At 39.1% G+C, this 60,948-nt stretch overlaps 1 protein-coding gene across 1 annotated transcript; it reads left to right on the top strand.

Annotated features, from left to right (window-relative positions):
* The first annotated feature begins 245 nt into the window (after positions 1–245).
* Positions 246–48,561, top strand: MACC1 (MET transcriptional regulator MACC1). The gene is made up of 7 exons (XM_074815023.1): positions 246–398; positions 31,240–31,354; positions 33,422–35,460; positions 37,769–37,957; positions 43,510–43,623; positions 44,414–44,507; positions 48,163–48,561. The coding sequence occupies exons 1-6, from the start codon at positions 246–248 to the stop codon at positions 44,501–44,503; spliced, it is 2,700 nt and encodes an 899-aa protein (XP_074671124.1). The 3' UTR covers positions 44,504–44,507; positions 48,163–48,561.
* Positions 48,562–60,948: the final 12,387 nt, after the last annotated feature.

Raw genomic sequence — 60,948 nt, 5'->3', positions numbered from 1 at the left:
TTCTAAATCGTATTCATAATCTTGCAAGACAAAGATTTTCACCACAAGGTCACTGTACTGAATAAGCTGAAGACATGCCTGCCTCTCAGAAGTCGAGTGCAACTTGATTCAACTAGTTTTTGCAAGCAGATGTGATCCTGGTACTTTACAACAACTGGAAAAGGGTCAAAACAAATGCACAATTCCAGTTACTGAAAATGAGATAACAGAAATCATGGATCTTAAGTCTGAGGGCTATTTTCGCAATGGTTTCTAGTAAACAGTATCCAATTATGGTTGATGAAACAGCAAACTTCCCCATGAAAAAGCAACTGACTCTATTCAAGCATACATGGATAATGACAGAAGGTTCATATAGAGTCCACAAGATTACTCAATGTGGAGAAGTAGTTGTAATGGTAAAGTTACAATATTTTATTTGGTCCTGAGGCTTAACAACTGTCATGGAAACTTCTGCAAGGATTCCAATACTATGGAAAGCTTAATACCATATGTAGCAAAATGGAGTTGGCAAGGGCTCCGTTTGCTCATTACAATGTTTGGAATTTGGCATGACTTCAGACTGTAAAAATACTACTATTTTATGTGACATCCATGTAGTTGTTTACCAAACTATTGAATTTAATTTACATGACACAAATTAGATGTTATTTTTCAGGCCAAATGAAGAGTCATGATGACATCATAAGGAATTTGACCAAAAGGATAACATATGTGTGAAGGAGCACTGGTTTTAATTTTTGAACTGACTAGAACATGTTGCAATAGGAAAACTGGGAGACATGCAAGGAAAGAATTTAAAATGATCGTTTGAATTGATTACAAAGTATTGTGATTTTTAAAAATCACCCTCTTTCATATAGTTACATGGAAAAATTCCAAAGAGGGTAGACCTATCCAATGCAAGTTGAAGCAAAAGAAGGTAAATCTCATTTCTGTCCACTCACATTGCTGATATCTAGAAATAAGATATCAAGCAAAGATCAGCACCTTGTAATTCAAATGACACAGTGGGGCTGCAGTAAGAGGTTTTTCATGGTACGGTTTCAGATTATGTATGCAATGAGGAGCACTCACCTGATATGTTATGCTAGAAGAGCTCTAGCTACAGGATCCTTGGCAGAGAAGAAAGAATAAAAATCTGTGAAGGGTGTAATTTCTGAACCGCCACAGACATTTTGGCAGGAATGATTTGCCAAGGGTTATATTCTAGGACAAATCCACCAAAAAGATGTGAAATTAGAAATTCTTGGAGGTGCCTGAGATTCCAAGGAAGAGAAAAGTTCCAAAGAAAGCGTGGCTGACAAATAAAACTAGACACTCAAATTGATCAAAGTATTTTATGACTTTTTCATTGGCTCATAGATACATTTCCCAATGTCCAGCACTCAATCAAACTTTGAACAGAAGAGTCACCAGTTATATAAGATCTGGAAATTCATAATGATGTCAACCTTAATAGAAACATACATGCTTTGGATGAATGGCTCTAATTGCAACTATGATTGACTGATTTTCCAACTTTATTAGTATGTTTACTTTCAAGATTCATCTGCTTCAATGCATGAGGGAGATGCTGGATGATGGAAAGGGGGATGTGAGGTTGAGACCTGAGTTGAAAGGGCTGGCATGGAAGTAGCACTGTTTTAACCAGAGAAATGAGTCCTGGAAGAAGTCCTTCTATGTGGGGCAACTATTAGCTACCACTTGCTTTCTCATCATCTTTAGCACTCACCCAGCACACTCCCCTACTCTGTAATTGAATGCTCCAGGTGCAGCTGGTCAGCAAATAAACAGCAGTAAAGGAACCAGGGTGAAGGTGCTGCGTGGTCAGTGCATGAGATATGGCCCAAGCTACAGAGGAGCAGGAGACTGGAGCCACATGCGTGAGCCTCCCTCTCAGTGTGTGAGACCTGACAGGTCATATCTATTGCAAGACAGTGTCAGCTCACAATAAGATTGTTAAAGTCGGATCAGAAATATGTATATTTCTTCAACCAAACACCAATACTCTCTGTTTTCAAAGGCAGTGAAGACAGTAACAACAGGCCCAGTGGCACTGATAATGAATGCTGTTTGTGGATGTATTTAAGTACTCTCTTTATTATAATGAACTGTGGCTTTTATCCACAATTTAACAATCATTACTGAACTTGTACATGATTTTACATGTTTATGAGGGGAAAAAAAGCATGACTTACAGCTTGCAGATGTTGCTGAAGAATTCATTTCAAGACACTCATTGGAAATATCACTCTGGACTTTTTTCAGATTCAAAGTTGTTCTTGCCCCTCATATTTAAAAGGTTAATGTTTTAATGAATAGTATTTTACTATGACTAAATTTGTCCACTATTAATAAAGTGAGATAATGAGCCCCTATTCCAAAAAGCATTTCTTTATGTAGAAATGAAGTCCAAAATGCCAGTAAACTAAGCCAATGAAAAGAGTAGCTAATAATATGGAAGCAAAAATATAGATTTTCATATGGGCAAGTATTCATGAACACTTCTTATACGTTTTTGCATTTGCATTACTATAGAAGTTTTACTGAAGCATGCCAGCCTCACTGTCCAATTTATGTATGTTTTTGAACTTGGCTTGCAGCAAGAAATGCATGCAAAGGGAACCCTCTCGAATCCTCTGCAATCCAAACTGTTATTCGAAACCATCTTACTCCATAGACTGATTAACTTTTTTGTGTGTGTTTACTGAAATGCATCTGGGTTTTTTTGTTACATTTTGAGATGGCTTTACAGCCCTTTTAATTTGCAGTTCCTACTTGAACTTCCACCCACAGGGCAGTGTCACTGCTGGTCTAAACTCAAAGTTGTCTGAAGTCAGCGAAGTCACAGCTGTTTTAACACCACAATCAGCTTTGGTGCAGAACTGCAATTTCGTGATCCCTGAATAATCACAGCTTCCTCACTGCATTTGTTTTAAAAGCCAAAGAGAATTGTGTACAACACTCGAAGATGCCAGGTTAAACGCTGGTTGTATTATTTTGCTGGTAAATGTTTCCTGAAACCACCCATGTCGTTTATGAAGTTTAAAGCAGTTTTTTATTTGATCTTATCCTGCTCCTGTAGGTGTCAACAAAGATAAATCATTAAATTCAAAATGAAGGCAACAGGAACAAACCTTGCAAGATTTCTGAGTGAGCACTCCCTTGAGCCAGTCAGCACTGAAGATATTCAGTGCATTGCAGGAACCTGCCTTCCAGAACAGGTCCCATAAAGGCCTTGAAAGCAAATAAGCTCCTATTTCCACAGCTTTCAGTTAACAGGGACCTAGCGTGCTGAAGCGATGTTCCGTGTTTAACAGCTTTGGTGGTAAACATAGGAATCAGATCCTGAGAGGATGTAAACTGGAATTACTCCCTTCACTTCAGCAGAGTAGTTCTGATTAATAGCAGCTGAAGATGTGGCATTATTTCTTTTTTATAACTGCATTCTCAGCATACGCTGTACTTAAATCATACTATTTATTACACCTTGCAGGTTTTCTCTAAGCTGGCAAATCATTTTTAGTCGGAACCTCTGAAAGCCTTAAAAGAGAAAACTTAAAACAAAGAGAAACATGATATTAATGGAAAATGAGGTCAGAATATTGTTTTATACTACTATTATTGCCTCATTACTAGCCACAATGCAAAAAATGCTGGCACAAGCAGGAAGTGCTCAACAGCTGCTGCCTCATACACTGCGGGCAATGGCTGGGAATGCCGGCAGAGGGTGGAGGGCTGCTGTACAATTGCACATTTGCTCTGGTAGCACAAGCATTAATTACACTCATTGCAGCAATCAGAGGCAATTGGTGGTATTACTGAATAAGAGGATCTCTTTTAAGTACCATGGGCCCAGAGCTGACAGCAGCTGTTCCCAGAGCTGCCCAGGTCTGGGAGTGGCGCTTCAGCTGAAATGCTCTTGGGTTCCGGCCCTATTGCTCCTAAGGCAGCCAGAAATTATCTTCCCTTTTGGTAGGCAACGTTAAAGACTGTCTAAGAAGGTCTCAGGGCCATTATGTGTGCTTCAGATTGGCCATGTGAGGTCATTTGGGAATTAAAGCCAGGTCCTGTGTTTCCCTTGCAAGGATGATAATGCCAGGCCTTTTCTGAAAGAGTGGGATTGGTCTGCATTAGGGGGAAGTGTGATGTGCTTCTAGTGCACCAGAATTTTCTTTTTATAGAAAAAATATTTCAGTTCCAGAAAAAGTGTTTTGCAGATCAAGCGGGTGTTTGTAGAGCTTTTGGAAAGTTACATTTCACTTATTAAAAGGTGAGACAGTATTATCAGGATGGTGACAGCGTCTGGTTAGTATCAGTTGCTTGTGGAGCTGAGAGATACGTACTGCAGAGCTTAGATTCCAGCTCAGAAAAAAACGTATACATATGCAATGTAAGTATGATAATACTGTTCCTAAAGAGCAAAACACCAAAATACACGGTTAAATATGCATCTGAATTACATCAACAACAACAGGACTAACTGATGTTTTGCTGACTCAGAAGCCTAATTGAACACCTGAGTGATTACATAGCTGAATAGTTTCTTTATCAGTGGTGTGTTTTTTTTCTTTGCATTGTTATAAGATTTTTCCCTTGCTTGATGTACTGGCAGTGAGAAACAGGGTGCCTTTTTCCAGGTAATGAGTACACAGAAAGTGAGAGCTCAGATCTACAGTTTTGTATGTCAAATCTGTGATAAAGGCATAGTAGAATTTAACTGATTAGAGTTGCTATAAAAAAAATATGATCAAAGTATCTAAGGGAAATAGATGAAAAATGCAACCAAAACCTGTACATTTTTAATCTACAAAAATTATGTACAAGTAATTGATGAATAAAACCTCGTCAGTCCAGGTCTCTTATACAATTCCATGATAGTATTACAGATAAATTGTTTTTCATGCTACAGACATTATCCAAACACTGACTCCTATTTCTAGATGTACACAACATTTGAGAGGAAATCTTTACACTTCTTTATCTGATATACCACACAGTAAATATGACTAATGAATACTTAAGGTATTAGAAAAGAAGTACTGGGTATGATAGGTAAAAAATGTAGTAGACTATTGCTTCAGTTATTGAAGAAATATGCAGTCATCTGGCTTATTGTAATAAACTGCATTTCAAGGAAATGTCCCAGGGATCAAAAACATGTTGTGATAAAGGATGCCAGGTGATTGTGAGAAGGGACTAGAAGCCACCCTTTAGCTCCATTCACAGCTTTGCTGCTGACTTGCTATTTAGCTACATTTTAGACCACAGTTCAGCAAATCAGTTACATTTGGGTTTATCATTAAATACAGGCTAAAGCATTATTAAACTTAAAATAGGAAAAATATTTTCTACTAAACTGAGGAAATGTTCTCAACTGGAGGAAAAAAACCCAAACCCTCACTTTATAATGAAGAAAACACTGAATTTGTGGCCCCAGGTTTTCAGGACTTATTAGGTCCTATATTAATGGAGATACAATCTGTGTTAAAGGGATGAACAGTTGGTTTATAGGTAAAAAGTTCTAACTATGCTGTAATTGATAGATATTTAGCAAATAATTGTTCGAGTTGGTAAGAAGGTATAACAAAAAATTTAATGTGTTTGAACCTTTCCAAAATTGCATTTTTATCAATCTGAAGTAAAAGGAAGAAACAACAGCTAGTAAATACTTTCAGCTTTAAATGGCATAACATGAAACTCCTATTATTTATGCCAGTATTCAACCCCTGTCTAACATGGAGACAAGCAGTTTTAAGTTTCTAATGGTGTTAGAATACATTTTTCAGGTCTTACCCTGGTAGCTCAGATCTGATTTTCAGAAGCACCTGCTTTCCATATAGGCACCTAAACAAAGACTTGACTTTCAAAAGTGTCTGTATCTCCTGACTCCCAGTGAGGCACCCATGGCCAGATTTTCAAGTTCTTAATGTACTCATTGCAGAAAAACTGGTCCGTGTTGACAACCTATATGGTCAAAGCTAGCCACCTACTACTTAATTCAGCAGAGCTGCTTGGGATCTACAATGAGATCAGATTCTGATTCTTTATGTCTATGTTGTATAAATACACATAAGTATCTTATTTTTTTCCTGTATGGAGATTGACTAACCAATAGAAAAATAAAAATGTATTCCTATGAGGAAGAGGAACTTCTGGAGCTGAATTTTTCATGAATTTGTGTTTTGAACTGGATTTTTAACTGTCAAAAGAGGAAACCTTCTCTGGATTTTGTGCTTGGATAGCAGTTCCTCTTTCATTTGTTGTTTTCTGTGTGATTCTCTGAGGTCTAATAATATAGTAACCTTTCCTCCACAGAGATCATCAGCTTTCTCTTTTACTTGGATGAGCCTTTTAATGAAACTTGCAGCATTCTACCAAATCTGAGATTTCTGTCCCTGCATTAAACCTAACTGGCTAATGGATTCACAAGCTAGTGGTGAGGAGGATCAGTTGGAGTCTTAGACAGACACAGCATGATTGTATAGACCTTGTTTCTTGAGGAAATCAGGCTAACAACAACATCAGAAAAATCTTGTTTGCTTCATCTATAGTAATCAGTTATTCTCTACCCACGTGTTGCTCAGTCCAGTGTGTTAATCATTTCTGGAAACACAATATAAGAAAATCTTCTGAGATGGAACAGTATTTTTCTTGCCTTGATGCTCATTACTCTTTAAGACATGAACTTTTTGGCCTGGACTCTTTTCTTTTGCATTGTTGCTCCTGCCTGCGATTTTTTTTTTTTTACTGTCACATGTAACATTTTCCTTAGTGACATGCAATGTAAGTGAAGCAATCCATCTTTAATGAGTCCATGGTATTTAATGGGGAACTAAGATGAAAATAGGGTTTTCTTAACCTGACAGATGTTATTCTTTTGCCCAGTCTATGCTGCAAAAGTAAGTGCTGTTTGGCCCTGTTGTCTACTGCTGCTTCTGCCTCGTGTCTGGAGGCATCCACTGCAATCCCTTCTCTAGGATGGGTCTCTGCAAAACACTGCTTGGGCCATGGGCATCTTTGTCTGTCTCTTATTGACCAAGATGGTAGGCTTACATGCTCAAGCCAAGTTTGTTTTTCTTCTTTTCAGGTCACTTGGTGCCTTTTCTCTGTGGGAATGGAGTAAGCGAACCTTCCCTGCAGAGCGCAGTGGATTCAGCTGTGGGAGAGTTTTGCTAGCAACAGAGTGAAAATGGTGTAAACACAAAAAGAAAGTGTTTGTTTAATGAACACACTCTGCATAAAATAATCCAGCAACTAACCAAGCTAAACAGCTTTAGTTACAGAGAGGAAACAAATGCTTTCATGGCACAAAAGACATCTTGTGAGTGCTTCCCTAGGGCACAAGTTCCAACCCACTTGCTATTTCAAGAGAGAAGGAGACCTTTACCACTTTCAGAGCTCTTCCTCCAAGTCCCTTTTGGCAACCATATGTTCACCATTCATCATATGTTCTTGCCCTGATATTCTTCAGTCCAATTTGCCAGCTACCTTTTAATATTAATGTTTCAATTGAATGATTCTTTTTAAACTTTTCTCTTCATTAGAAATAAAAAATTTCAGTTCTTTGTCCATCTCACCATGGAGAACTGATTGCAATTTTTTCTTTTTTTCAGAGTGCAAGCAGATATACTAAATACAGATATAGCTTCTGCTGTTCAATGTAACATCTTCCTTACTAACTTTCATGCTGCACCATGTGTTTCACTTTGGTCTATTGCCTTCTGCAGTTTCAGTACATATTTTTGCTGCAGACTTTGGCTGTAGTTTCCCACAATATGGTACTGTTGCCACAAGTTCTATGTGTTCATTAAAATGCAGGGCCACAGATATTTTTTTAAACCAAGTCTTCACCTTGACTAAAGTCTAAGAGATAGCCCTCTGAGGATAAATATCCTTTGAGAGTTGTTTTTCTGATGTTTAACATTGCCCAGACTGTATCCTGCCATTCAGAAAGCGGGTAAAAGCTTTCTGATAGCTTTGGTTCAGTATTTATCAGGAAAGGTGTTTTTGCCTGCCTGGGTGTAGTATTCATTAGTGTTTGTAAAGCCTGCTTTGTATTAGAAACTTTTGTTAGCATAAGTAATGTCCCCTAGGAATGTGATTTCTGGCGACATTTGATACTGGCAACAGCCCTAATATGGCCACAGAACTGGCAAAAGAAGTGCTTTTGCTGGTATAGCTTATACTCAGGGTTCTAAAATCAATAAAACAAGCCAAAACCGTTTTTGCCAGCATAACTATACTATTAAACATTTTCTACCATAGACCTGACAGAAACCCAGTTTTCACCCCCCCACCTCTCTTGGTTATTAAATGTTAGTTCATTGGGAGGTATATTCAAGATGCTACCCTATGTGTAAACATCTTTGGCCAGAATATTCTCTGCCATGGAATTTTTTTTCCACTGTTGGGGAGTGGGGAAGAGAAAAAAAAAATATTTGACCATGTCTGAGTGGCTTTTTATATCCAGAATGGCCTGACATTGTACCTTTGTATCCCCTCGCACATGCATGCATAAACCATGGTGTAGTAGCCACAGCTAATTTTAACTGGAAATAATTGTACAGGTAACTGTCATGTAGCCTAGGGTTTATGGTGTCCCTCCACTAATGGTTTGATGGGCAGGGGGTCATATTTTCTCATATTTTCTCATGAGCTTTAGGAACAACTGGACAAATGGGATGAGAACAATATGTAATATACACTGAAGCCTTGGTGTTTGTCATTCTTCTGACGAGAACTGCAGCAAAACTGAGATTGGGTCCAAAAAGATTTGCTACTTTGTGCCCTGGCTATTCAATCTGTTGCAGGCAAATAATGTTTACAGACACAACCTAAGTGAGCCCTTTGACCCTGCAATCATAGCTAGGTTTAGCTGTCAAAATATGTAGTTATTTAAACAAACAAACAAAAAGGAAAAAATCAGTGAAGTGGAAAGCACATACTGTAATCAAATGAAAAGTGAAGAAGTGGCTGTCATTTCTTATATATGTTATGTTATGTCAAGCCAGAATGTGACTGTTTACACTCCCAAGATTTCCAGGATCTTGCCAACCACTACCAGTAAGGTTGCAAAAGCCAAAGGATGTGGCTTGGCAGCATTCACCCACTTCCAAAATGAGGTTAGTATCCCGTGATGTTGCTTGTGCCCTGGAGTTGGCAGCCCTAGTTGCTGCAGACCAGCTCTTCTGCTCTCACTACACCAGTTGCTGTGTTCATGTGGACTGACCTATCATGTCCAGCTTTCACCTAGGGCTTCCTACATACATGCAGTCCCAGCTTCCAAACTTGCCATCTCAAAATTTAACCTCATAGATCCTGCTTCTGTCCTCCCCAGATTCCATTGATTTCAAGGACAGAAATATATGAGAAGTGTATTGAGCTTAGCAAACAAAAAATGTGAAAAATATATTGCCAAATGAGCCTGTGAGCATCTGCTATTGCTTTTGTCTGTGCATACAGCATGTGGGTTTCCCCTGTATGCAAACAGTGCAGTTAATTAAACACGTGAATGGCTTATTAACTGTCCACATACTACTTAGCATTCATAAGGTCTAACAGTCTAAATTTGCTTTCTGGAAGACTCCGTTTTGAAAATGATTCAAACTGCAGAAAACCACAGTGTCTCATCAAATGATGTTCAAAGAAAAGTTGTTGCAGAGTCTGGGTTTCAGCAGAGTCTGGACATGGAAGCTGACTGATCAGATCTGGTTTTGTAGAGGTAGCAGAGTATGCAGCACTGTCTTTTAAACACCTGTTTTAGATGCCTTCAAGGTAAACTCCATTATGCAACAAGACAGAAGTGGCAGACTTTAATAAAAATGTGGGAAGTAATAATTGGTCACCCTTGTACAGAAACCCCAGACAGACTATGTTAATACTCAAGTCCTTTTCTGAGGCCCAGAGTTGAACTGAAATCCTGTAGATGCTTTACGTGGGTCAGCAGGGTCCCACCTGCAGGATCCCACTAAGCTATGTGTACAAATATTCTCTACAGTGATTTTCCATCTGAGAAATTGTTGAGAAACATATTAGATTGATTGAGGTTTGATTCATCCCTATAAAAAAGGATGCTAAAAATCATCAGCCTAGAGACTTAAAGTCTTTCTGCTTAAGGTAAAATACCACTACTATTTTTAAAAATTATTATTTGAATCTAAAGAATGGACTGTCAAAAACATCTGTCTGTGAAAATACTTATACTGGGAACCAACATTTCTGCTATGAGGTAATGGTCCATTCAGAGAAATGAAGTCTGGGGAAAAGTATCTTATCTAAATGGAAATTTTAAGGAGTAGTCTGAGATGACAGAAAAGGGATTGATATTTAGAGTTTAAGATACCAAGATCTTAATTTATTATTAAATTAATTTAGTATAACAGTGAGTTTCAACTAGTTTGAGGTGTCATCATTAATATTAGAGACACATGATAGACAGTAACTACTTCAAAAAAAAAAAAAAGGAAAATGAAATATATATATAACGAAAATTAAATATTTGCTTTCTTAATAACTCCAAGTAAGTAACCACAGGTCTCTGCAAATGTTTCCCTTCCCCTCCTGGTATCTGACAGGGCTTTATCTATCCTACATTTTCTATTTCCAGATCTTTAATTTCTAAACTACACCTTTAGAGAGGCAGTGGGAGTAGAAGTGACCTAATTTTTCTGTAACAGGTAGTTTTAGTATGAACTGAATAACCATGCTGTGTTACTCTAACCTCCTGCTTCTGACAGCAGGACAGAGCTCTCTCAACAATATATCTGGTTGATTAAAGCATTTGTAGATGAGACATCTCTTTTTTCATCTTTGTCACAGTCAATGCCTTACTTTATTATACAAAATAGAAGAGATTCCCACCCCCGTGATCAGGTGGGAATGGCTGTTTTCTGGATTGTGGAAGGGGAGGGAAAGCATTTAGTTCTCTGAAGGAACTGAATGGTGATAGTTGATAATAACAGATATTTAGTTGAAATGGCATCGGTACCATTTCAACTTCATTTTTTGTCCATATGAAACTATTTGCTGAGTTTCACCCCACTTTGCTTACCAGCCCTGGTCAAACACAAACACTTATTTTGGCAGATAGCTTATTTGGGGGAAATTGCCCACCAATATTTTATACTATCTCCTCCATAAACAACCTGGATTCTACCTTCCTCCCTTTTTTTAACCTGTTTGATTTATACTTCACCTTTTTGGAGGAAGGCTTAGAAAGCCTGTGAAGCCTCTTCTCATCAAAGGGGAGCTTCAGCTGTGAGTTCTAAATGCCACAAAAACACAGGTAGCAAATAACAACGGGACAGGCAAATCATCTCTTTTCCAACTCCCCATGACACTCCTGGTGCAAAGACCATTTATCTTATCTCTCTGTGGCTATAATCTTTGTCTCTCTAATCTCTATCAACTTTATGCTATGAAATGCTGAAATCACTGAGAAAAACACCTACAATATAACATCTGGGAAAACTTGTTATTTCCTCAGGCTTATCGGGCCAAAAAGGAACTCTTTCCCTGCCACCTTCCCAAATGTCTCTGCTTTCCCTCCTCTGTAAATGTCTTCTCAGGCTATTGACACCCCTCCTTCACTTGCTTCCTCATACCCAGTTGTCTGATTCTCTCACTTGCACAGAGATGCCCAAACCGGTCATACAGGTTCACGAGATTCTTGTCACTGTATTCATTGGCTGTAAATCAAATTATTTCTAACCTTGACCTTTATCAGAAGGCCATCCTTTGTTCCCCTTCCAGAAATTCAATATATCTGCAACATGGCGTGTGAAAGTAGAAAACCCTAATTCTTCCAGTGGCACACAAGGAGCACACACTTCCTTCTCTCCTCTGCATGCCTGTCTCTCCTCCCTAAGGCGAAACTCCCACACCACCTCTCCTGGTTTCAGGTGTAATCATAAACCAGCTGAAGACAATTATGGGTAATGTAGTTCTTTCGCTCCCTCCTGTCTGTTTGAACAAGTGGTGCCAGGTACCTGCTAGACTGCACATTCCAGCAGGCATTGCTCAGCACCCCTAAGAGAGAGGCGCACCAGGTGTGCTCCCAGCACCTACCCGAATCCTGAGCACGCTGAAGTTTTTCAAAGCTGGAGCAAGAATAAGTGCTTCTTCAACAGTGCTGATGTCTCAAGCAACGATATAATTTGGATCTAGGATAAAGTTCTTGGTTTCCAGAATGGTGAGTTTCCTTTTTTTCTTTCAAGTATCTTTTGCTGGTTTGGTTTAAAATACTTTGGAAAGGCTGAAATATGAGAGTAGTTTTTTACCTAGCACTAATGCTGCAGTCTGATGCTCTCTTTTTGGCCATAGCTAGTGCCAGGTGCCTCTGGAGAAAGTGCAGAACCCATGTACATTTTGAATTTCACGATATTGTACCCTAGGGTGGTTTGGGATGTGTGGAGAAAGGCACAGCCCTTGCTAAGTGCTGGTGATTGCCTTTCCTGAGAGCATAAATAATGGTGAACCTCTTACAATTTTAAATCAACCACTCTGTCTTTTTTTCTTTTGTGAAATAAGCCAATGTAGTTGTGTGTGTGCAGACATTGTGTGGGGTTTGGGTATTTTTGTTGTTTGTTTGGTTTGGTTTTACTGAAGCACTATATGAATTGAAATACTCCACACGTACAGCAGTTGGACTGGTCCCTAGCTTTGTGAGTTGGGGATCAGGAGCATGCAATAGAATGCTGAACACTGCATAACAGTCCTCCCTGCTAACAAGGCAGCTATTAGAAATCAGAAATGCAGAGTTTAAAGAACAGATACACTTCTGAACTTTAAAATATTCATTCTCTATTAAAAGAATCCTTGAAAGGTATTATCTCTAGGCTAAATGGAGGTAAGACCTCCGTGGAGGCAAGACCTCTCATGCTGACTGACCATGAACCACTTCCCTTTATGGTTTAAAAATAGAAACATTTAAATGAAAGACAAGAAAGAAACAGTTCTTGTTCTCTTCTCACCTGTTATTACCACTCAGCTAATAACACCTCTTCTTTGATATAGATTCCTTTTTTTAAGGAGACAGGTCAAAATCTTAACAGCTTGGAAAGAGTCTTTGACTGGCTTTAGCATGGAATGGCAATAGGCATCCTCCTGAGTAAGTGAGAGAGGGAGGGAAGGAGGGAGGGGATCACTCGTACTAGGTACATCTTCGGAGGTGCAAATCTCCACACTGGCAACACTTTCCCTAGCCCAAAACCATGTATTTGACCATGGTTAATATGAAATGCTCCCATGCTGAACTTACACACTGAAACCAGTTGCACAGTGTCTGTGTTGGGTGGGAGATATACAATGGGATTTACAACACAAGTACAAGCTGGTTATTGTCATGCTAGAAGCCATAGAATTTACCTTGGGTACATTAAAAACAAGGAATACCTACAGTCGTATTCACTAAACTATATAGTAAAACAATATCCTGTGGGAATGTGTTCAACAGGCTAATTATATGTTGCAATAGAAGACTTATTGAGCATTTAAATGTTTGGTTTAAAATGTGCTGTCTCTCTTCCCCCTCTTTCTCCCCTTATTATGAGAATGGCTAATTGGGTTCAATTGCACATTTCTTTGTTATTAAACTTCCTTTTAACTCTTTACTGTAGTGATTTTCGGCCTGTGGCCAGGAATATTTGTGTTTGGTGGACAGTCTCTGACAGATTTCTATGAAGGCTATCCAAGGGATCTAAAAACTTTGAAATTCGCTGCTTCTGAAGTTGGATACCTTTTTTCTCTATTTTCCACAACAGATAAACTCAAGCTCCTTGAGAAACTACATATGTTTATGCTACTGTAAACTTTGGCATAAGTCCCTGCAGGGAAGTTGAAATATGAACACAAAATAGGTGGAAGAAACACCAAAAGCACATACAATGCAGAAATGGTTGCAGAAATGCAGAACAGTTGACAAGAAGCTCAACATGACCTGGCAATGTGCATTTGCAGCCCAGAAAGACAACTGTATCCTGTGCTGCATCAAAAAAAGCATGACCAGCAGGTCAAGAAAGGTGATTCTGCCCCTCTATTCCACTCTTGTGAGACCCCACCTGGAGTGCTGCATCCAGCTCTGGAATCATCAGCACAGGAAAGACATGGACCTGTTGGAGCAGGTCCAGAGGAAGGCCACAAAAATTAACGGAAGGCTTGAACACCTCTGCTGTGAGGAAAGGCTGAGCTGGGGTTGTTCACCCTGGAGAAGAGAAGGCTCCGGGGAGACCTTATAGTGGCCTTCCAGTACTTAAAGGGGGCTACAGGAAAGGTGGGGAGGGACTCTGTATCAGGGAGGGTAGTGATAGGGTGAGGGGTAATGGTTTTAAACTAAAAGAGGGCAGATTTAGATTAGATGAAAGGAAGAAATTCTTTATGGTGAGGGTGGTGAGACACTGGAACAGCTTGCCCAGAGGTGGATGCCTTCTCCTGAAAGTGTTTAAGGCCAGGTTGGACGGGACTTTGAGCAACCTGATCTAGTGGAAGGTGTCCCTGCCCATGGCAGGGGGGGTTGGAACTAGGTGATCTTTAAGGCCCCTTCCAACCCAAACCACTTTATGATTCTATGATATAAATCATGTTCCTGTAAAAGCCAAAAGACTGTATTTTTGGACAGAACAGCCAGTCTGTAAACCTAACCTGATGGTCTCTAAAGGATGCCCTCCTGTCTGAAGAGCTGACCTCTATGGTGATGCCAGCTGCAGTACATCAAACTTCTGCACCACAAAATATGGTGTGTACTTGCAAAAAAATTTGTAAAAGAATAAGTATGGATCTGTCTGAACTGTAGGCTCTCCCATCCCTTCTCCTACAAAATACTGCATAGGATTGTAAGTTATCTTACATGATTGAAGAGAAGAGCTATTTCAATAGCATTACTTTCCTGACTTCCCATACTCTGCTGCTACCACAAAAAGTTTAGTTTAATTTGACCTTCTATCTTTGTAATATCTTCTTCTATGGAAGCCTTTTCCTCTCATCTCTTGCTCTCTTGAATTCTTTTCAGTTCATCTCCATCAACTGTGTATTTTCAGGAAGAGATAAGTTTTTTTTCAGAAACTGAATTCCAGAATAAAGGTGAGGTCATATACTAATGGAAAATGTATATATGCATTGGCTCTGCAATATTTTACCATATTTTCATCTGCTTCTCAGTACAGACCAGTATCTTATTTACATTTTGGCACATTGAGCAAACATCCTTGTTAAACTGCTGATCATGCTTAAATGTTTTCTAAGAAGCTACAACTAGTTTAGAAATCAATGTGTATGAGTAATTGTAAATTGCTCCTCTGAAAACACCTCTTCATGACCTTATCTATAGCAAACTTAATTTTATGCTGTCCAGTTTATTAGCCTTTCTAGTAGTTCTTCATAGTCTGCTCTAGTGTTAATAACCTCAGTAATTTTGGTTTATGAGCAAGGACTGTCATATCACTTTCCACTGACCTTCCCTTCCCATCCCCCAGAATTTACTCAAAGTGTCTATTCTATACTTCAATAAGCAGAGTCACTGGAGTACTTCCCTACCAAGGAGCAGTGGTGAAGTTGAATCAGGGCTTTGAATGACTGAAAACTTCAGAAACCTAAAACAAAGTTTCATAGCTTGAAGCAAGTGATGTTTGGGGCTCTGGTTTGGTGTCCTCGTGGAGATGAAAAGCTTTTAGGTATGGACGTATCCAGACATCCTTTTCAAGGAATTTTACAGGAGGCATATACTGCTTAATTTCTGGTAACAGTAGGAGTCCTTTCCTTGTGTAGCTGAACTTCACCTTGGAAACCAGTCTGCTCAGGAAGAAGTTGGCTGATTATTTATCTGAAAGCTGTGTTATAAACCCCCAAATGTTGCCTCCCCCTTGCTGTGTGGGTGATTCTGCAGGCTGAAATACTCTGGAAACATAGTGAGTATTCTGGCAGCCCAGAATAGAGTCTTCTAGATCTTATGCTTGGGATATGTATTTACCAAAGACTCTGGATGACAATTATTTGAGTCCAAAATGTAAATAGTTGAATCACTTTGGTATTTTCTTCAGCTTTCTCAGTGGGGAAAAGATCTTTTTGAATTATTAGAAGGAGTCTGCCTTCACTGGAGACTCAGAGTACTTAATCTTTGTGTTACGTTTTACAACATACCTGTGAGATGGGGAACTGCCATTCTACTTTGAGTAAGTCCTTGCAGTACATTTAAGCTGCTGTAATGGCTACCTGATGCTGAATGGGGTAGTCCCATTTCTCATACATTGCCATTACTTCCCATAGACCAGCACAGGTGAACACTGACTCATTGTGTCTGGGCCAGCTCCCTGTGAGACCAGATAAGCACCAGTGTTGATGCAAAGGAGATGTAGGACTGCGGCTTTCTGGATCAGCCAGCCAGCCACCCAGTCAGATGGCATCCCAAAGAGTTGGCTTAGCCTCAAGCACAATGCCAGATTATCTTGTCTCTTGTCTAATATCTTAAAAACTTGGGGTATTTGACCCTGATTGTATCCCAGGCTTGCTCTGAATTAATGCTTTAATCTCTGTCTCTCTCTCCCTGGAGGCATATAATACATCCCTGCATTAAATGCAAGTTCACAAGTATTTAAATTGGTTCTAAAATATATCGGTTCATACTTTAATCTGCACTGACCTCTAGTTAGATATGATGGAATTAATTCAGGTTGTGTCTTTACTTACTAAGGCAAACTGCCAGCAGCCTTGCTTGTCCATTGTGCCAGTCATCTTGCAATCATGCCAAAGCAAGCAGCTCCCTTCCTGCTGGCTGCAACAGGCTGTATCACAAAACAGTCATGCAACAACTTGACGAGGAGTTGAGTTCCCACCCAAGCCTATGTCTGTAAAAAAACCCAAAAGTTTTGCCAGTAGACTTGAAGCTCATGACACATCAGTGGCAAATCCTACAGCCTAAATTTTGTCCTATGATCTAATTGGGACCAAACTTTTAATATATATTTACATGGAGAATAAGCTGTATTCCTACATGTACTAAGCTGCGTAATTAAAAGGAAATGACTTTGAAATAACTGGGGGGAGGGGAGGGGCAGCTGGCAAGACTTTTACGTGGTTTGTTTTTATTCATACATGATCTCATGCAATACCAACCCTGAGCTCTGAAGAAAAGCCTATGATGTGATGATAACCTTTTTATGAGTTCACTCCCTCTGATCCCCTAGCCTTAATTTAACAGGATCTCTGTAAAGGTGGGAGGGGTGTGACGCAGCAGAGAGACAAGAATTGTCAATTTATTCATAGTACTGCCCTAATTCCTGCAGCACAAATTGTCACCTGTTGCTCCATGTGAAATTATAGTGCTATGAATATGAGTAATGCCAGTTTGTTCTTCTGCTCAGTGATTTTAAGGTTTTTTCTTTTCTTTCTTTCTTCTTTCTATTTGAAATTTGGACTGTTTTTTAGTGTGGACAGTAGTTTTTCAGCTCTGGACTGAGACTGTTAACTTGCTTCCAGTAAGTTGTATACAACCATCAAGTAAAATGAATAACATCACAAATATATTTGTAAAATCTCATTAGTTTTCCAAGGAAACCTCTAACAGTTCTCAGCAGAAGCAGCTTCTGACTGAAGTGTTTATAATATCTGTCTTAAGGGGTGAGAAGAGGAAAGCTAAACTCAAACCTGTCTCCTCACTTTATACATATATAGTACAAACTGGCAAGGAGCGAAGTTGTCTAGTCCTACAGCTAGATGGTACAGAGGACATGGGTTACACTAATTCAACCAAGCTTAAAAGCCTCCAAGCTAAACTCCGTATAATTTTGAGGAGAGTGTGGGAAGCTAGCATGTCTTCCCCAGTGAGATAACTCTTTTTTTTTTTGAGCACTCAAAGCGTTTGAACTAGTTGATTCTAGTTGTAAGTGCTTAATGCAGGCATCATCCTAACATAACTTAATTTATCTCATCAGTGGAGAGCAAGAGGTGCATTTAATGGTTCTCAGAGTTACCTTTTTGTCTGCCAAAGCACAGGTACTTATGCTCTGCCAGCTGGATCCCACCCACAGTTACTTGCCTGGTGTGCACTGTCAGGTGGATACTAATATGGCTGAGCAGAAAAGTACTACTAATCTGGAAAATATGTAAGAGAGCCCTTTGCACCCTGGAATTCCCCAGTGTATTTTTATCGATAATGATTGTTCTCCAGTCACAAAACACACAGGAAGGAAGTACTGTATGCACTATTGACATGCTCCCCAGAAAAGTAAGAATTTCCCATGACTTTTCCTCATCTCATGTAGTATATGGTAGCAGAAACAGAAGGACACTTTGCTTGAAGTCTGAACTTAATCGAAGTTGCATTCACCATCACTATGGTTTTTTTTTTTTTTGTGGTTTTTTTTTTTTTGTTTGTTTGTTTGTTTTTTAAGTAATAAATGATCTCAAACTTCTAAGTTTGGCTACTGGCCAATTGTTTTACCAGATACATGAAAACATGAATACATGTGTGTGTATATGTCAATAATTTCCTGATACCTGCTATACGTAGCTACACTTTACTTGTACCTGATTTTGATATGTAATTTCTGCTCATAGCTGGAAAGTGAGGCCAAACCTAGCAATGCCAAAGGCTGTCAGGAGGTGTTATGAATACCTGCCCTGCTCTCTAGTTAATTGCTTTTTCAGGGTGTGAACACTTTGTGACAGAGAAGGGCTCTTGTGATATTTATGCAGTTACTTTCAGAGCCCTCGTCTTGGTGGCAGTTTTATTCCTTTGGCACTCACATGTCCTGTGCTTTGTAACTGATTTCCTGAGTGGTCTGGGACAAGTTGTTTGGAGGCAGATTTTTAAGGGGTTACCACGTGTTTACACAGTTCTTACGACAGGGCTGGAAGATGCTGGAATGTGGCTATCAGTCTCTTTGTGGTTTAGTCTTTCCATCTGTAAACTTGTCTATCTCCATTTTTCCCCCATCCCTGCCCTTCCTTGTCTTGTGCATTAAACAATCAGTTCCTTGTGACCAGGCTGTGCTTGCTATGTATTTGTACAAAGCTTAGCAGAGAGATGCTATTCCAGCTAGTTCTACCAGGATATAAATGAAAAAGTAAAAGAAAACCCTGATTTGGCTCCAAACAGAATATAAACATCAGCTTGGGCTCAAAACTGGAAAAATATATATTTTTTAAAACAGTTTCAGTTCAATTAAAAGTATTCAATCTGGCACAATAACAGCTACATAAAAGTTTGTGGCCTTGATTCTGCATAGAAAGAGTAAAGATGATTGCTTTGTTTCTTTTGGCTTTGAAATCTGTGAATAAATCAAATTTAGTGATTCTGAAATGGTCTGGCAACTACAGGAGCTGCCAGGTTTTGTGCTTCTATGCCTGTGGTGCCAAAATCTGTGTGCCTCAAGCCCTGTTCCTCTTGGGAGAGGCAGTCTGGGAGGCTGAAAACCTACACGTTTCTTAGGTGGCAAATCAGCTCTCTCCTAATGTGGAGAAAGTGGAGCAAAAGCTCATTCTCTTTTCCTCCAGGCAAAAAGTTCACATATGGATTATGGGTTAAGCTTCAGGGTTTTTTTAATGCTAATCTCTAAAAAAGCTTTAAAATGAAATTACTTGTGTGGATGCTAGTGATTCAGCATAATGAATGATGATGACATACATTGACTTACCATTGTAAAATCTTGATAAAATCAGCAATGTGAGATGAATTTTCACTGTAAAATAAAATGATCTGAACTAACTTTCACAACAGAACAAACTCTTTAGCTATGTTTGTCAAGACTGTCTGGGCATACTGTCATTTCTGCTTGGTGCGAAGTTGAGTGAAATCTCCTGAAGTTCTGAAGATCAGAACTTGCACCAAATTAGACAAATATCTTTACATGTTCTTACTGATGGTCTGCTGACTGATACATCTCATTTCTGGTGGATGACACATAGCTATACAATGCCGAACAGAAAAACACTACATTATAGAAGATTTTTTAGATCACAATGATTCAAGTTTTGAGCAAAGTTGTACACATTTCTGTTTATTACAGACAAAGCAATCTATACAAATATAACCCTGGACTGTGATCTGTCAGGGGCTGACCTAAACTAACTTCATGCTGAACATTTGGACCACGCACCTCCAAGAATACTTGCCAAATTAAAGTTTAGATGAGGCTTTGGAAGCAGAACATATTTAATTTGAGATTTGATTTTTATACCTTATGCTTTTCTTTCCCTTTCTGTACTAGACAGCTCTTTGTTGGAAATACCATGTTCTGCAAATATCTGCTTGTCAACATCAATGACCTGAAACATAGAAGAATAATTGCCATAAAAGGGAGACTGAAAATCTCATACAATAAATTGCACAACCAGGATTACATGTGTCTGTAGCAAAGAGATATAACAGGAGTCTCCTGTCTCACTACAGCCAAGGAAAAATGTCTTAAGCAAAGTAACTTGCCATCACACATCAAGGTATGTGTTTGATTTGACGTTTATAGGTTAAATGTTAAAATTATATCTACACATATGACACTTGTATACTTTAATCAAGTAAACCCTGACAGTGATGGCAAGGATGCATGTGTAATGGTAGGAGTGAGCTGCTTGATCTAAACAGTCTTTCAACTGCACTGTAAATGCGTATTGTATGTTGGTCTCTACAGAAAACCCATAAAATAACAAATTTGGTTAGGAAAAAAAAAACAGTATAGTTTTGCATGTATGATTCTGCAGTATTTCACGTAACACAATGCACATTTTGAACCCTTATTATCTGGAGAGGTAGGAGCTAGTTAAAGGTGCAAAACTTGAGACTTGTGGCCAAGGACATGAGATGGGTAGGGAAATGTTTTGATATCAAAGTCAGTGATCTTTTGGAAAAGCTGTGAATACTTCCTCCCACATTTCAGTACAAATGGAGCAAGGACAGTAAACTTATGAAGATGAAACCAAAAAAAGTGTTTCTTTAGGGTTGGCATTTGGAAAGTGTTGCTGAATAGGCTGAATTCTCTGAGCTAACACATGGCAGGTGCTTTCAGGTTCCTAACTAGGAAAGTCAAAGTACTAAAAAGCTGTTATAAGTGTGGTCTGGATTTCAGTTTATTTCACTTGTAACCTTGTACTTGGTTTCCTTCTGTCTGAAGCAAAGGTTACTCTGCTATTACTGATCAGATTGAAACTGGCCAGCTAGTGGAACTCCAGCTTCATAGAAGCATTGATCCCAAGTGAAATGGCCTGTGCTGGTATACCTGTAGGGACTTTGTGCCCTGGGCTATTTAGTGATATTTGAGATGGCTGTCTGTATCTTTGGTATCTGCTGTAGCCAATGTATGGGACACTGCTGGTAGTTCCCTTCAGCAGGGAGAGATTAGCCTCCCCTCTTTCAAGACCAGCTGTCAGAAAAACCTCAACTCTAGGCAGTGCATGAAAATTTCCTTTCAAAGTAATAGTTGTGAAATTAATGTGGTTTTCCATGATGTTTAAATATCCTAGTGGTCTCAAATCAATTTTCTGTAACTTACTTCTGTAGTCTGACAATAGCTAATACAGCAGTTTCACTTCATGTACCAGGAGATTATTTCTAGTGAAAGGAGCATCATATGGCTGCAGAGGTGGTTTTGGATGATAAATGATACCCAGTGTTTTTCTGCGTATGATGCCAGTGAGGTCAAAGAACTGCAGCCTTTTTGGAGACTTAGTAGTATAAAATACTGAGCTTGCTCAGTCTATATGAAATTGGAAGGTAGGCATGCTCAGTGTCTGTGAAGGATGAGGCAAAGCAAATGTTTGACACCAGGATATTCACAAGGCTGGACAGTGTCCAGGTCTTGTAGAGACTGCCATATCAGTGAAAATGAATTTACTGTATAAAAGTTCTTGAAGGAGTGCAGGACTGACTGGGGTTGTGGGGGCTTTTTTTGTGTGTGGGAGAGACAGGAACAGACAAGGGAAGCTGGAGATAACATATTGAAATGCTGTGATTATATCTAAGAGTTACTGATCTGCAGCCCTCCACTTCTGCTCGAAAGGCAATAACTTCAGCTGTGGTGAAAAATAGTAAAGCTTGCTGAGGCAGAATAAATGAAATAAGAAACTGGGCACGCATTTTGAACTGATGGAGTACAATCCACAACATTTCTGAGTCGTTCTCTTGAAGATTTTCTGCAGGGTTATCTGAGAGTCGCTGTTTGGGAATTTGGTAAGTTTGGGTTTAGTCCATCTTTCTGAACAATTTGTAACCACATCACTCCAGCCATTATTTTTATTTGAGGGTATCAGCCAGATTTGTTGGAGCAGTTAAAATTTTTTCTTCAACTAAACTATTTTTTGAGTATAAAAGGATGAAATTTATGATAATTTAGGGGTTGTTTTTGGCTTTTTTCCCCTTTGAAGTGTGACTGGAGTGGAGAGTCTTCTTTATTATAGAGTTTGAGCTACTGACCACCTCATTTTCTGTCCTATGCTAGTGTCGTAGCCAGTGCACCTGTGTGGTGTTAGGGAAGGAAATAAGATGGGAGGAAACAACACATTTATGCCTTCTTTATTTTCTCACCACTGTCACATTAAATGCGAAGAAGAAATAACATTAAGTGCTTTCTTCATGGCAAATGGCATGGGAAGATTTCTTGAATGGGTAGGCACTCATCTGTGTTTAATGCCTGCTTATGCTATTCCTGCGCAATTGCAGCTCTCTAGCTGCTTCATCAAATTTTGCCCTCAAAAGTCAGTGATGTTGGCTCAGAAGGAAGAGCTGGAACCAGTGTGCAGATAGAGTACCTGTGGCAGCCTGAGGGGTAGGGCTGTTAGGAAGAGCAAGCTGGAGCTGCGCTGTTGCTTTTGAAGGTGAACAGAGACAATGGGAGATTAAAGTCAGCATAGGCTGGACTAACATGGGGGCTTCTCTGATTTGTTGTACGAACAGTTCATTGATTGATTGGAGGTCAGCCAACTGCCTGGTGAGAACCTCAGGAATGGGTTCTGCCTCTGAGCTCTCCAGGGAGACAGGACAAGGGAATACACAGCCTTAAAATCACAACATAATAGTGTGATTTTCCCAGATGGGAAAACTAGATTTTCACTGAGGTGTTGCATCCAGGCTAATGTTATGCATCGCCAGAGGGAGAACTGCTGCTGGAAAGACAGTTGGACACTGTGGTGCAATGGAAAGAACAAAGATGGTTAAAGAATATAGGGACTGGAGGAAGAGGAGACCTGGAACAACTATCTCACACAATTCTTACTTTCACTTCTGAAAAAAAAAAGAAGCTAAAATCTTTGAAGAGTGACTTTGTCACTGCTTCATAAAAATGGATGAGACTGGACATGTTATTCTGCTTATTGTACCAAACAGTAAGGAACAAAAGTAACAGATGCCCTCTTCTTGACAGGTAGGAATAGACAGTTCAATCAATGAGCCTGTAAGGCAGCTAGATTTAAGAACTAAATTTAGACACATAAGGTAATACAAATTGTTGGAAACTTGTTGCCTCAAATCTTCTTAAACTTGACCATTCCTTTGGAAGATGATCCACAGTGATATTGTAGACTGACATATTTAATTTTTAAAAAAAGATAGAAACACTCTTATTTCAGTTATAAAACTACCAGCAACACTGGAATTGGCTCTTCCTCGTTTTTATAAGAAAGGCTTCTCACTTCTTTCTCTGAAATTACGTAGTCTTCTGTGATCAGAGATGGATTATTAAATGAGGTCTGATATTGCATGGTAGTTTATCTTCCTCTGATTTCATTTTTGTTGCTAGGTTATTACCACTTCAGAGTCAATCTGGCAGTCATATTATTTCAGTAAAAGTATTCTGTTAATGATGCTATTAATAAGTAGAGTACAATTCTGAGATTCAAATGTCCTTCATTAGTAGAGAAACTATCCATTTAAACATGAATCCCATTTGATAGAAATAAGAGTTTTTTGCTTGTCAAGAGCATGTGTAATTGCTATGTAAAGGGAGAGTCTGCAGTATAATGAGAGGTACTGGGTTTGGCTTTTAGAGAACAAAATACATTTTTATGAATTCCCCTCCCTTCTTCCCTTCAAAATTACAGTGTCAAAAATAACTTTAATATATTAGCAGGTGTAGCTTAATGGACAGCTCAGCCTATTATTAACAACACAGGCACAAATGTTTTAAATGTCATGGTGTCTCACTGCTGGAGAAGAGTTCCAACCAAACTTTGGGGACTATAATTGCCATAAAAAGCAACAAAGTGCACTTTCTGCAGTATACATTGGAAAGTGTGCCTGTGATGAAGGCTCCCTTTCTGATGCTCTCTTCACTGTGTTCCTAAATTGCCAAAGGCTATTTAAACAAGTTCTTCAGTTAAGACAGATCAATACACAAAAAAATAGGTATCAGTCTTTCCTTGTAAATATTATCACAATCTATCAAACATACTATTTTGTGCTGTTATGTATTCCCTGTGTCTGTTATGTGGTCAGTCAAGCAGAACAAAATGTAATTTGTGGATGCACTGAAAAATGATTATGCTTAGGGTTACTAACTCTCTAAACTAACCTCTAATGACAACCAGAGGAGTCCTTGCCAAATGGATTTACTTTCTTCTATCATATTTAATGGAATTATTTTCCCAACACAGGTGTTGAGCTGGTCACGTGTCCATTGTTTCTGCCCTCTCAGTATTGATCTCCCTTTATATTTCCCAGGAGAAATGGAAGAAGTGACTGATGTGAGTCCTCCCTATCCATTCCCCCATTCATGCCCTACACAGCTGGGATTTCTTCTTGGCTAGTTTATACATTTTGAATGCTTGCCTGACATAGTTTAAACATTGCAAAGCAAACTCTCTGTATGTATTGTCTTTTTAACTTATTTTTTGTGGTGTGTGTGTTTTGTGGTGTTTTTTTTTTTTTTTTTTTTTTGTCTCCTCCAAGTTAACCAACACCAAACCGAAGTGGTTCCATATAAAAAGGTCCACCTGACAGGGCAGGCTTTCTGATGTGTTTTTCCTTTCTAATGGAGCAGAAGTCTGTCATGCTTATGGAAAGAGCCCTTTCTAGTCCCCTATCTCATCAAAGCACAACACACTGCAGTGTCCCCCAGTATGGATATCAGGTTCAATTTTCTTCAGGGTTCTTATTGCATGTTTTGCCAGTGCATCTTCAGTCTACATCTGTACAAAATAAAGTGTTGGTATCCAGGCAGCATACTGACAGGCAATTTAGTTCCACAGTTGGATGTTCAATACTGGGTCCTGGCGTAGTGTCAGCCACATCACTTTGGTTTTTAGCCTGTAGAAAAAACATCCTACATATTTGCAACATATCCAGTTGATACAGGTGCTTAAAATCTGTTTTTAATGTTAATTACGATTATAATTTTAAGAGCCATGAGCAAATAAAACCTTCTCTGCAAGTGTGTTCCTTGGTGCGTTCTACTTGGCCCTGATGCTGTGAAGAAAGCACAGCTCTTGTAGGATTTTTGTTATCACATCACTGGACCAGATGAGACATTTTTTAAATGCTGAAAGTCAAGAGAGATTTCTCCCCTGCCTGTGATCAGCCCTTAAATTTAAAAGTAATTATTTCTGTGAAACATACAACTCGTAAGTGCCTGATTGTCAGTTCCTAATGAAGAACTACTTCACTACTTCACCTGGGTTTGATTGTCTGGAAACTGTATCATTTACTTGCTTTCTGGGTGGATAGTAGATGTGATATTTTCTATATATAACTGGAAGAGTGTTAAACGATAAGATGTTGCCAAAATGAAGTCTCTGGGACAGAGGAAGCCTCTTCTTTTTTTTTTTTTTTTTCTTGTGGTCATGCCCCTGTGACTCTGTGGCATACAAAGGATTTCTGTTTTTTAAGAAAAGAAATTTCCTTTATTATCCTTGAAGTTAGCTCTGAGATTGTAAATCATTCACTACTGTTAATGCTACTGCTACTTCAGTCCCCCACCACTGCTTCCTTTACAATAGTACAAAGTTGGATCCTTTCATTCATCAGTGACATCTTTACTTTCCATTTCCTGTTCTTTAAAAAGTTACTTAGTAACGTAAGTAGAAGGCAAAATATTTTTTCCTGAGGCCGAAGAGAAACCATGGAGTATTTCAGAGTGGTAGCTGAAACCCAAAAGACAACATCAAAACTTAACATTCTTGAGGCTTCTGGAAAGCAATATTCCCAAATGCAGAGTTTATAATTGAAAATAAATGCTCTAGCCCTTATGCTTACAACAAGTAATTTTAGAAGCATAGATGTGTGGGATGGAAGGAGGGATACTTGCCTTGTAGAGGGAGTCTATGGTATAGTCATTTTTGTTTGCATAGTGTTCCCCAACCAGTCTGTAAAGCAGTCAGTTCTGGGTCATGTAGAGCTGAGCAGAGGCTGTAAAACCCCACTTGTGAACTTGTGGAAATCTACTGAGAGGATGACCGACTAGCTGTACCCTTTAGTGCTAGCTCAGATGAAGTATTATGAGCAGGAATCACGTCAGTTACAAGCAGCAGTGTAGACATATGTTGGGTCTGCAGAAAGCTTAAAACCTGGGTTCAGGAAGGAGCGTGAATGGCTCTGCAGCACCCATGGGGTGATAAATCTTCAGAACTTTGAAAAATGTGGCAACTATTTAACAACAGAGTAAACTAGTAGATATATCAATTGAAAATGCTTTTCTATCATTTTAGGCAAAGTGCTAAGTAACAGGGTCATCCTAAAGCATTAAGATTGCTGCCAACTATTAGTAAAGTAGGTAATATAGGGTTGAGAGCTCATGAGGTTAAACATTAAAAGCCATTTCTGTCTCTGTTCAAAATGAGATACAGCTGCATTTTCTTGCTGCCTCACATGCACCAGGCTAAGAGAATAAGTCAAAGACTACAACTGAAGATTTTGTTTGCTATCCTGTGCTACCATTAGCTACAGTACCACAGTTCAGCCCTGTAATCAAAGATTGGTAAATTCAGGTCTGACTGCCTCTCACCAAACTCTGAGCTACGTAAAGCTGTTCCAGGCCACAAGTACTGAGGGACTGTTAAAATATGACCTATTACTGTAACTAATGTTTAGCTAGAAACATGTTAATCTGCTGAGAACAGGCAGTGTTTTAGATTTGATGGTGATGTGTAGTGCCTTCTGAAAACATCTCTCTTCTGCATAGTGCTTTCTCTTTAGAATTTCTTCTCTTTATTTAATAGAACTTAAATAATTCAGTATACTCAGTATTTGGTCAGATCAGGGACACTGTATTTAACATCCTGATGAATATACCTTGCTTGTTTTTCAGAAATAAACTTGTAAAGGAAGTCTAATAACCCAACCTATATAACTAGCAAGTCATTTTTCCCCATGACAGCTAAAAGTGAGCCCAAGGAATGAGGCACATCTCCATCTCCAGCTTGTGTTGCTTGTCCTGTCTTTGCAAATGCATAAATTTCATCCCCTGGATAAAAGCCATGAATCACTGTGAATAATGGTATGGCTGAGTAGCACTATCTGTGTAAGGGGCATGAAGGAGTCTGTGGGGAGACACTGCCACAGGAGAGCTTTGCTTTTAACACAACCTGCTTTTGAAGAAGGCTGAACGGGGTTAAGGTTGAATGAAAGGCAAATTGCTAGTGTTTTGCTCTGGGATGTCGATACTTTAAAAACACAAAGGAATGCATTCTCTCTCATTTTTGAGGGCAAAGGCAGTGGGGAAGTGTTTGCTTTTGGGCTTTTTTAATTTTCTTCCTTACCACTATTTTAAGCACAGCAGGACATGTTTTCTTTGGTAGAGAGATTGGAAAGAAAAAAAAAAAAGAGTGCACTTGGATTTTAAAAGATCTGGAAGAGATTTCTAGAGGCATCACATGCAGCAAAAATGCTGTTTGCAGCAAATCTGTCTCCTGACTTCTGTGAAACGGAACTTTCTACCTGAGACTTTTTTCTTCTAATGCATTTTTTTCCCCTCTGTAACAGTGCTGCAACGTGCCTGCCAGCAGCACTCTGGGTCCTGAGTCCCCTGCTCTTACGGGTCAAGCAATGCAGTCCAGGCTTGAACAGCAGATTGCAGCTGGCAAACTGTTTCTTGCCCTCATACAGAAAAATGCCACATCTCTCAGCAGTCACTCACATTCATTCACTGGTCACCTCCATAGCTGATGTCTTCCCAAGCTCTTCTTCACTCCCTGCTCACTTCACACTGTGAGCTGACATACCATCAGTTAAATAATTCTTTGCACCATTAAGCACTTGTCAGTTACATCTTTCTTACTCAGTAGCTACAGCAAATGAAAAGCTTATCTTCTGATTCTCCCTATACATAATTCCCTCCTTTTGCAGCAAAAGGATTTCATACCTTTCCCCTTTGCCACTGATCAGCATGGCTTTGTATCCCACATGCATTGATCTCTCTTCTCTTGCGGATGATCGTTCTTCTGGATTCGTCCAGATAAGTTCCTAATTAATAGGGCTGTCCTATCAAAAACTTCGTTTGGGATGCTATTTTATCACAGAATATACCCATGGAAAAGGGAGAGCATTAGATTTACTTATATTCCTAGTCTCATACAAAGGCACTGGGGATTTATGCACTCCCAGCACTAAGGCTAGAACACAGGAGAGACAGGACCAAACCCTGGTGTCAGATCATGCAATTGTTCAGGAGGCACACTGCCCAGTACCCGATGGTGTGTGTACAGCTTGTCCCCAGCATTTCCCACATCCCTTGACATGCTGACCAAAGGTGGTCATCTTTTTCCCAGGAATGTTTATATCTTCCCCCCTTCTCTCGTCCTCTTCTTGGCTGGCCTGAAGACATGCCTAAATCACAAGGGCTCCCTCATTGTGCTCTCATACCAAGGAATGCTTTTGGGGGTTGGGAGGCATGACTTATTTTTGAAAGCGGCTTTCCTTTTCAGTATATGCCTTTTTTGTCTTTGTGCCAGGCTAGTGTTGAAGGTTTTAAGGAGTTCCCAGAGGGAACTTTTAGGAAATGGTTTATTCTGTTTGCAGAAATTCTTAGCATTTATATAACTTCTATATGCAATCTTGTTGTCATGTCTCTGTCAATATGCTCCCACTGTGTAAAGAGATTGTTTCTCTCTCTCCCTCTCCCTTCTCCCTTTCCTATTTCAGCCCCTGTGCATCAGCTTGCACTCTTGTGCTCTTTCCTCATCTTTACTTACTGCCTCCCACTTTATACAGCTACTGAAATTGTGGGTTTTTTTAACTATTTAAAGAACTGTTCTTAGATTAATATGTCACTCAATAAGTCATCAGAAATTAGTGCTGGCAACAAATACACAGGTATTGTAAAAAGTAGACTTTCTTTTTGTATATTTATTAGAATTTTAGACTATGGATACCTTACACTGGTGATTAAACCTCCCCAATCGCTGAAGTAGAAGCCCAAGATAAAAATTTTGCATGTTTACACAGTGTGTTCAGTTTTTCAACATTTTGAGATGCAGCAGGAAAGCAAAACTTGTTTCCTTTGAGGCAATCAGTGCACATTATCAAAGATACTGTCTCTTATTAGAGATGGGAGGAACAGTGATATTTTTATACAGGTGTGGGATGTCAGATCTTTTAACTACAGTGTTGGAATTAAGTATGTGTTTTAGTTTCTGGATTGATTCTGGGGGGGCATTAATAGCAGAAGCCACAAAGTATTGGTCTTGGAGGCTAGCTTTCACTACCATCTGAAATCAGGACTCCTAAGTCCAACACCTGAGATTTCTGGTAACAGAGGAACCAGAAAGTCTGTCCAGTCCTCTAACAGCAGCACAGCTGGGTGGCTGTCAGGCTTAGCCTGACCTCAGCCTTGCATCCTGCCTGAGTGCAAATCAGCAGCTGAACAGATTGCCATTAGCTGAAGGCTCTTGTGGGAAGAACAAAAAGTACCAATTTACATTTGCAGTGGAAAAAAAGATGTCTTAAACCATTGCATTGTGCAATGTCAGATGACTTCCAGTTTCTATTCCGTAATGCTTTGATATAAGGTATGCTTCCTTTTTCCCATAACTCACCTACTAGAACTGTAACTGAAAATTCCTACTTCTTCCACCCACAGAAAAAACAGGCCCAATGTATCTTCCCCCCCCCCCCCCCCCCCCATTTTAAACATCATAAAATGAGATCTGCTTAGGCTGCAATATTTCAGATTCCTGAACAATTGTATCCTGTGAATGGACCCAAAAAAACACCTGGCTTTTTTACATTTTCTCTTCACTCCCCTCTTTTTTTTTGAGTGTGCATGTGTGTGTTTGTTTTGGTTTATTTTCTTTTCTTTTTAACCATATGTCTTAATGCATCTATTGCTTATCAGCATTTATACCCCACTACATATAGGATCAGTGAGAGGATTCTGGAAAATTCACTAAATGATCTCTTGGTTTATAGCACTAATTTAATGAGCTCTCCTGCAGAAAAAGATCTAGAGTATTTTATTTCCTTCAGGTTATGTTTCTGGGACACAGTAACTTCAGCATGTAAGATACCTGACATCCCTTTGAAGACCTGCAACTCCTCTTTCTGAGCAGCTGAAAAGAGCATTAAGCAATGGTACCTTGCCCCTCCTGCTCTGCCCTTGCGATAGGTTTGCTGTTGACTGTCTCTCTTTCAACCACAGGATCTGGTTTACAGCTTTTGTGTGGCACAGTCCACGTGCAAACTGCGTCAAAACCAAACAGAACTTCTTGTAGCCAGAACAAGGAAGAGAGACCTGAATGTCCTCTCTTGGGCTGTTGCTGTGCTGGTGTGGGCCCTAAGGAAGAGTACTTTAAGCCATTCTTGTACAGACTAAAAGGAAAATCTGACCTGATGTTTTCTCAGGGAAGAGCATAGGAAGAATAATGCAAAAAATGTTGGAAATACTTTATATTAATTGGCAAAGGAAGGAACAGATCTAGCTCTTACCCTTTAATGATTGTAGTCAAACTTGTCTGAAAACAGGAATTAGAATTTTTCTTTTTTAGAAAGTTTTTATTCAAGACCTTCTGAATGGAAGTTATTGTACAATTGGCTCAGTTCCAACTGCAAGACATTTAATTATGTGAGTTATTGGACTTCACTATGGTCTGGGGTACTGTATTGTCCTGCAACTGTAACATCTGGGGGTTTTGCTGCAAATTAGATAGTAAGACTCAAGATTGTGATGATCTTGGGCAGACTCCATAAATTTACTCATAAACCATAGCTTCACTTTTTTTTTTTTTATTTGTGCCACATCACAGGAGAAAAGTTCAATTATTCTTCAACATTTCCCTTTTTTCAAATTGCATACTTGCTGATGTTTTATATGTTTAACTGTTTCCTAGGAGGGAAACACTTCCAGTAGTGGAACAGATTCCCTAACCAGCGGAGAGATTCCACGGAGCAGGTCAGAGGGGACTTTGATTGATGTGGATGAGCGGACACCTTCAGCCAGCTACAGTATGTCTCCTCTGCTGTTTTCTATACTAAGGCTCTCCACCTACAGTCTTTATTTCTGCAAAACTCTCAATAGTGTCAAGAGCTATAGTTACTCTGTAAACCCCTGTACACCATTTATTTTTACTTATTTTCTTATTGTTTGTGTTTCACACTACTCAGGCCATCATAGATGTCCCTGGAGTCAGAACACAAGGGGTTGTCACAAGGTGCCTTAGGAGAAACTTGCAGAGAGAAGCCCTCTGTCCCTTGCCATAGCAAATGTGGGTCAGGCAGGTTGGAAGAACTGGAATCATTAACCTTACATGAATAAATACTACTGAATGTTTACTGCGTGCTGAGATGGGCAAGAGAAGAGACAAACTACATTAGCAGATGTGAGTAACAGTGAGCCTGGCGCTTGCTGTGTGAGTTGCAGAGCAGGAATTATTTCCTTGTTAATCTCCAGCACCCCAGTAATATGTGCTGTTACCTTGGCATGAGAAAGTGTCCAGCCTAATGGTTCAGGCTCTGCCAGAGTTTTCTGCTCAGACTCTTCCTGTAGAAACATGAGGAAAAAACCAAACAAAACCCCTGATATTCCTTTTGGGATTAATTAATTTATTTTTTAATAGATGATAATGATCTGACTGTCATAGTGTCACAGTGCAAGGAAAGCTTCTGGCCTGTGGGCAAAAACAAAAGGACTTTTCAGCTGGAGCTTGAGCAGCCCAGCCCCATCTGGTGGCTCTGACCAAGGCTGGGTGGCTGAGGGGGAGGGGACTGCCCTGGGCTCACTCCCCTCAGCAGGTCATCTGGAAGGCTCTTGTCAAGGCAATGCTAGAGCCTTGCAGATGGGCAGCTGGGAAGCAGGTAAATTCCACTTTGGTTCTTCCAAACTGGGATTTTTCTGGAACTGTGGAAAAACTTCATGGTTTTAGCTTTTTGTCACATTTCATGACAAACGAAACAAAAAGAAAAGTGGTAACAATTAATTTTTTTTTTTTTTTTTGTGGCTGCATGCACTGTCATTCTTACAACTGATCAATAATTAGTAACCCTGGAGATGGAAGGTACCATGGAAAGTGTAATAATGAAGGATATAGATATGCTGAAAGAATGGAAATGCTGAATCTTCCTTCTAAAGTTACACTTCTTTACAAGGGTGTACAATGAAGGATGATGTAACCTCTGCATATAGAAAAATAATGGCAAACAAGTAATAGAAACCCTTAGCACAAAAAGTTGCAGATACTCTATTCGTTGCAAGAAGTGTGAGTCTTAATCAACCTATAAAACAGCTTCTGTGAACAGTTATTAATATAAAATATAAGGACATCTTGTCTTCAGAACAAGTAGACATTACTGTTAATAATGAGTATTTTTATTAAAAAGCATATTTAAATATCACTTATACACCCCTATTTGTCTATTTAAGTGCAATCTCAGAAAAATTAGTAGCCACAAAAACATTTCTCTCCAAATTTCAAATTGTGCAAGACCTCATAAATTATACAAATGAACTTTTTAAATGGAAAGCTAGTATAAGAAATTCCACACACAAGTAGATAAATTGTAAAAGAGTGCTGTTATCAATTAAATGCATGTGCAATAGCATGAAAAGGAATCTTTAATAAGACATTTATCTGTACTGTCTACAGTGTTTGAAAAATGAAACTAGTTGTTTAATCTTTGCAGTGAGTTAGACACAAAGGAAAGAAATCCATGGCATTTTGTAAGAGGCCAAAGATTACTGGAATATCAGGGTTTAAATCTTACAGGATCTTGGCATACTCAATGCCAATTAGTTGTCATATGAGTTGATACAATCAGCACCTTGCAGAGTACACTTTATATCCCTCAGTACTAATTTGTTAGCACTCTTTCTATTAACAAAGATTCGTAATGCTACTTAGAAATCAATATTGGTACTCTTTCAAAACCTGAAGGAGAAATATACAAATGAACTATATGTATTTTAGGAGGATAGATTTAGTCACCTGTTAGCTTAACAGACTACCAGTTGGAAATGAATGGAATGTCTCAAGTCTCTGTGTTTTAGGAAATGCTTCTGTTTTTTCTTTTAAACAGATGTCAAGGAAAGTAAACTGGGTTTGGATATTGACTGGTCTGATGTATTCAAACATGCCCATGCTGCTTCCAGGACTAATCCTTTCTGGAATGAACTGTCAGCCTCCAACCCTTTCGTACATGACATAGCTGCTTCAAATAGAAATGAAAATAATAGATACCTTTCAATCTTAAAAGAAAAACCACATTTGTTCTCTAAAGTTTCTAGCAACAGGGATTCTCTGGCTTCCTCAGGTGATGAGCTAGATATTGATTGTCTTCTAAGAAAGACTTCATCAAGAAGATCTGGACGATCCAAGAGTGTCTCTGACTTCCTGGACATTGTTGATAACCAAAGATTACATCCTCGCAAGACAACACCTCAAAAAACTATAGTTTCAGACATGACATGGCTTCAAAATGACCGCGAAGCCTATAAGATGGCTTGGTTGAGTCACCGGCAACTCACTCGATCTTGTCTAGATTTAGAAGCCATGAGCCATAGCCCTGGATGGGCACAAACGCAAGCTACAGACATTCATGTTGTTTGTAAACTGAATTATGAAGGGGGTTCAGTACAGCTACCTGACTCAGATATCAACATTCATGTCCCTGTGGGTCATGTACTACCTGGGGAATTCCAAGAAGTTGGTTTAAAGGCTATCCTTAATCCTCCATCATCGTTTAACAATGAGCTGTCTAGCACCATAAGTCCTCTGATAGAACTTACGCTCAGCAACCTCAACACGAGGGAAGCCATTTTCCTAGAGGTGAAAGTTGCGGCTAAAGTGAAGAATGATCCACTTAGTCAAGTTATGAGTGATATTGTGTGTTTTTATAGTTTCAATAAAGAAGGGCCTTTTAAGAAGCTAGAAAATTGCTACACTTATCAAGATACTATACAAGTGAAGCTAACGGACCTCAGTCACGTGATGTATGCAGTGATTGCTGTACAAGCTAACAAAATCCAGCCTCCAGCAACTAATGTCTGGGATTATGTTCATAGAATGGTCTCAGTTGGAATTTATGGCCCCAAGTATATTCATCCATCTTTTACAGCAGTTTTTACAGTCTTTGGTCATAACTACATTCCAGGAAAACTCACAATTTGTGATATAAAAAAGGGGGGGAAAAATATGCCTCCCGTTGTGTTTCAGCTGTGGGGAAAACATACATTTCTGCTTGAAAAGCCACAAGATCTAAACATTTCTTTGGTATCCTGTGATCCAGATTTTGAAGTGAAGATGGAAGACCAAAGCAAAAATATTAAAGAGGAGGATCTGAAAACTGGTGAAATGGTCCGCCAACAATTCCTGTTTTCCATGCTTGGATGTAGGGAGATGCATTTCTTTGTTTTCCTTGTTCAGATTAAAGTCTTAAAAAGTAGCCAAGTAACACAGTTCCATGTTACAACTCCTGATCCTGCTCCAAAATTATGTGGAATTATCAGTAGGCCAAAGCGCTTACAAAACCGCAAAGAAATCAAGTCTGCACCTTTGCTTTTAATACCAACAGTTAAATATCCAAAGTTTCAAGATAAAACTTTGAGTGTTAATACTTACGGAGTGGCTTTGAAAACTGTGTTACGTCAAAATAAGATTGACTATTTGCTAGAATATTTTAAAGGGGACACAATAGCACTTCTTGGTGAAGATAAAGTAAAAGCCATTGGACAAACTAAAATAAAAGAGTGGTATGTAGGCATTCTCAGAAAAAAGATTGGTCTTGTACATTGCAAAAACATAAAAGTGATTTCCAAAGAACAAGCTATGGACACCGCTGACAGTGAACTAACAACCAGGAATCTTGCTGAACAAATTGCATTGCCATTCAAAAAACTGACTTACATCTACTCGGTAGTTCTGTCTACAGTATCAGAGAGTGTTTGTGACTGGAGAGCTTTGGCTGAGGTGCTAGGATATTCACATATGTCTTTGGATGACTTTAATGAGGCACACATTGATAAAGAATCAGAGAGAGTTGCGCACGTTGTGAAGAGGATGAAGGAAGACTGCCATGCTAACAAAAAAAAAAGGCTATTTCTTTATGAGCTCATTGTTGTAAGTATTGCATGATCTAACTTGGTTATTGGGAATGCATTGCCAAGAAACTACTGAATAGTAATGTGTGAATAAGAAAACATGGTCCTGCACCCTGTGGGAATCGTTACAAACCTGAATATATAACGAAAACTGTAGACATCTATAAATGGAAAATACATCCAGACTCTCATGAAGAATAATACTTTGATGAATTAATTCTAAACAGTGTTCTGTAAATGTTCCAAGAGCCTTCTCATTTATTAGGTTGACTCAGTTGACTGGTTTTTTTTGTTTTCACACAGCCATGACTGAAATAGTTTTGTCTTCTGTCATGCAAGTCATCATGGTAAATTGCATTCATATTCCCGTTGTGAAGTATTTAGTGACCTTATAGTGTGGAAACTCAATTATTTATATGTATTTGTGTACCCTAAGGTGCATGTCTAAGTTAGCTTGATATGTTTAAAGTAAGGAAATCCTGACCCACATGTTGAAGACAAGAGCTTCTATCCACACATGACAACTTCACAGTCAATATTGTTGAGACCCAAGGACAATCTTGCAAGTATTTCAGTATATAATTTCATAGGCATCATTTGTAAGTCACTGGACAACTTCTAAGTGATTCAATACTGCTACATGTGAATCAAAAGTGGGTTTATTCTAAACGCTTCCAGGTAATAGGTTGCATTGTTAACCATCTTAATTTAGTTATGGATCTGTGCGCAAATGAATTTGGAATTAATGATTACTCAGTGGTGTCTGTGACTCTGACTGAAAAGTCTACCAGCTCATTTAGGGACAGAAGAGAATTAAATTTCTGATATGAAAATAAAGTATTATAAAAATGGGTGTATAAAAATTCACATTGTAACCTTTCATCTAAAGCCTTTTGACTATACTGAATTGTAAACCTTAACAGGATTTACTTCTCAGAACTTGTCTATCCCCTTTGAAGTGCTGACAGCAATTTCATCAGGATTCAGAAATTTTTGGTAGCAGTGGCCACTTCCAGCCCTTAAGACAGCATTAAACTGTATGGAATAAAACTGAGCAAGTATGAAGTACAGTTTAGTCTGCCACGTCTCTGTACAAAAAGGGGAGGGGGGAGTTAAAGTAAAAATGACCCAAACTTTTAATTGAATACAGTGAAACAGAGTTCATTACAGAATAGGCAAAAGGTGGGGCATAATTAGATTAACAAGATGTCCCATTTTGTTGAGATGTATATGATTTTGAGCTATGAAGTGCCAATGCAGGTCGCTGTCTTTGTAAATATAGACTTAAAGCTAGATATCACCCATGTCACTTTTGGGTAGAATTTACGGGTTTTTTCTTTTAATTAATCTCCTATTTTTATGTTAATAGGGTTCTTGATTATCAGAGCAAAGGCAAACCAAACAACTTTGTCTCCAGTTTACCAAAGTATAGGAGGATTTGGTACTGTACACTATAGTCCATTTCTCACTACTGTGCCTATGAAAAGTTCTACTGTTTGCAATGAGGATTTTTATGGAAAAATGTTTTACAATTAAATCACACTAATGTCTGATTTCTGCAGAAATGCTTGATATTTTATTAAAAATCAGTACCTAAAAACCAAGGAAAACATGGATTTTGTTCTTGATCTTTCACTGGAAAAGTCAACATTTTCAGTGGAACATTTTGCTGTTAATTTGAGGAGAAGAAAAAAACAACACCTATTTTTCTCATTAGCTCTTATCCAAACAAACGAAGGAGAAAGCAACATACTTACATTTCAGGGTTTCACTCCTGGAACCATTTTAATTTGTTTGTTATTAAAAGCTCATTTGGCATGGGGAAGGGAAGAGTTTTATGCTTGCATTTCTGCTTAATGGTCAGCAAACTATCAGTTCTGTGGGAGGAGTAAATCAAAAGGTGCTGGCCAGTGTAATCAATGATTTTCCAGAAAAGCAGTAGACAAATGACCACACCTTAGTATAATAGTGCTCTAACTTAATTTTTAAGTTTAATGTCATACTTTTAAGAAGCTAAATTTGATGTCCCAAATATTTTTGTTGGAGAAGCATATTTTTTCTTCAGGATCTGTAAGCTTGGCAGGATCGATTTGACATTGGAATGCTGAAGCAGCTGAATGCCAGCTTAATTTTTCCTTAAGCTCGTGGGCAGTTTTCCTGTGAAACTGTTGGCAATACCTTTTTGTAGGGAAAAAAGTTACATATTTGTAAGAACACAGACAAAAAGCCTTCCTGTCTGCTTAGAAATGCAGACTAGTGCTATAAAAACAAATGATAATGCTCTGTAATTACTGGTGAAGGAACACTAATGAAAATTATTGTTGCAGGCGCTTTTGAAAATAGATTGCCAGGGTTTAGTGGCACGTCTTACCCAGGACACCATCATTTTGACTTCAGCTGTCAAGCTTGGCAAATACTGGCGGGAGCTTGCAGAGAAGCTAGCCCGACTCACAAAGCAGCAAATTGAGGCTTATGAAATACCTCACCAAGGAAAAAATGGAGCAGTAGCTCTGGAGGTAAGGCTCTGGTATAACGGTATGTGAATACTGGCTCCTCTGCACAAACACAGCCAGGGATGCTTCTTCCTTGCTTTGTATGCTTCTTCACTTTTGCTGTTTGGCCTCCTTATTTCATTTGTCAGCCCTTCAAATTCTCACCAGCTTTTGTTTGCAGTTATCTAGATGTTCCTTTGAGGCCAGTTGTTCAGTGTTATTGTGCCAAATTAATTTGCTGCGGAGGTCCTGGTCTCTGTCTTGAGTTTCAGCTCTTTACTCTCACTTCAAGGGCTGCTTCAGCCCCTTCTTTTTGTCCTGTCCACTTGTTAATCTTACTCATTCCTCTGCCCATCTCTTTCATAACTGCTGTTATTTTAGACACGGGGAGGATGACTGACCATTCAGTCCTTGCAAGAGCCACTTCAAATCACCTTCAGCACAGCTTTTGCTCTTTCCGCTGAAAGAAAGCTTACCTCCACCACTAACACTTTTCTCTTCTGCGCCTGTGTCAGATTTGTCATCATTTGTCTTAAGTGGCATGACAAGAGTTTGGAAGCTCTGACACCAATTCTACCTCTTTCTTATTGTATGAACATGACAAATCCATGTTTTAATTTCATAGTTTGTCATGATATTTATCCTCCTTTGTAAAGCACTCTGCTTATGCATAAGTACTGAGTTCTAAATAAAGGTCAAATTGTCCCCTCACATGTGTTTTAGTGTGTACGCATCTGAGGAGTAATTTAGGTACCTAATTAAATCTCTAGTGCCATTTGAGGTGCCCAGAGGTACCCATGGTACCCATGGCATCCATGCAATGTCATATGTGTCACAAGACTTAGGGTGGGCCCTCGTCCATGCCTCTGAGCTCCTGGCACACCTTTGCCTGGGCAGCCAAGTTGCTTCCTGTGTTTCTCAGCTCTTAACACCAAAGCATGCAGTAGAACCACTGTTCCCCACAGAGTTATGTGCCAATGACTTCTAGGTCCCAGGCTGGATTTTACCCTGAGCATCCTCTTTTATGATGCTCAGGCTGACCTTTCTGCCTTGAGTGCTTACATTCAGGCTCGACTCTCCCTCTGCCTTTATTATCTATCCCCTGTTTATTTCAGGTAATGCACATGGTCCAGCTTGAATTCCTCCCCTCTCACCTCTCAGTACCAAAGGAATTTTTATTTCCCATTCAGAAGTTCACAACTACTCAAGATAAATTTTTTCTTCCTTTTTCTTTCCCTGTAGCTGATTCTTCCTGTTCCCTGCCAAACGCATCCTTCATTCCACAGTCTGAATCCAGGGAGTCTTTCACCTCAGTTTTATCTCCCTGGTGATGACTCTCAGGAGATTTCTGCTCTAATTGTGAACTACCACCTCTTACTCTCTTTGAATGCTATCCCCTCCCCCCTGCCCTGATCAATATTTGACCAAAACTCCACACATTCACTTACAAAGTTCTGAACTTTCCTGCAAAATTATCTCTATCATTGCTGTTTGCAAACACTCCCTCTTCCTCTGATCTTGCTTTTCTCTTTGAGATATTTTGTGGGGTTTTTTGAGTTGTTCTGGATACATTACTTGTGCCTGGATGCACCTTCCTCCTTAAATCTTTTTCTCATAAAACTCTAAGCTCTACCAATCCGTGTTATACTACTCTCTTTTCAGTGAAAAAAAATCACCCTGTTATTGGCTCTGGTTTTGCGCTAGCTTATTCTAAAATACTAAAATCAAACAGAATGTGAGTGCTTGTAATTTCTGGTTTTTATTTTCCCTCTTATGTAGTGCTTTGTCTAACTTCCTAGACTTTTGTTTTACTTACTAAGCTTTCTGTGTTTGTCTGACAAAACCCCAGCTTTCTACAGAAGGAATTATAAACCTAATTATACCTGAACAATGTGCAACTCTACTGGTCTCCATGGTATTTGGAAATGTTTTCTCCTTAGCTAACAGACAGCAGAACCAAAACAGTCTTAAGCTCTTTTTCCTGTACCATACCTATTTATTTTTATATTAAAAAAATATATAAAAAAGTATATTTGTTGTGTTTTAAATGGGTGTCTATTTCCATGTAATCCATCTTCTGCCTCATACACCTTATTTTTTTACTTTCCAGTGTTTTTTACATTATTTTTATGATAAACCACCTACAAGATTCTCCGCCTTTCAGTTACAGTGTCTGCTGCGAGAAGACAGTACAGTCAAATTCATCATAAAAGCCAATAATAAAGCATGTTCTACTTTTTAAGAGAATATTCAACACGCAAAGAAAGATCAAAATTCTGCTTTATTTTTATGTTGTTTCTCAAGTCTTAGGATGGTCCTATGGGAAATTTACTGGTTTAGTGTGAGTCTTATAACAGTGCTTGTCAACACAGGTGTGAATTCAAAGCACACCAGGATTCTCACACTGGTATCTCACGTGAACACTCAGCATCCTCACTGTCCTGTGAATCTAACCTTAAATTTCAGTACTTTCTACTGAATTTCAGTGCTTCCTTCTGACCTTTGAACTTCTTGCTGCTCTGGTGAGTTGAACCTCTACATACAGAAAACAATATTCTGTTTATAAATTTTTGTGTGTGTTGTTCAGCAGGGATGCAAAACGAATGTAGTTAATGCAGTGTAAATTCATGACTGTGTGGAGATGCCCCCAGCATTGCTGCAAGGTTAGCATTAGTCTGACTAATTTCAGAATGATTGCTGATGATCACATTTACTTAGCAGGCATAAAAGAACTCTGATTAAAACCATTTTATCCCAGCCTGGAATTTTCTGATGGAAAAACTTTCACATGGATAGTAGTTGCTGGTGTGAAAACAGAAAACCAAGAAAAGATGGGGGGTAATAGGTTTTGACTAATTATTGATTATCTGAAAACATTAACCAATTCGTTACCCATCAAGGACTGTTCTACTGTCAAGAGGATTGACTGATTGAAAAATGTTTCTGCTTTTAAACTTAATATTTTTCTTAGTGGGAGAAATATTCTCCCAGATGATCACAGAGACAACCTGAGGTACATACAATTGGTGCCTAGATTCTGAAGTGCTTTTCATCAGTAAATTCCAAATCACTTTACAGAGGATGTAGGTATCATTATTACCTACTCAGCAGAGGCAATGGGAGCAGAGGGAAAACTCATGCACACAGCTGAGATGAGACTTGCCCAGGATGTTGCAGTGATTTAATATTTTGCCTGAAAATCTGCTTTGATATAATTCAGGAATGTCAAATACGATTCAATTCACCCATTGCATTAGAGTATGTGGATATGGAGAAAGGCCTTCCTTAGAAGCCTGGTTTGCAGTGTTAGTTCAGTGCGCTGAGTGTGTAGGTTATTGCTGAGTTAATCATGCATCACTGATGACCAGTTTATAAAGCTTTTGATCCCCCTTCCCCCCCTTTTTTTTCTTTTGTCCCAGGAAAAAAAAAAAACAGCGTGACAGAGTAGAGGAAAACAGGGTTTGTATTTTAGGCATATTTCAGCCAGTTCTCTGATTGCACAGTGTCAGACTGACCTTCAGCATAAATCAAAGCATAGCATCTTTTCATACTCACTGTCTTTTCCCGTTCTAGTGAAGACAGAAGGCTGTACCCCAATTCTTCAAATATCTTGGTCTAACAGCAATATAAGGAAAGGAAGCAGGAGACAGAGAAAAGGCATAGCCAGCAGCAGAATATCAAGAAATCCCAGCTTCTCTTTTGGCTACCTTGGTTATCAAGCTAAAATTAGGAATAGAGAAACTTTTGGTCTCAGCATAAATACAACAGTAGACAACTGCTTTAGTTCATTAAAATTTGTAATACCTAGGCTTTACAGTAGTACATTAAAAACTTCTTTTGCAACATAGCCTGTCTAATAAAAGGAAAGAATTCAGCACTCTCCTTCCCACCTACCACCAAGTTACTTTTCTTTCCTCCTTTTGTAACCTTAATGTTATGATTTAAGACAGACTTGCTTAAAGCGAGAAGTAGGCACCATTTGTTATGGGTAAATGATGATACCCTTCCCTGCTGTAGACCTGAAATGAGAAACTTCACTGAAAACACAGGCACTTTTTTAATGACTTAAACTGAAGGCAGAAGCCAGGCTAGTCAGACTGTGAGAGACACTACTGAGAATATGAGTTTGGTGGGTTTTGCCATTTGAATATGGGGGAGAAAGGCAGCAGAAGTTGAGGGAGATGTTTACAGAAACTATGATAGAATAAATCTTGGGGTAAGTTGAAGTTCTTAGCCCAAATATGGAGAAAAGCTCAGAATTATGAGGAAAGAAATTCTGCTACTCAGTTCCTAAAGGGATCAAGTAAATAAAGCTTAAATCAAGGAAATAGAGCTTTATGGTGTGTATTATTTGTAAATTAATAGGATTATATTGAGGAAATAACCAATTTCCTCCTGAATTATGCTTTGGAACCATGAAAACTGCTTTTCCACTAAAAGAAAAAGTTGTTAAAAAAATCTGGACTTCCTGATCACTTCTGTGTATATATATAAAAATGTGTATGTAGCAGTCCATATGCTTTTATTACTATGCATAAGTATGTTTCTGTTAAAACAACAAATGCCAGAAGCATTTAGGAAAGTGGTGGGTTTCTTTGTGGCTTTGTTTAGCATCCCTGCAATTGCTAACTCAATTGCTGTTTGCGAAACCTTTATTGCCAATGAGGTGTGGGAAACTAGGAAGTGGATAACCCAGGTTAAATTTGGAAAAGCAGCAGCTGGGAAAACAATCTGTTTGTAAACTGAGAAAACTTCCTCTGGACATCAGCACTTTGAAAGATATAAGTTCAGCTTTGTATCTGAATTATGCTGTCATACTTTAATTAATGTCACTAGACCAATGACAAATTACACCTGCTAAGGATGTATTTGTTTGGCATAAAATAAACACGCCGTAGTTTGAAATAAGGAGCACTGGTAACCTATATTTTAATTTCTTTTGCTTTTTGCAGGACACTTTTTAAATTGCATGTCCTGATTTTAAAAATTTAATTATAAAAGCTTTTGGCTCTCCTGCTTTTGGAGTGTTTGGGTTTATTTTCTTTTTTTAAACAGATATTTTATAGATTTTATATCTTCCTGCTGCTGTTACCAGAAAATATTTTTGTAAAGATAAGAAGCATGTTTAAAAGTTCCAGGCTAAGTAGAAGGACAGTAGGATGTTGATTGATGAGACAAACGGAGTCATTAACCATCAAAAGCACAGCCAAACTCCAAATAGGGAAACTGCCATGGGGCGTATGCATTGCAAAAATGATGAAGGGGAAAAGTGTTTTCCTTCCACCCCTTTTCTTTGAATTATACTTTCAGACAGGGATGTATTTTGACTTAGTGATAATCATATGAATGAAGAATTTATCTTTCCATTATTTACCCCTCTAAGAATCTGAGAATTTCATATAAATGAAGTACATAAGGTTACTGGAGTTTTTTATATCAACATGCATGGCTAGGGATCAAACACTTTTTTTCTTTTTGATGACTTTTCTACCACTGGAAAGATTTAGCTATCTTTTGCTCAATAATTCTATTTCTAAAACTAAATGGTTTTATTTTTTTTTTCCCTTTATTTTCAGATGATGTGGAAACCTGCATATGACTTTCTCTACACGTGGGCTGCCCATTATGGAGACAGTTACAGGGACGTCTTACAAGACCTGCAATCAGCCTTGGATAAAATGAAAAACCCAGTAACAAAACATTGGCGAGAGTTAACTGGAACGTTGATTCTTGTGAACTGCATGGATGTGTTAAGGGCAAGTGCCTTCTCCAAAATGGAGGAGGAAGAATAGAACACCAAGATATGTTTTTGGAAAAATCTCTTGGGAAACTGTACTGCTGATAGTTGTGTTTCAGTGATGCTTGCAGAGCAGGACAGAATGCAGTTTATTTTACCTGCATTGAAGTTGGGTCTAGCATCACAGTTCTCAGCTATAGATTGCCAGAGATTCTTAATGGCTACTGAGTAAATAAGAAAAGAGTGGGGGATTAAACTAGTGAGGTCAACAAAAATGACTTGAATTCTATAGGGTAGTTTCTAAAAGGAGCTATTTCTGATTGCACTGACTTCTAGGTGGAGAACAGAACTATGCATGGATGAGTTCACCCTGTGGGGCCTAGGTTTACATTGTTTTCAGTGAGGTATTAAAATCTAAATATTTAATACATTATTTTAATTGGTGCCCAAAACACTCAACTCTAAGCCAATGGGTGCAGGATAGCCTAGAGAAAAACTTTAGGATTCTTTTGTCCTCAACTGGGACAAAATTAATCTCATTTTATCACAAAATAGGAATTCAACAGTTATTTACACCTGGAAAAATATGTGTATGCTGCTCAGGCCTTCCAAAAGAGCTTCTGGTGTCTTTATTGAAGAGTGGAAGAGAGACAGGCAATTTAATGGTCAAAGGTGATTGATTTTGATAGGTTTGTTGATGTAACTCAAGAGGGTTTGTGTCTTTTTTTTTTTTTAAATTCCAGCAAATTTGTCTAGATTCTGCCGAGTGGAAATTCAGAAAGCCTTCTTGGTGTGCACTGTCCATGCCTCCATTCCTACGCTGCTGTTATTAAATAGGTAAATAGGGAAGACTGGCTTTGTAGGTACAAGGGCTGTAGACAGTTCATACATGCTTCTGTTGATCATTGTCTTCTCCCTTACTGTATGAAGAATATGGGTGATGGCTATTATTTTCTCAAAAAAAGTTAACAGTGGGGTGCTCTTTAGATACATTTATTTATGGAGCAATTAAATATCATTAGTCAAATGTTCTAAAAAGAGCCCTGCTTAGATGCTATCAATAAAAATCTTCCAATTACTGAGTAGCTTAATATAAATACGGAAAATACAGGCTGAATAATAGCTACAGGCTAACTAGCTTCATTTTTTAAACATAAGATGTTAAATATATTTCTAGTTAAGTAGGTAGATCTAAAAGGTTAAAGCCATTCTGAGCACCTTTGTTCAATATTCAGTCAGAAAAAACATATACTCATGACAACTAGTTGAAAAGAAAATTGGCATTCTGCCATCACCTGCTGCTGACAAGACAAAGCCAAATTCTTTCAGGAGTACCACAAAGGAGTACCATTTCAGTCCAGAACCTGTGCTTCCACTGTTGTCTTACCTGATCTCTACTAAGAAGGGAGGTTTTGTGATTCTAAATCAAAACAGTACTTTTAAACTTTTTTCTTCCCCTTCCCTTTCCTCAAACCTGCTTTCTTCTTTCATTAAGCTTTACCAAAGCATGCATAGCTCAGGAAGGAGGCTGAGGAAAGAGCACTGGTTCCAGTGATAGGAAAGCTCACTCACCAAAAGAACCTTTAGCATCAGGGCATAACTGAATTAACATGCATGCAAGTTATCTGGCTTCAGTGGACTGGCTCCCAATTTGCAACAGAATGAGGAATTCAGCCCACAGAGCAGGAATTGTTTTTGCTGATCAAGGAAAGGTGGAGAAAAAGGAGTCATTATCAGAGTTCCCTGTTGTTTCAGGTACTAGCACCTATTTTATATCTTGCCCCATGCAGTTTTAAAAAAGAGCTGCAGAGAAATATAGAATATCTTGTTATCTGTATGCAGTGCACAGACCAGCTGTTCCTTCCTTCTTGCAGGTAGTGAAGCACCCAAAAAGGGAGAAAGTGTCTGTTGTCTTTCTCTTTTGGGCTGCTGGGTAAGGAAAAGGTGCATACTGGTTCTTTTTAAAATAGGCTTTAAAGGTAAAATGATAAAATCAAATATTAAAATTATAAATAATAAAAATAGACATTAAATTAAAATAAATTCTTTAAAATCATACTTACATGTACCACTGCATACTCCCAGGGAAAATTCTTGGTAGGTTTCCCAGACTGCTGCTGCTTTCACCTTAGACCCTGCTCATAGCAGAGACTGTGAAACCTGAACAGGATTTTGCAGTGGTGCAACAACAGGTCACACACCATCTCCCTGCTTAAAACTGCAGCAAAATACTTCTTTTGCTCCCTAAGAGCTGAAATACCAGAGGAGATCACAGAGCAAATCTTTCAGCTTCACTATGTTTGTTCTCTCACCAGATAATCTTCATGCATCCCAGCAGGCCATGCTTCCTTACTTAAAGCCCTGTTAAGCCACTTTTTTTCTTTCTTTCTTTCTTTTTTTTCCTCTTTTGTTAACCTGCAACAGATAAGTAACTGAGCATACTCCTGCTTTTGAAGACAGGTCTCTGCTTTCATCCTTTCTTTGCTCATCTTAATTTCTTACCTTCAGTAAGTGTGTGTTTACTACACGCCCTATCGAAAAAGAAATTCATTTCTTAGTTCAGTCCTGTATTCTCCTGTTATTACTGCTAGTCAGAAAAGGGGGAAAAGCTACCAGATGCACCCATAGTTGTGTGATTCTACCAAACATTAAGGATAAGCTGCCCAAAGCTTTCAAGCCTGAAGGACAACCCATATTGAGAAGGTGGTCAGTGATCAGGAACTTGGGAAGAGAAGTGCTCAGGGAGTAGAGACAGCTGCCTGTTATTCTCATGGCCAGGCCCCTTCATTGCTGTGAAACAACAGCAAAGTTTTTTCTGTCTTGAACGAGAGTTGAATTTGGCCCAACAGATTTAGCAAATATTGACTTAGTGAGTCAGTGTTCTCCTTAGCTTGTAGAATTATGCAACTGGTCCTCCAAGTATATTTCTTTAAAAGGGAATTTATATCTGTTTGTAGTTGTGCCGTACTCCAGGGCCTTTGACTGTGGTCTTTGGTTGCTAATTGCACTCCCCATTTTCGCTTTAAGCTTCTGCTCATATGAATGAAATGTGCACTCGTGCAATATTCTGTTTACTTTAGCAGCCCACACTGGCTATATTAAAAGAAAAGGTATTAAACCCCCATATTTTATTTAGTGCTCTAGTATTCAAAACCACAAAATGCCAGCTGAGAGTGGAAGCAGCTGCACTCAGAGGCAACACAAAGCTAGGAGCACATGGCTTTGGTAAACACACTCTGTTCTTGACCTTTTCTCCTTTCCTCCCACCCTGTCAAGAGAGAGCAGCTTTCCCATGAGCTAGCACACATACCTTCTTGGGTTTCTTCAAAGTGGGATGAGATTAACAACTCCTTGGGAGGAGACAAGGAAAAATACTAGTCCGTGGTCCTTGCCTTAAATGACCCTCTGTTTCCAGGTTTCCCAATTTCTTTGTGTAGCCTGGGGAAAAGAGCTCTGTCAGCCAGTTCCATTTCCCTTTGTATGTGTAGGCAGAAAAAAAAAACCCTTTCATTATCCTTCTAACCTCTGAATAGGTATGTTTCTTAAGCAAACGAAAAGCTTGTGAGCTCACTGATTGCTTTATGATTCCACCTACCCATGAAGACTGGAAAAATGGTCCCCTGGGGTGTAGCAGCACCTGAATGGGGCAGACACCTTCCACAGTGGGTTGCAGTAAAGAAAATCTAGCTGTCACTCATGCTAGAAATGATGTTTTTTAAATGAAGTTGGAAGCCATTCCTGTTGTGACAGTGCAGAGGCATCTGAGCTCCATGCCATTTAATGGCACAGTGCAATGACATATTTCTGAATTAATCACAGTCAAGACAGGCAAGAAGAGGCAAATTATTCCCCACATAAGTTCCAGTCCTCCAGCTGGGTTTGGGGAATGATTCAGTTCCTTAAGTTTCACTTGCTTTTTTTGGAAAGCAGAGGTTTAGAGAAGGAAAAGGAAGTTTCTTTTAAAATATAAGTAAAGGGCTACTCCCTGAGCCATTCTCCAGGCAGCAGGTGGGATGCCAAGAGCAAGCTGCAGGTTGAGGGGCATTCTCTGGGGAATCATCCAAGGAAGAAAAGGAGAGGAGACATCAGCCATTCTTCTTCCTACTGAGGCCAGAAAATTTAGGAGAAGTGGGCAAGTGTCTCTTAAGTCTTTTTTTTTGTGAAAATGACTGATTTTTGTAAATTCTTCCTGTAAACCTAAGCTGTGTGAAAAGCAAACACTAAGCAGCTCCAAAGGAGCAACTCTATTTTCTTGTGTTGAGTTGACTCTAAAGACTTATTCCTAAAGTACTTCTGGACTCAGTAAGTGATCCAGCTGACAATAACCTACTAAATAATAAAGGCTATTGTTTAGAACTGCGGATGGCAATAGCATGTTCCCAGCTAAACCCAGTGATCCTGCTTTTTCATCAGCTAATAGCTTGTTCAACTATGGACAACTGAACCAAATAGGAATATAAAGCTTTTCTGTTTTGTTTTGTTTGTGTCATAGCTATGCAAATTGCCTGAGAAGAGACCATAAAATGGAGAGTAAGGGTGTTGGATTTTGTGCCCCTTCTGGAAGAGGATGTAGCAAATGGTATTCTGCACATTAGTGTGAGACTCTGACCAGTCCATTAAATTCTCTGCATTGTCCCTAGTACAACTGGAGCGATGAAAAGAAAATGTTAATCCAGTGTGAGTGATAACCATTGTTCTTGATAGTTCTGCTACCAATAAATGTCTGCAGACAGTATGGGATATAGTTGTTCAAAATACCTGTGATTATTCTTAGTACACAAAGTGCCATTTTATATTTGTTGCCAATGTGTATATATATATTATATATTTTTTTTAACTTACAGTATATATTTTTAAACAAAATAAAGGAAAATGATATTGTCCACTAGAATCTTACATGGATTTTATTTTGCTTTTGTAAGACAAAAAGAGAAGAGGAAGATGGCCACAGGGTGAAAGATTGTGGTTCTGTTAATACCAGGGAAATGAGCAATGCCTTTATGCACATTTTTCTTCATTTAAAAATTCCGTGTGTTAAAAAGATGAATGTACACTCCTTTTAGTATGTTCATAAGCAAAAGTAATTTGCTTATATTGCTTCCAGAAACAGAATTAAGTCACTCTGGAGAAGAGGGCTGTGTGTGGAAGCTAGACCGCCTCAAAAGAATATGCTCTTGTATTTTCTCTTTTTTTGTTGAAGAATCATGAAAGTAAGTTTGAAAAGGCTAATCTTTGAAAAGGTCAGTCAAAACTAACACAAGTTTCTGAACCTTCAGTAGAAAGAAATAACACTGTTGATTGGTTTTAATTGAACATTTATTTCAGTTTTCTCAAATCAAATTTTTACTTACAAACCTTTCAGTACAAATTGGTCAGGAATACAGCCAATATCTTAAATCCTAGATTTATGATTAGGATTTTAATATAAAACTAAGTAGTAGGAGCTACTATGCCGACTGGAAGGTCAATTTACATATCCATTCTAAATCTCAGGTTTTAAAATGTAAATGAACTGGCCTGCCAGGAATAGGGATGGCAGCACAATAGTCCCAAGAGAGCAGAAAAAGACAAAGTGCATTCGGCTCCACTCCACAACTTCAGTGCTTTAAACATTACGTTTGTGGTAAATTCAGAACAAGATCTAAAATACAGCCTTGTCAAATACAATATCCTGAGAACAAAGGGAATCAGGAGTGACAAGGAGGAAGTGAATAAGCAATGACTGCTCAGTATGTCTCGTAACAATGAAGTTATCAAGCAATGGGTTTAAATATAAGTGAAAGTACTTTTTCATACAGTGAGGAATTGGGGAATGCGTTGTTACAGGATATGGTCGAAGGCAAAAGTGTAAATGGGTGCAAAAGGCAATTAGTCAAATTAATGGAAAAAAACGCCTTGTGGATGTGATGGTTTGTGTATAGCCACCAGTTTCATACAACACAGACTTGGATACTGAAAATGCAGCAGGGACAAATATTATCCTGTGCTCACTCTTTTTCTCACACTATTCTGGAGATGCAGGGCTGGGGTGGGCAGGCGTCTGCTCTCACCCTGACTTTCCCAGTGCTTTTATAAACAAGAGACTTGCCCAGTCTTCACACATCCCGTTAGGCTCCTTTCTAGCACCCCACCTCCATTCTGCCCCAGCCAAGGTGGTAGCTTGACAATTTATTCAGCAACAACTGTGGCCTCTCTCCTGGTCCGTGGCCTCAAGTGCTAAGAGCAGCTGGTTGGACTGAGCCGTGATCCTCCGACTGGCTGCCTCTGGCAGTGGGGACACTGATGGGGGAGCATTTCAGGCAGGGGGACGGCAACCTAGATAGACTCCTCAGGACTGGCCCTGCCCCATGATATTTCTTCCTTTCAGGATCCAGCGTAGCCCTATTTCGTGCATCTGAGGGAAAAATAGGAAGGGGAGAAAGGATGAGGAGGGAAAGGAGTGGTAGATTTTAGACAAAATCTCAGACAAGAAAGCTAATTTCTTAATTCTACTCACAAGCAGGAAATGTTATTATTAGAATCTGAAACGATTTCATATATTGCCACCTTCTATTCTTCATACAAAAGCCTCTATTGCTATTAATAAAGGAGTTGAAAAAAAATAGCTAATGGATGGTTTAATAATACTGCTTATAAAACTAATTGTGTGTAACTGAAAAGCTCTCCCTGGGGTCCCATTTGCAGGAGGGTTAAATAGGATTATCAAGTCTAAAAAAAGAATAAAAAATCCCAAAGCCCTGAAGCCCCAGCAAGAAGACGTCACAAAGCAAGAAGGAGTTGGGACATTTTGCTGAATAAATTACAGACCTTAGTCATTAGTGCCAGGGGATTATCTCACAGAAATGGAAATCTGAATTGGCTCCATATGCCTGCAAGCATCGTTAAAGGTTTTAGGTCAGAAGCTCCATTTTCATACATACAAACAAGTCTCTTTACCTGGAGGCCTCCAGCCAGCAAGATTACTTCAGTGGCAGTGCATATACCCTGCACGTCAAGGTATCAAACATATCAAACTACTGTAGAAAAACTAAATGGACCTTGCCCTTTCCTCATTTTTTATTTGCCTGTAAAAGGCCTATATTGCTCCATAAAGCAAAAATGATGGTGAGCTGAGATGGGGAGAATGAGAGTGAGCTGTGAAGACTTGCGTGGGAGCTGTCTCGTGCACATTTCCCACTGCAGATGCTGGTTAGAAGAGTTCACATCAGTGCCTTGGTTGCACAAACCCCTTTGCCACCCATGCTGCCAGCCTGCCTTCCCAGGCTTGCTCATCCCTTCAAAACCTCTTGCCCTCTCCCCAGAGGTGTCCTCTTCTTGACCTGGCTGGCAGTCATTCAGCGTGGACACTCACTGCACCTCACATCTCAGATGCCCTCCCTTGCCCACCACTCTGGGTCCTGGTATTTTCTGAGACCCCCATTTCCTCTGACGCCCAACCCTCCGCATTTTCTCCTTCCTCCAAAGCTCCTCCTAAACTGGACCCTCACCTCCAACAGCCTTGACTCCCCAGGATTTCTACCACCTGTGAGCTTCTCTCCAGCTCTCAACTGTCCCATGCCCACCACCTCACAGCCCTAGGGGTCCTTGCTGGGTTTTTATAAACCCTGGTGTTATCTATTGCTAGACCTTGGTCAGCCATGTGTGATGCTCTCCCTTTAGCACCACAGTGGCTGATCCCAGCCCTTCATTTGGCTCTCTACTCAGGAATGAAATCCAGGATCTGGCCACTGATGAGATTGAAAACAACCTGGACACAGGCTGCCCCAGCCAAAAAATCTGCCCACGCATAACTTTGAAGGCAGGAGAGAAAAATATATCCAGACAAAAGTCAAAAGAAAACACAGAAATGTGATAGTCCTGTCTGTTAATAGACAGAAGTCAAAGATGAAGGATCATTTCTGACCCTAGACAAAAGATGTATTCTCACAGGTTCCTGGTTTCTTGCTATTTTATACATTTTTTTTAATGAACTAAGCCAAAAAATTTCACAGCAGCGCAGAAGTTGAGGCCAATCTCCTGTTTTTAACAGTGCTTTTAACCTCACATGGCTTTTGTTCTTTTGAAAGACTTTTTACAAGTAGGATTATGCTTTGGAGATTGGGTTGCATAAAGGTAAGCACTGCTGGCACAGAAACTTGGCGTGTTAGAATCTAGGAGAAATGCTGATGGATATTATGTGGGTCTATTGCACGCCTACTGACATTCATATCACGATACTTCACCAGGGAAGGAAAATATAACATAATACCGTACGTGGAAGATACAGTAATTAAAACCACTACAAGATATTAACAGCCAATCAACACATTTCAGACCCTCTTCACAGTTTATTTTTGTCTACTCTAAAGTATGTCTGGAGAGGAGGAGAAGGTAAAAGAGGAGAGAGGAGAAAAAGAGAGGTTATTATTACCTGAATAATTATTACTTGGATGATTATTATTGTTATCAATTTCTACTACATCAATGGCTTGTTTGATGCTGAAGTTCTATTGTGCAGTGATCTCCAATAATGGAAAGTGAGGAAAAGCACAAGAAGTAAAGCGAAGGTAGATAATCTTTTTTTTCAAGGTCACCCAAAGATTACCTCCAGGATTTTTCCAAACTCTAGTTCAGGCCTTATCCATTGGTCATTGCTTATCATGAAGCAGTATGTTAAGAAATACTGGTATTTTGGCTACAGCAAGGTTCACAACTTCTTCACAAGAAGCATTTACAGGCTGTATACTTTGATCATTTTTTCTGCCATGTAACCAGACACATACCCATCACCTAACCAAACTGTGGGCATCCTATGTACATGGGATCTATGCATCTCACTGGACATGGAGAAAGTGCACATGGGAATGTGCAAGCAACTGTCGTCATCTACGTGGACTTGTGCAAAGAATTTGACACTGTCCCATATGACATCATTGTCTCTAAGTTGGAAAGACCACTCAGTGGCTAAGAAATTGACTGGATGGTTGCTCTCAAAGAGTTGTAGTCAACAGCTCGATGTCCAAGTGAAGAGCAGTGATGAGTGAAATTCCTTAGGTGTTGGGATTGGCACTGTTTAACATCTTTGCTGGCGACATGGACAGTGGGATCGAGTGCACCCTCAGCGAGTTTGCTCATGACACCAAGCTGTGTGGTGTGGTCGACATGCTGGAGGGAAGGGATGTGCCATCCAGAGGGACCTGGACAGGCTGGAGAGGTGGGCCCGTGTGAACCTCATGAAGTTCAACAAGGTCAAGTGCGAGGTCCTGCACATGCGTCGAGACAATCCCATGCACAAATACAGGCTGGGCAATGAGTGGATTGAGAGCAGCCCCGCAGAGAAGGACTTGGGAGTATTAGTGGATGGAAAACTGACTACGAGCCAGCAATGTGCACTCACAGCCCAGAAAGCCAACTGTATCCTGGGCTGCATCAAGAGAAGTGTGGCCAGCAGGTCGAGGGAGATGATTCTCCCCCTCTACTCCACTCTTGTGAGACCGCACCTGGAGTCCTGGGTCCAGCTTTGGGGCCCCAGTGTCATCAAAATGGGATAAAAGAATTTATCAACACCAATTTGATGTAGATAAGCAGACACTCCTTTATTAATGGCTGGGTGTGCAGGGGAGTCATCTCACCAACAATGCACACCTCACTCATGTAACATGCTGATTGTATAGGATACAGTAATACATATTAATCAAGTTGTCATGCATAAACATGATAATTCCCGTAACTCATTTTCTTTTTCCCACCTCTTTCCTGTCATGCGCACATGAGTCCTGAAATGAGTCGGGGGGCTGCTTTTGCAACCACCATGGACTACTGACTCAAAAGAAAGACCCCAATGTCCTTGACTCAGGGACTTTGGCTCACATTGCAATTTTAACATGCTTCGAGGCCCTTTCACAATACAACTTTTAAAACACCTAGTCTACAGGGCTGTAAATCATCCTTACGAAACAGTCTAACAATGGTACCTTGTCTAGCAGCATAACTGGTTGTATGGTTACTTTAAACTAAACACAACATCTCTATGACTGCTTAAAACGTTACATCACTATCTTTTGTAAAAACTGACATTTATGTGAGATTCCCTTTAATTGATTAGTCGTAATCATTTCTTATCAAAATCACCAAAAATCATCGACTCAAATTAATAACAAATCAGTAACAATCAGTAACACCAGTGTAAGAATGACATGGACCTTCTCAAGTGGGTCGAGAGGAGGCCACGAAGATGATCAGGGGGCTGGAGCACCTCCCTTATGAGGACAGGCTGAGAGAGTTGAGGTTGTTCAGCCTGGAGAAGAGAAGGCTCCAGGGAGACCTGACAGGAGCCTTCCAGTACTTAAAGGTGCCCCACAGGAAAGATGCGGAGGGAGTCTTTATCAGGGAGTGTAGTGATAGGATGAGGGGTAACGGTTTTAAACTGAAAGAGGATAGATTTAGATTCGATACAAGGAAGAAATTCTTTACTATGAGGGTGGTGAGACAGTTTTTCTTTACTATGGGGGTGGTGGATGCCTTCTCTCTGGCAGTGTTCAAGGCCAGGCTGGACGGGGATTTGAGCAACCTGATCTAGTGGAAGGTGTCCCTGCCCATGCCAGGGAGGGTTGGAACAAGATGATCTTTAAGGTCCCTTCCAACACAAACCGTTCCATGATTCTATGAAAGTACACTCCTCCTCACTGTTGGTGCACTCATGTGAGGGGTTAGTGATACCCTCACAACATGTGCAGATATGGGATGGACCTTTACAAGAGAAGAGCCGTAGGCCATAAAGCACGAGGGGCTACAAGATCAGCTATGTATGATTTTATTCAATTACCAGTGCACCTCTGAGACAGGATGCTTTTGTAGAAAACCTGACTGCTGTAATTCTTTTATTTCAGTCTTGGCAATGTACATATAGACAATAAAAATAAAAGCTGGGAAATATCTTTAGCAGACAAAGCCATTGATACAGGAATTCCTTTGTCTCTCTATGTAATATCTAACTGCAAGTAAGACCCAAGACTGTGTAACATGTGATCAAAAAGTTTGTCTTGACAAAAGACAACATTTAAATAATCCAAGAGTCTTTTCTAGGTAATGTCAAGTGCATTCCAGAATGTACAGCAATGAGAATTTTGATCACTTTTTATTAATTGAAATCTTATTTCATATTTCACTATGTAATTGGATCATTCCCAAAGTGAACAGTTTTCTTGTAACTGTATAATTTCAGATTAACTCTAGCAGACTGGTTCTTTCAAAATGGATATCACTGAGTATAGGAAAATAGCATTCCAGGCTAGTTAATCTAAATGAGAAATCGTGAACCTGGGCCCACCTACAAGCTTCCATATAAGGTACGGACTTTGCATACATTTTTTTCCCTCAAGTCCAATTATTCTTGTGCTCAGGGATACCCATTAACTTAGAATAGTGCTGCTAGCTCTCTCTTTTTCTCATTAAGGCCGAAGGGACTTATTAAAAGGTGTGTATAGGCTGAGGATGCTCTGGCCCTTCATTATGCGTAGTAATAATAGTTTCCACTGTACCTAGTAAAATATCTTATATAGCCACATTCACCTGTATTCTACTGCTTTTATGTCACCAAGCATTACACTTTTAGGAACGTAGTCTTGCAAATGCTGACAAAATACACTCCCAAAACCCACACCATTTCCCTATATTTAACTATACTAAATTGCCTATACCAAAAAGCTTTTTTTTTTCTCTTTTTTTAGAAAAGGAACTTAAAATTCCAGTTTTCATTTCCTCCTTTTCTGTGATCGGGAAGGATGCAGCTTTTGGTATACAGTACACAGGAACATTTTTGTGGGAGGTACTTATTGAAATACTGGCAGCACATGACTAAGATTACAATGAGCACAAAAGTGCTTGCACAAATTCTAAGAGGAAGCCAGCACAGTACAGAGTAACACACAGAAAAATTATTGCTGAGGTTAGTTATAGAGTTCCTGTATGATGTTATTAGCTATGGCCCACAAAATTTTGCAAAACAACTTGACTTAAAAGGAAATAAACACTAATGTCAGACATTGTCTCAAGTCACAGACTAATAAAAACCAGAATGACTCTTCATCATTCTGGAGTTATTTCTTTTTCCTGTGTTTGATTTAGTGGAAGATGCCTCACAGTTTCCATGCATGAATGCAATAATAAGAAAATATGGATTCCTTTTTCTAGCCTTGTTTGTTTCATATACAATTCTGGAAAATATTCCTCTGTGGCTAGTACTGCCCTCAAGAAAATCAATCATTTCTGAGCACAATACAGTAATTAAAGTCTAGCTTGCATAATCTTGCCTGTGGTCCTATTTGTAATTAGCTTAATTAGTGAAGGAGAGGATCACTGGAAAGTTTAAAAGGTTTAAGTACCTACAAAATACCTACAGACATTAAAGTGATGGCATCCAAAAATCTCAGTCTTCAAAATTCTTTCCTTTTTTTCTGTTCCAATCATTGGGGGTTTTGGCTTTGTTTTGGTTTTTACTTTTTGAAGACTGGTTTACTGTTTCCCCCTTTACTGTCACATTAACATCAAGACTCATTAAGATTACTTTAAAGGCAACACATAATACTATAACCCTGTCTTTGTCTTTCATTACTCTTCTATTACACCTCCTTCCACCTCTTTGCACATCTTGCATATTGATGTAAACAGTGAAAATGCTGTACTGTGGAGATTTTTATTCTGATGCTGATAGGATGCAGCTGAAGGTCAGGAGATAATTTAGGCCAATATATGTAAAGGGATTTATTACTGTGCTATTTGTAGTAACTGATCCAGAAACAGGCAGCATCAGTACTGTTATGCTAAGCATTGCATAAAGTCAGAGCAAAAAGCAGTTGTCAAGATCTCCTTGAAGAAACTACAGAATTCAACTGTAAAGGGCACAGAGATGCTTTTCATCTATGCAGAAAGGTCACAGACATCCACTAATTTACGACTGTCATAGTCCCTTTGATCATGACTATTTTAATACCATTAGCCATCTGATTCTGCAACAGCAGTTTGAATACCATGGACCTAGTTCTCCCTCAAACAAGGACTGAACACACATGAATAATCATGATCCACTGCACAGGACAAGTCAAGGTGATTGGCATGAAGTAAGGAACAGAAACTCATGCGTTCTAGCTCCAGTCATTGTCCCAGCCATTTCTTACATTGTCTCCTCCTGTGATGTTGAACACACAATGGTCAATATTTTCCTAAGCTGAGTGTTCAGACTGACCCAACTACCTTGTTTTGAGCACTGTCAGTTTGTCTGCTCCCATTACTCACTTGTCAGGGCTCACATAACCGTCAGTATAAATTATCAGGAGCAACAAATGCAAGCTCTTTCCAGAACTGTCTGCTTTGCTAATTGCTGTGAGATACTTCCTGAGGAGACCTGGAGTCCAAACATGAATCTCACTATCTTGCTACAAATTGAATTGTTTTATGGTCACCACCTTCTATTGGAAGAAACTTCTCTCAGAAACTGTGATACCAGATCTTTAACTGGTCCATGCAGCTGGAATAGTGCTGTCACTTTAACGATCCTCTGGAGGGACCCAGTGTGCTCCAGCACAGAGATTTGTCACACTGTTATATAAATAATGCCCTCCTGCTAGTTACTTACCATGAAGTTGCACTTCATTCAAGGCAAGTCAAGGTAAAATTCAAATGAAAGCACATGTTCATGTTCATTTAACTCCAAAGCATGCAACACAGTTGTGTTTATTTATATAAGACAACTGCAAATTTGAAAAAAACCACAACCCAGTGTGCTTAACAAATCAGAAATGTTTCTCTTTCTATACCCCTCATAAAACTGGTCTGCTGTCATATCTTACCATGGTGATGTAGTCCCAACTTCCTACTGTTAGGGAGTTGATTATTAGATAGATCTCATCAGAAAGCACACCTGGGTCAGTGGGGCATGTTGACTTTTATAGACAGTGTCCTCTTCAATGCCTTTCAAGGGATTTGGGTAGATTTAACTTTACTCTTTAAAACTCAAGGAGGAGATTACCAGCTAACCAGCTAAATGAGTCATTCCTCCTTAAAGGATCAGTGCTCACAAGGTGTACGGCCCTTCTTTCTCCTTTGCAATTCTCTGACAAGTATCTGAAATTTACTAACCTGAAAGAAAACCAATCCTTTGTTTTCCTAAATTAGTTTTCTACTGATTCAGGGAGTTGAACTGGCTGCCTTGAGTGTCAGAGCACAGCTCAGCTGTCTTGTGAAATCCCGCCTTGAATTTGTTTCTTGGCCAGACATGTCTGGCCATTCTGGATTAAAATAAGCATGATGTCTTTTTCTTGGAGAAAATAACAAGAAAAAAAGAAAAGGGGCTACGGTGATCTACAGTCTCTTTCAAGGATGGCACAACAAATGCTAATACAGGTATTGTGGCATGTAATCATAAGCGCTCAACTGGAAAACCTTGGTTTGGCTGCCTACAGCTGAGCACCCTGCCACTGTTTCAGGGTTTGAGGCAGGAGAAGCTATGCTACACCAGGCATCTCATCATCGCAAGACACAAAGTGACCACACTGAATTGGGAAGGTCAAGGAAGGAGCTACAGCCCTTCTAAAACAGTGCCATAAATCTGTGGCTTATTCATTCAATACCAGAGGCTACCTTCAAAATTTTCGACTTTAACTTTCTGCCTATAAACCACATATAAAAGTTTGCTTAATCAAACTCAAATGACTAGCAATTATAGGTCAGATGCACACCATCTGTGTATATCAGCCCAACATCACTGATTTTAACATACCCTAAATGATACTTGGATCCAATGTTTTTAAAGTGGTAATAAATATATGCATATATACATATACACAGATGCATATATATCATCACTCCCCCCCCCCCCGGCTTTTAAAGGAATTTTTTAAGTCTTGTTGCAGGTGTGCTTCAGTTTTACATCAGTGACAAAAAAGAGCTAGAGCTACACATCCCCTTCACCATCCAAAACAGAAGCAGGCTCTGCAGCACTCTGGAAGCTGTGGTGATTGCCATTGGAATTTTATTGCAAAAGCCAGCAGGTATTTGGAGACACATTATAAATGACTTGCTGGTTTTGCTAAGCTGCTTTTATATGGTTAGCTTCCTCTGGGACACATACATCTACGACACAGGCTAGGTAACTAACTACAAAATGTCCATTTGATGTCAGCAGCAGAATGCCAAGAGCAGGGTAAACTGGATAAGATTTAAAAGCAATGCCCCTGAGGGCAAAACACACTAATTATTTTCAGTATTTGTTTGACTATGAGGTCTGTGCTTTCCAAAATATTCACTGATCATAAACTTAAAGTGCTGGGATCTTTTTCACTCCTCTTAGTTTTATGTTGTAAAATTACCTGAAAATATGTTTAAAATGGTGATGAACAAATTTACTCAACTGTCTGAACTGTATACAGTATGGTTCTCATGAAGGATAAAACAAAGTCCAGTGTGGAGTATGTGCAGAAAATATTAGCACCACTTGTGCCCTTGACACCTGGGCCTCAGACAGAGCCTTGTGCATACAGCTGGATTATACCTTGGATGCTCACCATCTTTAGATGTTTAAGTCACTCTTTGTGATGGCATCTGCGAGGCACTGAACAAAAGGAAGAAATGCTTCTCTCTCCCTTCAAACAGGTGCCTTTGCAGAGGTAAAAACCCTTAAGAAATACAGAACAATTTTCAGACATGTCTGGTTTGGTATAATTTTAACATTCTGGTTTAGGAAGGGGTATCGCCTATGCCTTTATGGACTTTGAATGATAGTTTAGTTTTACACCATAACAGACCATAACAGTAACAGTTCATTCTCAAGTCAGCTGAGGGATGCCCAACTGTGCACATACCAGATGGCCCCGGTAAGACTTTCCAGCCTAATTAAAATGGAAAGCAAGAGAGAACATATTGTTTGCATATTCTTTATTCTAAATAGGGATGTAAAGTTGTTTAGACACAGATCAGAAATTTTCAAATCACTGGAGGCTATGTTGTTTTACGTTGTAACTAAGTCAAATGACCTCACTAGAGTTTTCAGTGTTCATACCTACAATGAGTTTGACTCTCTCGGGCAAATATCTTTTTCCTTCTTTTAATGAAAACCACAAGTAACCTGAGTCAAATGACCGAGCCAGATTCCACCTCTTAGGGTGCTGACTTATCATTTACTGGTGTTAACTGAGCAACACAGATACAAAATGCTACAAGCTTATAATATTAGTATTTTATGCTCAGAGACTACTGTACAAGTTTTAAGACACCTAAAACTACACCTGCATCACCTGTGGTAGTTAAACCTTCCAGCTACCTCCTGTTGAGTTGTCAGTAGCAGCTCAGCACAACCTCAGCCCTTTAAGCTTTGTCATGTTAAAAGTGTCTCCATCATTCTTCTGTTTCTAAAAATAATTCTGCTTTGCTCTATAAGCAAAGTAGGGCAGGAAACCTCTCCTGTACTATGAAGATCTTCACACCCACCTTCAAAACACACGATGAGAAATGCTTAATTAAGAAGATGAATACCACAGACTTCTATAGTGAGGAGGCAGAACCATGGCAGGAGATCCAGATTCAGTTAAAACAATTCAGAATTCCAGTAACAACTACTCAGTTGAGCATGATGTTGTCGTCTTCAGAAAGAACCATGGACCATACATTTACTTATGGACAAGTTTATTTTTCTTTTCTTTCTTTCATGCAAAGAAGGTGGTCATCCCAACTATCATGAACTTGTTTAGAGGAGGGGAGAGTAAAAAACTATCTAACACTTCAAAATAGCCACAGATCTTTAGAATACTGCTGTTAACTCTCTTAAGCTTTTTAATTTAGACTGCTTAGGTCAAATATTCATCTCATTGTCATGTTACTGACTGACAATGTATTTCCTTACATAAAGATCCATTTACTCCATTATAATCTTTTTAAATAACTTTTACAATTTTTCTTAACTTTAACCATGATTTTCATTATATTTCGTTTATACTGATGTATTTATTATACAAACCAAGGTGATAAATACCTTTTTACTTACCTGATTAAGTGTAAATGATGCTTTGGTAAAAACAGGATCTGAAAAAATTTGATGAACTGGTTGAATGTGCATTATTCGTAAGAAATACAGTTTTAGTAACAATCAATACACTCTTTAAGCTCAACTTTTACACATTACTTATGGGGAAGAAAGTAAAGAAACTGAAATTCAAGGTGATTAAGGGATGATGGAATTATGATGGAAAATTTTCTGTCTTGTATTCTCTGTTAGTCCAGTTTAATAAGATGACTAAAAAAATTCTTA

The sequence above is a fragment of the Strix aluco genome, chromosome 1 (genome assembly GCF_031877795.1).
Source record: "Strix aluco isolate bStrAlu1 chromosome 1, bStrAlu1.hap1, whole genome shotgun sequence".
Taxonomy (NCBI): domain Eukaryota; kingdom Metazoa; phylum Chordata; class Aves; order Strigiformes; family Strigidae; genus Strix; species Strix aluco.
Note: the sequence above shows the minus strand (reverse complement) of the source record. Positions and strands in the feature narration are given on the sequence as shown.

Excerpts from the sequence above, each read along its gene's own strand:
- MACC1 (XM_074815023.1), top strand. The coding sequence starts at position 246 with ATGGTTTCTAGTAAACAGTATCCAATTATGGTTGATGAAACAGCAAAC. Across the intron at positions 399-31,239 it reads GTGGAGAAGTAGTTGTAATG|GAGGGAAACACTTCCAGTAG; the intron begins GTAAAGTTACAA and ends ACTGTTTCCTAG. Across the intron at positions 35,461-37,768 it reads TTCTTTATGAGCTCATTGTT|GCGCTTTTGAAAATAGATTG; the intron begins GTAAGTATTGCA and ends TTATTGTTGCAG.